This window comes from Lissotriton vulgaris, chromosome 3_1 (assembly GCF_964263255.1).
Source record: "Lissotriton vulgaris chromosome 3_1, aLisVul1.2, whole genome shotgun sequence".
Lineage (NCBI taxonomy): Eukaryota > Metazoa > Chordata > Amphibia > Caudata > Salamandridae > Lissotriton > Lissotriton vulgaris.
Genome location: NC_141689.1, coordinates 2,061,843,522 through 2,061,915,610, shown reverse-complemented (window position 1 = coordinate 2,061,915,610; position 72,089 = coordinate 2,061,843,522).

Sequence of the window (72,089 nt, the reverse complement as noted above, 5' to 3'; positions counted from 1 at the left end):
GGCCTATGTCCTGATCAGGTGTGTTGTGGCTTTCGTTGACCTGACCTTCTTCTTCTATCTCTGACTCACCTGGACTATCCCACTCACTGTCTAAGTAGGAATATTTCCTGGTTCGTATTGGATCATGAACTGGTTCGTCGGCGGGATACCATTCAACGTCTCGACTTGTGCTCGGCAGTTCGATGTCAGCTAGCTCCGGACTCTCTTCCTCGGAAGCCTCTTCAGCTGCGCTGCCTTCAGCTCCAGTCGCGTTTTCTCCAGATACCCGCTTTGTGTGGCTGGCGTGGATCCACTTCGGTACACCAGCACACTTCACAGCAGTGGTAGTGACGAGGATCACTTGTCGCGGCTTTCCCCACCTTGGCTTCAGGCAACTGCTCCGGGTGTGTTTCTTTAACACCACCCAGTCTCCTGGTTGCAGATTGTGTGCTGGAGTCTTTGGCCACTCGTCTTCTGTCTCTCCAATCTGCTGAGAGAGAGAACGCACTTGGTCACCCAGCTGCTTGCAGTATTCTAGCACCATATCATCAGAAATGCTTAGCAGTTTGTTTCTGGGTACCCATGCCTGGCGCATCACTCTTCCCATCAACACTTCATGGGGACTTAGGCCAGTCTTTCGGTTCGGGATACTTCTCAGACTCATCAGCACCAGGGGTAAAGCCTCTATCCAGTTCATTTTTGTGGAATCACACATTTTTCCCAATCTGGACTTCAGTGTGCCATTTATTTGTTCCACTACCCCAGAAGCCTCTGGATGGTAGGCGCAGTGCAATCTTTGTTTCATATTGAATGCTTTACAGAGTTCCTCTAGGACATCGTTGGCAAAATGCCCACCTTGGTCCGTTTCGATTGTCTCTGGGATCCCATACCTAGGTATCAACTCCCTGAGCAATAACTTGGCTGTGGTGATAGCGTCATTTTTCTTAGCTGGATATGCTTCCACCCACCTGGAGAATAGACAAACTATGACTAAGATATATCTATATCCTTTGCATCTGGGCATGGTTATGAAGTCTGCCTGCATTCTAACGAAGGGACCTACTGCCTTTCCAATAGTGCTCTGTTCCACTACAGTCTTCTTTCCTGCATTGAATTGCTGACACACTAGGCACCTCTGGCAAAGCCTTTCCGCCTGGTTCCTGAACTTTGAATTACAGAACACCTGTTCAAACACCCGACACATCGCGTCTCTTCCCATATGTGTTGGCTCATGTATCATTCTGATCATGGGGTCGATCAAACTATCAGGCAGTACAGGCACCCCAGTTGGATTTACCACCACACCATCTTCTCTCAACTCGCATCCATTTGCGGCCCACCTGCCTTTTTCTTGCCTGTCTGTGGCTTGTTGCAACTCCTTTAATTCTTCCCACGTTGACACATTCTCAAACAACATAAGTTGGCAGCTGGTTCCATCCCACAGGGCAATTTGTAGGGACATATGGTGTCGGGCACAAAACTGTGCAATTTGGTCAGCGTACCTATTACCGGCAGTCACATCATCATTTCCAGATCTGTGAGCCGCACACTTGACCACAGCCAATTCTTTGGGTAATTGGATAGCTTCCAGTAAGTCATGCACCACCTTCCCATTTCTGATAGGTGTGCCTGAGGAAGTCATGAATTCTCTTTGTAGCCACAACTGGCCGAAGTCATGAACGACCCCAAAACAATACTGGCTGTCTGTGTAAACAGTTATTCTCTTGTTCTTACCCCTCTTACAGGCTCTGGTTAACGCGATGAGCTCTGCCACTTGTGCAGATTTCACCTCGCGCATGTAAGATGCTTCGATGGTTCCTGTCAGTGTAACCACAGCATAGGCAGCACTCAGACTTCCACTCTCATGTCTCAAACACGAGCCATCCACGAACATTGTTTTATCCCCGTCAAGTAGCGCTATTTCACGGATGTCTGGACGGGGCTTTGTGCTATATTCAGTTAGATCGATACAATTATGTTCCCCGTCCTCATCAGATTCTACATCCAGAGGGATAGGCAACAGTGTCGCAGGGTTTAGGACATTGCACCTGGAAATAGTTACGTTTTCAGCACCAATCAAAATTCTCTCATACTTAGTCAGCCGACTAGGTGTGAGGTACTGGGTCTTAGTTCTAGTCAGTAGGATGACAACAGAATGAGGAACATAGACAGTGACGGGATGTCCCATGACAATGTTCTCACTCTGTTCCAGACTGACGCAAGTAGCAGCAACGGCTTTTAAGCATCCAGGCAATCCAGCAGCCACCGGATCTAGGGTGGCCGAAAAGTAGGCTACTGGTCTTCTGACTAATCCGTGCTCCTGGGTCAGGACTGAAAGAGCACAATTCTCTCTCGTGTCACAGAACAGCTCAAAGGGCTTAGTGTACTCCGGCATACCCAATGCAGGTGCGGTACATAGACAGTTTCTTAGAGTCACCCAAGCATTCATGCTTACACTATCCCAATGGACGGGGTCTTCTACTCCTTTCTTTGTCATATTTATCAGGGGTCGGGCTAGAGCCGCAAATCCTACAATCCATTGTCTGCAGTAACCCACGACTCCCAAGAACATTCTCACCTCTTTCTGGGTTCTGGGCAGTTCCATTGCTTTGATTATTTTGATCCTTTCAGTAGTGACCTTCCTGATTCCTTTTTCTATCTGGTGCCCCAGATACTTTACTGAGTTTTTACAGAATTGTAACTTGTCAGGCGACACTTTATGTCCTCCTTTTCCTAGGTGATTCAGCAAGGCAATTGTGTCAGTGACACAGTCAGTCTGGGTTTTAGATGCCACTAACAGGTCATCTATGTACTGTACCAAAACAGACTCTCTTGGCAGCACTAGGGATTCAAGGCACTTTTTCAGTATCTGGTTGAAAATCGATGGACTTTCGGTGTACCCCTGAGGGACACGATTCCAGACATAGATATGGCTGTCAAATTCAAAACTGAAAAGGAATTTGCTTTCTGGGTGCAATGGGATGGAAAAGAAGGCGTGGCATAGGTCAATGACAGTGAACCATTCTGCGTTCCAGGGAATCTGATATAGAATTACTGCAGGGTTGGGCACAATAGGACAGCAAGGCACAACAATTTGGTTTACCTTGCGCAAATCTTGCACCACCCGGTACTTTCCACTAGGCTTTTTGATCCCAATGATAGGCGAATTACAGGGGCTGCTCAACACTTCTTCTATTATTTCTGCTTCGAGCAGCCTCGTAATTTCAGTCGCTACTCCTGCCTTTACTTCTGCACTCATTTTGTACTGTCTGGTTTTGGGGTATACAGCATTTGTTTTTATGGCTATTTTCACTGGGTCCACATTTGCCATCAGGCCTACATCTTTTCCTGTGAAATCCCACACTTCTGGTACTACTCTTAACTGGAGTTCTTCAGGTAAATCCTCAATTGTCAAAGGCTTGATATCAGCATCTTGTCTGACTAACATCAGTTTGTACAGGCCATCTTCATCGGGGGTCTGAATTTCGACGCCATTTGGTGTGCAGAAAATGGTACAACGCATCTTGCACAATAAATCACGTCCTAGCAGGTTTACAGGACTGGAATCACAGACCACAAATCTGTGCATTTCCTTGAAATTTCCTATAGAAATTTCCATTGGTTCAGTTACAGGGGTACTTATTATCTGATTTGAGACGCCCACTACTTGGATTGCTTCTCCCGAGAGGGGTAGGTTAGGAACATCCACTGTTCTTACAGTAGATCTGGTAGCACCAGTGTCCAACAGAAAGGTGACGTCTTTTCCCTCAACCTTTCCTTCAATGTATGGTCCAGTCTGGTCTACCGGTAAGGAGGCGCCAAGTACGCACTCCTCATCCTCCCCTCTCAGGCCCCGTCAATCTTGATCCTCACAAAGGAAGGTATCATTTAGCAAATACTGTGGAATGACTGCGTTTCTTTCACTCTCAACCTCCCATACTTCCGCCCTCTCATTCTGCTGACCCTGACTCTTAAAATTCTATCTGGGAGCGCGGGGTACTGGAGGTAATTTTACCTGTTGCTGGGTTTTTCTCGTCCCCTCTTTCGGCACCTGTGGATTTAAACCATTTACAGGGGCATTACCGGCCTGTAGGTGTGGACACTCGTCTCTCCAATGCCCCATCTGGCCGCACCCATGGCACGGAAACTTTTTCATGGCCTCTTCACGACTCATTTTGGGTCTGGGCTTTCCTCCCCCCCCCAGTAGTGGTATTCTGAACATTATTATCAGAAGTCATTTTACTTAACTGTTTTTCTTGCTGTTCAGCTAATTTCACCTGTGCCCACATGACCTTTTCCTTGAGGGCCTTCTTCTTATTTTCGATTTCATCTTCGCAGTATTTTGCATATTTCATGACATCATCTATGGGCTTTCCCTGCCAACTGATTTTGTTATCTCGAATCCATTGTGAGATTTCAGGCCTTAATCCTAGCACAAACCTATAACTGAAATGGGTCATGTCTTTCATGTCTACATTATCGATACCACTGTAAGTTTTGAATACCTGCAGTAACCTTTCATAAAATGAATGCACCGTTTCATCACGTTCCTGGGTGGTTCTATCTATTCGGGTCCAATCTGTTTCCTTTGCTGGTACCTTTTTCTTGAGGTATTGTATGACTTGCTCATATTTCCTCATTACTTCAGGTGCGGGAGCTCCTGTTTTCTCATCTCTGGGGAATTCCTCACTGGGCCAATCAATTTCAATTTTACAGTCGGTCCACAAATCTACAGGGACCACAATGTCGAAAAACCCATCCAGGTCTTTCAGCAGACATTTCTGAACTTTTATGAAACGTTCTACCTGTCTGTACCAGTCAACTGGTTTCTCACGTAATTTCGGGAAGTCGTTTGTAAATGACACAATGTCTTGTCTGGACCAAGGGACATGGACATATTTTCCTCCCGGGACCTCTCTCATGGGACACAATTTTTCAGTTGGGGTTACTTCCTTTAATACGAATTCTGAAGTTACTGACCCAGCCCTGCTGCCTTCCTTTTTCTTTGCCCACCTGGTTCTCCATTTTCCCACTTCGCCCCATTTCTGCAGGATTTTCAACAATTCTCTTACTTGGATCTGTTTTCCCATCACATTCAGGCTTTCTAAATCCTTGTCTGAAAAGTCCACTCTGTAGGGTTTCTGAAGAATTTTGGAGCGACTAACATCAACTCCCATTTCTGTGGCGATATCCATTATCTTTTCATGGAGCACCCTAGCACTCCGGGTAAGACTTTTACTGATGAACAGTAACTCTTCTTCATTATACGAGCTTAGGCGCTCAACTCCTACGTTCCCAGCCATCATTTCTTCTATTTCTATTCTTAATTTATATATTTCCAATGCTTTAGGTTGGGGAGTGGTCTCCTTCTCTAGCTCCTTTGTCCATCTATCCAATTCTTCAGGGGAAACTAAAGTGGCACTCCTAACCCCAGTTGCACTTTCAATCACCACCTCTTTTTGTCTGGGCTGACTTCTTGTCCCTGCTATACTGGCCCTCGACTCCCTTGTGGGCAGATCCATCAGAACCACAGATTCACACTCACTTTCCTGATCCTCATCTATGAAGACTTCCTTCCTCGGGGTCTGGATGCTAGGAGTAGGCAGTATTGGGGTGATAACAGGAGGATGGGGGCTAGTCAGGTCATTTCTATACATTGGAATGGCAGGACCAATAGTTACCGGAATAGTCAAGGAATCAGGATGGGGATGCATCTGGGCAATGGTTCTAACTAATTCCTCTCGCTGTTTAGTCAGAGCTTCTTTCTCTTTTTCCTGCAACCCCCTTTCTGCAGAACTGCCATGCAATACCTGAGGTACTAAGGACGGATAAATACTCGGGGCAGTCGGAGCAACCAATCGAGGGGGACTTTCTCCAAATGGCTGATAATTTGGGACTGTGGATTTAGGTCTGCAAAACCCATCCCTTTCACTGGTTTTACCGCCTGTAGCTGTTCCGTCTGTATCACTTTCCCTCCTACTTCGGGGATAATTTGTAACGGGATTTTGAGAATGCACCGGTTCTAATTCGGCAACATAGGGAGGTGGATTCTTCATTAACAAATCTTCCAGGTGTTCATCTTCGATGTCCCCCATAGGTGCTAGGTGATGGGTCTTTTCTTTACATTTTCCTCTCTTCTCTTCTAATACCCCCATCATAGGGAACAGCCCTTCAGTCAACATAGATTGCCTCCACTGTTTCATTTTCTGCTCTTTGGTTGGCGTTGGAAGCCTGGGATACCATTTACTCACTCCCTTATCCATCCGGGGTTTATCTCGCTCTGCAGCCTCAATCTCCCATTCCTCCAAAGCTTCGTACTGGGTCAACCTGGGTCTAGGGTGCAATTCATTCACGCGGGTCCTTAAGTTAAACAGGATCCGACCATTAAATGTACCTTCAACAGGGAATGCTAGGACTCCGTCATCTACAGTATACTTTGCCCAATTTTCTAGCCAGACACAAGTGTGATACCCTTTATCGAACAACATGAATGAAGCAGGGGTATTTGGCGGGGGAATGAGTACGCCTTCCCTCGTTCTAATGGGCTTGTCAGTTTTGAAAAAATTCTTTACTTTATCAGAGAATGACAATTTTCTCTTTATTCCATACATCATGTGCGGTCTACCTCGTACAATCTGCTCCTTATGAAATCCTAGGTATTTGGGATTTGGTATGAAGTCTGGATACCACATACAACTCTCCAGACTCGCTTCTATCTCGGCTGGATTAATTTTGTTTACCTTTGTGCTTCCAATGCTAGCGCGACTTTTATTTCGCACCACCCAATCAGGTCAGAGAATACAAATACTGTTAACCAATGGGTGCGCGGCCTTTTCGCAAGACAGAGTCTCACGCTTCGGCACTCACCCCTCCTTTACAAATTCAGCTCCACTACCCACCCGCTGTTTTGACCAATACCAGCGCGGCACGGAGTGACGTCAGAGCAGCTCTCCGACTGACTCCCTCCTTCACAAGGTAACGGAAACTTTTTATTCTCTCTAAAGTGCGAGTGCACGTTTTAGTTAACAACACACAACGTTTGCCACTATGTCTGAGTGTTCTAAAGAGAGAAAAGACTTTTCTTTCGCTACTAGTAAACCACTTCTGTCTACTTTTCATTCACTCTGGATAGACTTCGTTGCCTGTCCCTTCACACCAGTAACATAGAACCCGTTATTCTTCTGACTCATCCACCTTAGTCGGGGATATGTACTGAGCCAGGATTTCACCAGCGAACTATTTTACTTACCAGACAAGCCTCGGAGACCCTACTACTCCTTCCGTATGCGACCCTTACTAGGTGATATCGCAATGAAAGTTTTATAAAGGACTCGTAGCTATCATTCACTCTAAAACAAAAGGACCTAATTAGTGCTTCCAGTTACTCCTTTAACCCTGCACTAATGATTCAAACCCTAGTGACTTCAACAGCTAACCGGATTCTACTCACCGTTAGCTAAAATACTTCCCCGGGGATTCAGACTACACTGAACACTTACAAACAATTCTGGGTTAATTCAACATGCAACATTTATAGCAGCAATGCAAAAATCATATATTTACATATAAATCCTTAAAACATTTCAAAATTTTGAATCAATACAGTAGAAAATCAGTAGCACACTTAATCTTCACGGTTTGTTTATGACCTATCCTGTCTACCTAATCTAACTAGTCCAAACCATCCTCTAGCTGCCAGAAAATTACTGCTAGAGCGCGCAGTTGCCCCGGGTCACCCGAGTTACCAATTCTTTACACGCACTGGGCCCTTGGCGTGAAAAAAAACCTTTATTTCTCACACTAATTTTATTTGGGTGAACCGGGTGAGGATTTCTCCTCCTGCACGCTGCTAAGAGTAATCAAAGTTTGGATTTACCTCTGCTTACCATGTACTTGATTTACACCAAGGACCTTGACCGTCGTTTGCCGTCCATTCCCTATGACCAGCTACCACTGGCTTGTACGTGCACTTACATATGTTTGCATGTTTTCTGTCCTACTTTAAGTTGATGGGGCATTTATAAGGTTGAGTTGTTGTAGTAATACTTTATGTCTGCTGACCAATTACGTTTGGTTGAAAGTTAACAAAGCTTTACATTTCCCAGTCATATGTTCTTGTGGAGCAACCATTGCCAGGGTAACATTTTCCTAGCCTCGGTGGGGGGTACGTTTACTCACTTCACCATATACTTTCGAGATGGATTCTGCACAAAACAGATCACTTAGAGGTACTTGCCAGTTCTTTCCTTCACTCTAGACACCGCTTGCAGATGCCACATTCCGGTAAGAACATTGGCTACGTGCTCATCTTTAGGACCGCAAAAAAAGTAGAAATAATGCATGATTCACAAATGGTTCAAACAGTCTGTTTGAGAGATCAAAGTGCGTCCACTTAGTGAGGCAAAAATGACAGCATATTATTTAAGCCCAGGTAGTGCTTAGCAGATGACTTGCACCAAACCTGCCTGCCAGCATTTGGAATGGAGAACATTACAACCTGATGAGGTCACTCTGAATACAGGGGGCTGGCTACTCTTTCAAGTTTTGCAGAGACAGCTGAGTATCTTGCATAGATTTAGAAATGTGGAGTACACATTGTGAAGGGACCAGTTGCACGGTGGTCTCAGAAACAACGATCTGTTTGTCCTCTTTCTTCAGAAGAAGCACTTGAACTGGTAATTTTGACACCTGTGAAGCTTTCGAGATTAGAAGGATTGACGTGAGATTTTGCATTTGACCGTCGGGCAGCTTACAACAGAATATCCCTAATAATACAGCAAACACAATAGTAGCCCGAGGCAACGTAAACTAGTGAGCCCACTTTCCACACTTCATTCATTGGTATATGTGAAACCGGCACTTCTTTGTTTGTAGCTATGTGGAAGTGTTTCCTACTACAACACTTTGAAAAAAAAGAAAAATGTTATATGTATTATCATACAAACTGGGGCACTTTACAAGGCCCTGCGCCACTGGAGCGTCACTTTCTTTGACGTTTCAATGGCGCTCAAAGCTGAGCCATATTTTCAAGGCCACTCAAACCCACCCTGTCTCGCTTTTCATGGCCTTGTAAATATGGCCCCCTGTCATGCATTACACTGCGTGAAAGGGGCGTTCCATCAGTATTGCTGTGGGTGCTCCCACACAGCACCCACTGATTCTGACTCATTCCTAGATTTAAAATGTTTTGTAAACTTGGGAATGCGTCAGATTCGAACACCTCCCCAGGGGATGCGTTAAAGTGGCGCAACAAGGAGAAATGCATGTATTCCTCCTCGTTTTTGCTCTTTATATGTGTAAAATGCCATCATTGATTGTTTTTGTGCCAGAAGGTGACCCTTCCTGCACAAAAACAATCATCCCTGCAATGCAGGCACCCTTGCACCATGGTGTAGTGTAAGGGTGCCTGCATTGGGGCTAATCAGCCAATTGTGCGCCAGCACAGAGAAAAGCATAGGAATGATGCATCGTATTGCTGTAAATATAACACATCCCTGCACTTTCATTATGATGCAGCTCGGCGCAGCAAGATGGCTTGCAGCGCCACGCTGCGTTATTTTCTAGTAAATATGCTCCTCTGTTCAGAACATTCATCTAGGTTATATTAACTTAGAAAAGGCAGAATTGACTATGAAATTCAAGTAAATGGAAAGAATTAAGCCCAGATTTACTAAGGACTTGCACTGTCTTTTGGGTGACACAGGTCTTCACAAGGCAAGGCAAATTCTTCTTTGCTAAACCACGCAAAGGTCCTTTGCATGATTTAGTGAATACAAAGTAACTAAAGGCAGCGCTTAGCACTGCTTTACATTACTTTGCGTCATGGAGGCATTCCATGGGTTGAGCATTGGTGTTCCCATGAATCCACCCTTGGTTTTGACACTGTCCTAGATTTACTAAAGTCAGTAAACCTGGGAATGCACCAGAATACTCGGCATTCCAGTGTCAGGCGTAACAAGGAGAAACGTTCCTCATCCCACATGTGGAGGAGTGTGGCTCAATCGTTCGAGCGGCAGAACCTGATGCAGAGTTCTGGCCCAGAACCAGGGTTCAATTCCCGCCTCGGCAGGTCTTGGGCTCAATTTCCTCGGACCCGATAATTTGCGCCTCAGTGCCTATGCTAGAGCGCGCAGTTGCCCCGGGTCACCCGAGTTACCAATTCTTTACACGCACTGGGCCCTTGGCGTGAAAAAAAACCTTTATTTCTCACACTAATTTTATTTGGGTGAACCGGGTGAGGATTTCTCCTCCTGCACGCTGCTAAGAGTAATCAAAGTTTGGATTTACCTCTGCTTACCATGTACCCGACTTACCACAGGCACAATTCTTACGACGGACCTAGAGCTATCAGGGAAAATAGTAGACAGGCCTAACATCAAGTACTCTTTATAATCAGAAAAATACTTTCCACAATTCTGTAAAATGACCACAGACACCTGATGAAGTTTAAAACTTTATATAAGATTTCAAAGAGAAGATGCCAAGATAATAAGCGATACACAGAATAATATATCAAACATTAAAATCAACACCAATAGGTAACTTTGCATCAAAAATATGACCATTAGGATATATGGGAAGACTAAAGGTAGAAGTTTTTTAGAAAAAAACTAGTCACTGCAATTTTATACTAGAACATAGGAATGGGGATGGGACCTAGAACATGTACTTAACCTAAGTGTTTAAACTATTCTTGCTAAGTTCACTGTAATCCACTAAAGGAAAGGGAAGAACGGGAGCATGCTATTATTTTATAAAATCAATGAACTTCTAAAGGAGAGGGGGAGAGAAGGAACCAACTAAAATCAGACACATATATTGATATTTCAATGGCAATAGAGCAATATCACAGGTAAGAATGCTTTAATAGATCAGACAAGAAAGAGGGAGAAAGAGAGAGATAGAGATACGCAAACCCACAATCAATAATTACCTAGTTCAGATTGAAGACCAACCCTGGCCACGGGTCAGTTGGGAAGACGGGGACAGGGACCCTCAGAAAAGGAATGCCAGAATGCGAGCAGGTACAGCTCACGGACAGTAAGGACAGGATACCCCTCAGGTTCGGGTCAAAGGACTGGGCCTCCCAGGGTACGACCAACACCCACAGCTTCGGACAGCAACGCCTGCGTTACCCCCTCCTGCAAGTAATCCGCCAGAAACCCCGATTGGTTTTTCGAATTCCCCAGCAAAGTGCTTCGCCAGCACTTAGGATTTTCCACCCCTTAGGAGATTGTGGAAAGTATGGACAAAGTGCTCCGCAGCACTTTCAGAATGAGCACCTATTGAGATCGTAGGGTCAGTGACAGGTCTGCTACTCGGACAAGTCGGACAACTTTCCTAAGCTAAACTAGGGCAATTATACTGTTTTGGGGACCCTTAGACCACCCACCAATGTTGCAAGTGACAGTTTCCCACATTGTGATTGGTCAGGAGAGGTGGTGCGGTCATTACCACCTCCTAGAATTCAACGTTCCCATCATAATTATTCAATTTTGCACACCCGCCCCCCTGGTTCACGTTCCCAGGCATAGGAATACAGAAGACAATGCAAGAGTCCAGCATATAGCAACAGTGTATGACAATTCAAGGTGTAATCTTGCATCTTCGGGATGGGTTCCCAGGCGCATCGGGCTCCAGGAGCCAGCTGGCTAGTTTTAGCTTCTGCGCAGTTAGGATTCTCCCTGGTCAGCTGACAGGGTTCAGAGGAGCCTCAGCATGGCGTCGCTCATGTATGCCCCAGCCCACAAAGACGCGGTACATGAAAAGTAAGCGAAAACAAATTAAAATCATACATAAAAATGATCGCACTGTATACCATGATAAAATCTAACCAACCCTTATTTTATAATGACTATAGCATTATGGATTAGTGCGAAAAGACAGATAGGCAAAAGCAGCAGTAGCAAGCAGAGAGCGTGGTGAGAGACAAGCGGCCATATTTTGCATCAGTGCGCATGAGCACAGAATCCCTCCAGAATGCGAGTGCGTCACATCACATGGGTATGACCGACGCATGCGCAGACTGAATCTCAGCGAAGCAGCCATTTTAAGTGCAAGCTTCGTTTTAGTACGGAAAAACAAACAAGCAAGCATCCTGGGGACACCCGCGTGTTGGGAAAACACTTTATAAATGACGAATAATGAGGTTAATATTATTATGCAGTTTAGACAAGGGTTTTGCATATGAGCAAGGCGCTTTACGTGCGAATCCTTGCTCCATCAATCCCCTCTTTGATGATATTTACTATCATCACTACATGAAGGAAACAGATGCCAACTTTTCTCATTCATCCACATCGTCCATTTCAATTTCAATAAACTTATTGTTTAGTTTTCTTTCAGCTTCCCTATGAGAGTGGTGATTTTTCGCCTTTTTGTAAATTGCACTCTTTAACTCTTCTAGTTCTAGTTCATCAATGTTTCTTTTCACCCCCCTCTGATTTACTGTATATTTCTTTTTGCACTTTTGGCATTTGCAGCAGATAAAAATGATCAACACAATCACACCTATTATAACTATTGGCATCAGTATTTTCCATAAAAGATTTTTACCTAAGTTAGTAAACCAACTACCTATAGAGGAGAGACCTCCAGTCAGTCTCGTCCAGGCACTGTCAACCTCCAATGGTTTGAGTTCCTTTTCCAAATTAGTTATGTTCTTTACATATTGTTTTAATTCGATACTTTTATCAGGAATGTAAGTGCAACAATGTTGCGCTTTCAGCATTCTACAGACTCCGCCCTCTTTTGCTAATAGAGTGTCAAGGGCAAGACGGTTTTGTAAAACCATTGATCTGATCGCAACCATTTCAGTATTGACCAGCAGGAAACCAGCAGCAGTGTCCGTTGATAGCCGGTCCACTACTGTAGACAGTTTGCAGATTCTATGGGTGTTCAGAACTACCCCCATTCCAGGTATCAGTGCACTAAAAATATCACCTATAATTTCACCTACACTTTCACGTCTACTACGCACTAAGCCATTAGTTTCTTCATCGCTTCCAGCTGCATTATTCACATGGTATATTTTCGGGAAAACAATGCCAAAGTAGCAGCTTCCATACCAGTGATCTGGCAATTTGAAATAAGCCTTGTTCCCACATATATAATATATTCCGGGAAACACAGGCTCTGACCCATTTTTGAAACCCCAACCTCCAATTACCTTGTAATTATGTTCACACTCGCTGGAACCGATGAATACATTGTTATAGTACTCTGTCTTTTCCCTATGGATACAAAGTTTCCCCTTTCTTTCAAAATCCAGCAACAAGGCAGGACTAGCTTCGCCTTCCGAGGTGTTATCCATGTGCTCAGCCCACCTAGGGATTCTATCCTTCTCGTCATTTGCCTTCTTCTGAAACTTTTCTCTCCTTCTGTCTGCCATCTTTATAAACATCTTTTCCTGCTCTTGCAGTGAACAGGTCAGATTATCTTCTCTTGCTTGATCTAAATCTATGTTACCTATAGTCAGGAAATATTCTCCCATATAGCGGGTCACGTCACTTGTAGTATGTACACGGTTCAAGTGTCCTCTAACAGGAAGTTCAGAAAATACTACGTCATCATTTGAATAATAGTACTGCAAGGTGCTTCTATAGAACAAGCTAGCTAATATACTACAGGAGATTCCATAAGTCAAAGGTAGATGGTGGTATGTCACGCCTTCAGCCACTGAGGTTGGTAGCTTCATGCAGACATAACAGTCCTCTATTTCCATAGCTTCTACATAATGCACTAATAAGTTAGCAAAAACATTTAGATGCGTCCTGTTTCTCATTTTGTGAAAATGTAGTCCATCCTCATCTGGTGCTTCTAAATTAGGTCGTGTGTGTGTCAGTCCTACTCTTTTGTCGTGTCTTACTAGGCTTCGTGGTGTTTCTGCAGTCTGTACAACCCCTACATCTACTGCTTCAGGTTCAGTAGGGGACAAGTTTGGATCTTTACTTATCATAAAAGGTAGAAACACTGTTAGTCCTATCCACATTACTATTAGCATGGCTATACTACACACGCATATCTTACAACAGGTTTTGAGACACCCACACCGGGATCTCCCAGAGACATTCGGATCAGACATATTTAGCTTACAGGTGGCTTTTGCTACCCCTCTTCGTTTCTTTGCACCAAAGGCTCACTTCGGGGCTCTCTCAAGGAGGGTCTTCGTCCGAACTCCGATCAGCAATGGACTCGTTGTCACTGTTGCCACTGTGGTGTGGCTCGTCAATTTCCTCCAACACAAAGTACGTCCACTCAGGGCTCCGATACAGTCGGTTCTGTTTCTTTATTCTGTCGCTCTTTCTCAATGATTTGCCTTGGGCTGCATTTCTTTCACTTTGAGCCCTTTTCCGGTCTTTATCGTTTTCTTCGACTGTCTTTAGTCTGAGCCTTAGTCTCTTGACGTATCGGGGTGCACTTCTTCCTCCGTGCCTCCCAGTGGTTGAGGAGACTTCGCCTTCTTCGTGCACTCTTTTCACCTTTTGTGGTGGCACCTCTGTTTTCCTGCCTGTCTGACTAGTTCCAGGTCTTTCGTCTATTTCTTCTGCCTGGTCCCTAATCTGTCCCTGCTCAGATTCAAATCGCACTTTCTTTTTATTTCTGGTTACTGTTGTTTCCGTTGTCTGAGCACTTTGATCTAGTTCTATCTGTTCCTGTTCATGCTCTTCGATCTCTTCGCTTTCTTCTGCATGAACGTCAGCTCTAATTTCTAACTGTCCCTTTCTCGGCTCCGGAGTTTCAGGAGGAGTCTCGAGGTCTTGATCTGACCCTACTTGGCCTATGTCCTGATCAGGTGTGTTGTGGCTTTCGTTGACCTGACCTTCTTCTTCTATCTCTGACTCACCTGGACTATCCCACTCACTGTCTAAGTAGGAATATTTCCTGGTTCGTATTGGATCATGAACTGGTTCGTCGGCGGGATACCATTCAACGTCTCGACTTGTGCTCGGCAGTTCGATGTCAGCTAGCTCCGGACTCTCTTCCTCGGAAGCCTCTTCAGCTGCGCTGCCTTCAGCTCCAGTCGCGTTTTCTCCAGATACCCGCTTTGTGTGGCTGGCGTGGATCCACTTCGGTACACCAGCACACTTCACAGCAGTGGTAGTGACGAGGATCACTTGTCGCGGCTTTCCCCACCTTGGCTTCAGGCAACTGCTCCGGGTGTGTTTCTTTAACACCACCCAGTCTCCTGGTTGCAGATTGTGTGCTGGAGTCTTTGGCCACTCGTCTTCTGTCTCTCCAATCTGCTGAGAGAGAGAACGCACTTGGTCACCCAGCTGCTTGCAGTATTCTAGCACCATATCATCAGAAATGCTTAGCAGTTTGTTTCTGGGTACCCATGCCTGGCGCATCACTCTTCCCATCAACACTTCATGGGGACTTAGGCCAGTCTTTCGGTTCGGGATACTTCTCAGACTCATCAGCACCAGGGGTAAAGCCTCTATCCAGTTCATTTTTGTGGAATCACACATTTTTCCCAATCTGGACTTCAGTGTGCCATTTATTTGTTCCACTACCCCAGAAGCCTCTGGATGGTAGGCGCAGTGCAATCTTTGTTTCATATTGAATGCTTTACAGAGTTCCTCTAGGACATCGTTGGCAAAATGCCCACCTTGGTCCGTTTCGATTGTCTCTGGGATCCCATACCTAGGTATCAACTCCCTGAGCAATAACTTGGCTGTGGTGATAGCGTCATTTTTCTTAGCTGGATATGCTTCCACCCACCTGGAGAATAGACAAACTATGACTAAGATATATCTATATCCTTTGCATCTGGGCATGGTTATGAAGTCTGCCTGCATTCTAACGAAGGGACCTACTGCCTTTCCAATAGTGCTCTGTTCCACTACAGTCTTCTTTCCTGCATTGAATTGCTGACACACTAGGCACCTCTGGCAAAGCCTTTCCGCCTGGTTCCTGAACTTTGAATTACAGAACACCTGTTCAAACACCCGACACATCGCGTCTCTTCCCATATGTGTTGGCTCATGTATCATTCTGATCATGGGGTCGATCAAACTATCAGGCAGTACAGGCACCCCAGTTGGATTTACCACCACACCATCTTCTCTCAACTCGCATCCATTTGCGGCCCACCTGCCTTTTTCTTGCCTGTCTGTGGCTTGTTGCAACTCCTTTAATTCTTCCCACGTTGACACATTCTCAAACAACATAAGTTGGCAGCTGGTTCCATCCCACAGGGCAATTTGTAGGGACATATGGTGTCGGGCACAAAACTGTGCAATTTGGTCAGCGTACCTATTACCGGCAGTCACATCATCATTTCCAGATCTGTGAGCCGCACACTTGACCACAGCCAATTCTTTGGGTAATTGGATAGCTTCCAGTAAGTCATGCACCACCTTCCCATTTCTGATAGGTGTGCCTGAGGAAGTCATGAATTCTCTTTGTAGCCACAACTGGCCGAAGTCATGAACGACCCCAAAACAATACTGGCTGTCTGTGTAAACAGTTATTCTCTTGTTCTTACCCCTCTTACAGGCTCTGGTTAACGCGATGAGCTCTGCCACTTGTGCAGATTTCACCTCGCGCATGTAAGATGCTTCGATGGTTCCTGTCAGTGTAACCACAGCATAGGCAGCACTCAGACTTCCACTCTCATGTCTCAAACACGAGCCATCCACGAACATTGTTTTATCCCCGTCAAGTAGCGCTATTTCACGGATGTCTGGACGGGGCTTTGTGCTATATTCAGTTAGATCGATACAATTATGTTCCCCGTCCTCATCAGATTCTACATCCAGAGGGATAGGCAACAGTGTCGCAGGGTTTAGGACATTGCACCTGGAAATAGTTACGTTTTCAGCACCAATCAAAATTCTCTCATACTTAGTCAGCCGACTAGGTGTGAGGTACTGGGTCTTAGTTCTAGTCAGTAGGATGACAACAGAATGAGGAACATAGACAGTGACGGGATGTCCCATGACAATGTTCTCACTCTGTTCCAGACTGACGCAAGTAGCAGCAACGGCTTTTAAGCATCCAGGCAATCCAGCAGCCACCGGATCTAGGGTGGCCGAAAAGTAGGCTACTGGTCTTCTGACTAATCCGTGCTCCTGGGTCAGGACTGAAAGAGCACAATTCTCTCTCGTGTCACAGAACAGCTCAAAGGGCTTAGTGTACTCCGGCATACCCAATGCAGGTGCGGTACATAGACAGTTTCTTAGAGTCACCCAAGCATTCATGCTTACACTATCCCAATGGACGGGGTCTTCTACTCCTTTCTTTGTCATATTTATCAGGGGTCGGGCTAGAGCCGCAAATCCTACAATCCATTGTCTGCAGTAACCCACGACTCCCAAGAACATTCTCACCTCTTTCTGGGTTCTGGGCAGTTCCATTGCTTTGATTATTTTGATCCTTTCGGTAGTGACCTTCCTGATTCCTTTTTCTATCTGGTGCCCCAGATACTTTACTGAGTTTTTACAGAATTGTAACTTGTCAGGCGACACTTTATGTCCTCCTTTTCCTAGGTGATTCAGCAAGGCAATTGTGTCAGTGACACAGTCAGTCTGGGTTTTAGATGCCACTAACAGGTCATCTATGTACTGTACCAAAACAGACTCTCTTGGCAGCACTAGGGATTCAAGGCACTTTTTCAGTATCTGGTTGAAAATCGATGGACTTTCGGTGTACCCCTGAGGGACACGATTCCAGACATAGATATGGCTGTCAAATTCAAAACTGAAAAGGAATTTGCTTTCTGGGTGCAATGGGATGGAAAAGAAGGCGTGGCATAGGTCAATGACAGTGAACCATTCTGCGTTCCAGGGAATCTGATATAGAATTACTGCAGGGTTGGGCACAATAGGACAGCAAGGCACAACAATTTGGTTTACCTTGCGCAAATCTTGCACCACCCGGTACTTTCCACTAGGCTTTTTGATCCCAATGATAGGCGAATTACAGGGGCTGCTCAACACTTCTTCTATTATTTCTGCTTCGAGCAGCCTCGTAATTTCAGTCGCTACTCCTGCCTTTACTTCTGCACTCATTTTGTACTGTCTGGTTTTGGGGTATACAGCATTTGTTTTTATGGCTATTTTCACTGGGTCCACATTTGCCATCAGGCCTACATCTTTTCCTGTGAAATCCCACACTTCTGGTACTACTCTTAACTGGAGTTCTTCAGGTAAATCCTCAATTGTCAAAGGCTTGATATCAGCATCTTGTCTGACTAACATCAGTTTGTACAGGCCATCTTCATCGGGGGTCTGAATTTCGACGCCATTTGGTGTGCAGAAAATGGTACAACGCATCTTGCACAATAAATCACGTCCTAGCAGGTTTACAGGACTGGAATCACAGACCACAAATCTGTGCATTTCCTTGAAATTTCCTATAGAAATTTCCATTGGTTCAGTTACAGGGGTACTTATTATCTGATTTGAGACGCCCACTACTTGGATTGCTTCTCCCGAGAGGGGTAGGTTAGGAACATCCACTGTTCTTACAGTAGATCTGGTAGCACCAGTGTCCAACAGAAAGGTGACGTCTTTTCCCTCAACCTTTCCTTCAATGTATGGTCCAGTCTGGTCTACCGGTAAGGAGGCGCCAAGTACGCACTCCTCATCCTCCCCTCTCAGGCCCCGTCAATCTTGATCCTCACAAAGGAAGGTATCATTTAGCAAATACTGTGGAATGACTGCGTTTCTTTCACTCTCAACCTCCCATACTTCCGCCCTCTCATTCTGCTGACCCTGACTCTTAAAATTCTGTCTGGGAGCGCGGGGTACTGGAGGTAATTTTACCTGTTGCTGGGTTTTTCTCGTCCCCTCTTTCGGCACCTGTGGATTTAAACCATTTACAGGGGCATTACCGGCCTGTAGGTGTGGACACTCGTCTCTCCAATGCCCCATCTGGCCGCACCCATGGCACGGAAACTTTTTCATGGCCTCTTCACGACTCATTTTGGGTCTGGGCTTTCCTCCCCCCCCAGTAGTGGTATTCTGAACATTATTATCAGAAGTCATTTTACTTAACTGTTTTTCTTGCTGTTCAGCTAATTTCACCTGTGCCCACATGACCTTTTCCTTGAGGGCCTTCTTCTTATTTTCGATTTCATCTTCGCAGTATTTTGCATATTTCAGGACATCATCTATGGGCTTTCCCTGCCAACTGATTTTGTTATCTCGAATCCATTGTGAGATTTCAGGCCTTAATCCTAGCACAAACCTATAACTGAAATGGGTCATGTCTTTCATGTCTACATTATCGATACCACTGTAAGTTTTGAATACCTGCAGTAACCTTTCATAAAATGAATGCACCGTTTCATCACGTTCCTGGGTGGTTCTATCTATTCGGGTCCAATCTGTTTCCTTTGCTGGTACCTTTTTCTTGAGGTATTGTATGACTTGCTCATATTTCCTCATTACTTCAGGTGCGGGAGCTCCTGTTTTCTCATCTCTGGGGAATTCCTCACTGGGCCAATCAATTTCAATTTTACAGTCGGTCCACAAATCTACAGGGACCACAATGTCGAAAAACCCATCCAGGTCTTTCAGCAGACATTTCTGAACTTTTATGAAACGTTCTACCTGTCTGTACCAGTCAACTGGTTTCTCACGTAATTTCGGGAAGTCGTTTGTAAATGACACAATGTCTTGTCTGGACCAAGGGACATGGACATATTTTCCTCCCGGGACCTCTCTCATGGGACACAATTTTTCAGTTGGGGTTACTTCCTTTAATACGAATTCTGAAGTTACTGACCCAGCCCTGCTGCCTTCCTTTTTCTTTGCCCACCTGGTTCTCCATTTTCCCACTTCGCCCCATTTCTGCAGGATTTTCAACAATTCTCTTACTTGGATCTGTTTTCCCATCACATTCAGGCTTTCTAAATCCTTGTCTGAAAAGTCCACTCTGTAGGGTTTCTGAAGAATTTTGGAGCGACTAACATCAACTCCCATTTCTGTGGCGATATCCATTATCTTTTCATGGAGCACCCTAGCACTCCGGGTAAGACTTTTACTGATGAACAGTAACTCTTCTTCATTATACGAGCTTAGGCGCTCAACTCCTACGTTCCCAGCCATCATTTCTTCTATTTCTATTCTTAATTTATATATTTCCAATGCTTTAGGTTGGGGAGTGGTCTCCTTCTCTAGCTCCTTTGTCCATCTATCCAATTCTTCAGGGGAAACTAAAGTGGCACTCCTAACCCCAGTTGCACTTTCAATCACCACCTCTTTTTGTCTGGGCTGACTTCTTGTCCCTGCTATACTGGCCCTCGACTCCCTTGTGGGCAGATCCATCAGAACCACAGATTCACACTCACTTTCCTGATCCTCATCTATGAAGACTTCCTTCCTCGGGGTCTGGATGCTAGGAGTAGGCAGTATTGGGGTGATAACAGGAGGATGGGGGCTAGTCAGGTCATTTCTATACATTGGAATGGCAGGACCAATAGTTACCGGAATAGTCAAGGAATCAGGATGGGGATGCATCTGGGCAATGGTTCTAACTAATTCCTCTCGCTGTTTAGTCAGAGCTTCTTTCTCTTTTTCCTGCAACCCCCTTTCTGCAGAACTGCCATGCAATACCTGAGGTACTAAGGACGGATAAATACTCGGGGCAGTCGGAGCAACCAATCGAGGGGGACTTTCTCCAAATGGCTGATAATTTGGGACTGTGGATTTAGGTCTGCAAAACCCATCCCTTTCACTGGTTTTACCGCCTGTAGCTGTTCCGTCTGTATCACTTTCCCTCCTACTTCGGGGATAATTTGTAACGGGATTTTGAGAATGCACCGGTTCTAATTCGGCAACATAGGGAGGTGGATTCTTCATTAACAAATCTTCCAGGTGTTCATCTTCGATGTCCCCCATAGGTGCTAGGTGATGGGTCTTTTCTTTACATTTTCCTCTCTTCTCTTCTAATACCCCCATCATAGGGAACAGCCCTTCAGTCAACATAGATTGCCTCCACTGTTTCATTTTCTGCTCTTTGGTTGGCGTTGGAAGCCTGGGATACCATTTACTCACTCCCTTATCCATCCGGGGTTTATCTCGCTCTGCAGCCTCAATCTCCCATTCCTCCAAAGCTTCGTACTGGGTCAACCTGGGTCTAGGGTGCAATTCATTCACGCGGGTCCTTAAGTTAAACAGGATCCGACCATTAAATGTACCTTCAACAGGAAATGCTAGGACTCCGTCATCTACAGTATACTTTGCCCAATTTTCTAGCCAGACACAAGTGTGATACCCTTTATCGAACAACATGAATGAAGCAGGGGTATTTGGCGGGGGAATGAGTACGCCTTCCCTCGTTCTAATGGGCTTGTCAGTTTTGAAAAAATTCTTTACTTTATCAGAGAATGACAATTTTCTCTTTATTCCATACATCATGTGCGGTCTACCTCGTACAATCTGCTCCTTATGAAATCCTAGGTATTTGGGATTTGGTATGAAGTCTGGATACCACATACAACTCTCCAGACTCGCTTCTATCTCGGCTGGATTAATTTTGTTTACCTTTGTGCTTCCAATGCTAGCGCGACTTTTATTTCGCACCACCCAATCAGGTCAGAGAATACAAATACTGTTAACCAATGGGTGCGCGGCCTTTTCGCAAGACAGAGTCTCACGCTTCGGCACTCACCCCTCCTTTACAAATTCAGCTCCACTACCCACCCGCTGTTTTGACCAATACCAGCGCGGCACGGAGTGACGTCAGAGCAGCTCTCCGACTGACTCCCTCCTTCACAAGGTAACGGAAACTTTTTATTCTCTCTAAAGTGCGAGTGCACGTTTTAGTTAACAACACACAACGTTTGCCACTATGTCTGAGTGTTCTAAAGAGAGAAAAGACTTTTCTTTCGCTACTAGTAAACCACTTCTGTCTACTTTTCATTCACTCTGGATAGACTTCGTTGCCTGTCCCTTCACACCAGTAACATAGAACCCGTTATTCTTCTGACTCATCCACCTTAGTCGGGGATATGTACTGAGCCAGGATTTCACCAGCGAACTATTTTACTTACCAGACAAGCCTCGGAGACCCTACTACTCCTTCCGTATGCGACCCTTACTAGGTGATATCGCAATGAAAGTTTTATAAAGGACTCGTAGCTATCATTCACTCTAAAACAAAAGGACCTAATTAGTGCTTCCAGTTACTCCTTTAACCCTGCACTAATGATTCAAACCCTAGTGACTTCAACAGCTAACCGGATTCTACTCACCGTTAGCTAAAATACTTCCCCGGGGATTCAGACTACACTGAACACTTACAAACAATTCTGGGTTAATTCAACATGCAACATTTATAGCAGCAATGCAAAAATCATATATTTACATATAAATCCTTAAAACATTTCAAAATTTTGAATCAATACAGTAGAAAATCAGTAGCACACTTAATCTTCACGGTTTGTTTATGACCTATCCTGTCTACCTAATCTAACTAGTCCAAACCATCCTCTAGCTGCCAGAAAATTACTGCTAGAGCGTGCAGTTGCCCCGGGTCACCCGAGTTACCAATTCTTTACACGCACTGGGCCCTTGGCGTGAAAAAAAACCTTTATTTCTCACACTAATTTTATTTGGGTGAACCGGGTGAGGATTTCTCCTCCTGCACGCTGCTAAGAGTAATCAAAGTTTGGATTTACCTCTGCTTACCATGTACCCGACTTACCACAGGCACAATTCTTACGACGGACCTAGAGCTATCAGGGAAAATAGTAGACAGGCCTAACATCAAGTACTCTTTATAATCAGAAAAATACTTTCCACAATTCTGTAAAATGACCACAGACACCTGATGAAGTTTAAAACTTTATATAAGATTTCAAAGAGAAGATGCCAAGATAATAAGCGATACACAGAATAATATATCAAACATTAAAATCAACACCAATAGGTAACTTTGCATCAAAAATATGACCATTAGGATATATGGGAAGACTAAAGGTAGAAGTTTTTTAGAAAAAAACTAGTCACTGCAATTTTATACTAGAACATAGGAATGGGGATGGGACCTAGAACATGTACTTAACCTAAGTGTTTAAACTATTCTTGCTAAGTTCACTGTAATCCACTAAAGGAAAGGGAAGAACGGGAGCATGCTATTATTTTATAAAATCAATGAACTTCTAAAGGAGAGGGGGAGAGAAGGAACCAACTAAAATCAGACACATATATTGATATTTCAATGGCAATAGAGCAATATCACAGGTAAGAATGCTTTAATAGATCAGACAAGAAAGAGGGAGAAAGAGAGAGATAGAGATACGCAAACCCACAATCAATAATTACCTAGTTCAGATTGAAGACCAACCCTGGCCACGGGTCAGTTGGGAAGACGGGGACAGGGACCCTCAGAAAAGGAATGCCAGAATGCGAGCAGGTACAGCTCACGGACAGTAAGGACAGGATACCCCTCAGGTTCTGGTCAAAGGACTGGGCCTCCCAGGGTACGACCAACACCCACAGCTTCGGACAGCAACGCCTGCGTTACCCCCTCCTGCAAGTAATCCGCCAGAAACCCCGATTGGTTTTTCGAATTCCCCAGCAAAGTGCTTCGCCAGCACTTAGGATTTTCCACCCCTTAGGAGATTGTGGAAAGTATGGACAAAGTGCTCCGCAGCACTTTCAGAATGAGCACCTATTGAGATCGTAGGGTCAGTGACAGGTCTGCTACTCGGACAAGTCGGACAACTTTCCTAAGCTAAACTAGGGCAATTATACTGTTTTGGGGACCCTTAGACCACCCACCAATGTTGCAAGTGACAGTTTCCCACATTGTGATTGGTCAGGAGAGGTGGTGCGGTCATTACCACCTCCTAGAATTCAACGTTCCCATCATAATTATTCAATTTTGCACACCCGCCCCCCTGGTTCACGTTCCCAGGCATAGGAATACAGAAGACAATGCAAGAGTCCAGCATATAGCAACAGTGATGACAATTCAAGGTGTAATCTTGCATCTTCGGGATGGGTTCCCAGGCGCATCGGGCTCCAGGAGCCAGCTGGCTAGTTTTAGCTTCTGCGCAGTTAGGATTCTCCCTGGTCAGCTGACAGGGTTCAGAGGAGCCTCAGCATGGCGTCGCTCATGTATGCCCCAGCCCACAAAGACGCGGTACATGAAAAGTAAGCGAAAACAAATTAAAATCATACATAAAAATGATCGCACTGTATACCATGATAAAATCTAACCAACCCTTATTTTATAATGACTATAGCATTATGGATTAGTGCGAAAAGACAGATAGGCAAAAGCAGCAGTAGCAAGCAGAGAGCGTGGTGAGAGACAAGCGGCCATATTTTGCATCAGTGCGCATGAGCACAGAATCCCTCCAGAATGCGAGTGCGTCACATCACATGGGTATGACCGACGCATGCGCAGACTGAATCTCAGCGAAGCAGCCATTTTAAGTGCAAGCTTCGTTTTAGTACGGAAAAACAAACAAGCAAGCATCCTGGGGACACCCGCGTGTTGGGAAAACACTTTATAAATGACGAATAATGAGGTTAATATTATTATGCAGTTTAGACAAGGGTTTTGCATACGAGCAAGGCGCTTTACGTGCGAATCCTTGCTCCATCACCTATTCTAATCATGGGCCCCACGCTGCAACTCTGGGCAATAGCTTGCTTAACCTCCACACCGGCCCCAACAGCGCTAGGATGCCTTTCTTCACCCTGGGGGTGCCCAGGAGTGGACACTTCACAGGGAAAGCCAGGAAGGGTTCCACAGCGGTATGAGTAATAGCGCCAGGAAACCGCTTGGTGGCAGTGCGCTCTACAAATACCTTGGCATTTACAATCACATAGAACAAGGAAAATCCCTTTAATGATTGTTTTTGTGCCGAAAGGTACGGCTTCCTGCACAAAAACAGTCCTACTTGTAATACAGACACCATTACAGAAAGGTGTCAGGCTGCCTGAGTTGTCGATAGGCAGCCTCAAGTGCACCAGCACAAGGAGGAAGCAGAAGGCATTATATTTTCATACATATGGCACATGTCTGCTTGCTCCACTTCATGCAATGCAGTGCAAAAACTTTGCTTGCTACCCTGCAGTGCATGAAATGTTAGTAAAAATGCCTCTTAGTTTCTATGGCTGAGATATTCAGTTAAGTGATGTTTGCTAAGGCCATTGAACAGCAGGAAATAAGGGGCATGACCCATCAGTATTACAAACCTAATCTAACGTTAATTGATTACACACAAAGGGGGCGATTCCGATCTTGGTTGGAAGGGCTCCGAATCGGGTTCGGGATTAGCGGGTCGGATTCAGAGGCTGAATTTCCGTCCGGTTCATACACGGGTCCGGACGACGAAGTATGATGCGAACAAGCGCGAAATCTCCGGCCGAATCGTTTCCGGGTCCGAACCGCTCCGTACGTCTCGACCGCAAGCTAACCGTGGCGTGCAATGGACGCAAATTCCGACCGAGCCAGTATGATGCGCGATTCGGACAGCCGGATCGAGTCGGAGGTTCTGGCTCGCAAAAGCTCCCAGAGCTGGTCTTTGGGGGTCCGCATCGGACCCCCTGGTACCCGCAGCCCTACGGTTCGGGCACAGGGGAGACCCATGGGTCTCCCCAACAAAGGCATGTACGGTGCGGATGGCCCTGACGCATACACACTGTAGGGGGGGCACTTGTCTGGAACATACCCATTCAGTCAATGGGAGCCCATGTACGCGTTGTACGACTGGCTCCCATTGACTTCAATGGGAGTCCGACTGAAACTAGTCCGACAGCATACGGCCGCATCGTACTCGCTAGGTCGGACTCCAGGAGTCCGGATCAGTCGGAAAACACCCCGGATCCGGCTTGGTCGGAGTGATTTCTGAACCAGATCGGAATCGGCCCCTAAGAGCCAAATTCACCAGCATCTCACGTGCGCAGTGCAACAGCAGCAAATGCTGTGCTTTGCTGTGCTGCATGAGAAGGAGAGAGCAGGAGAGTGCCTTATTTACAGAAATATGCCTTTCTCTAGTTGTAGTGTAGTTCCTATTTTCCCTATAGGCCCTGCGCATTGGAATAACATAAACAGCAGTGTAGACGTAGAAGTGCGGTCTTCCAGGTCTCTACTGACTATGCTAAACTCAATTGGGTTTGTACCAACTAGCTCAGAGGTCACTGGAAACTTTCTTGACTGAATAGGAAGTGATCAGCTCCCCTGGCTCAGACAAGAAGGGATTCAGTTTTCCAACAACCGCATAAACATGACAACTTTGCTCCTTAGAATATGAGTCAATCTCTAGAGTCGTGTGAAACAATAGACAGCTATTTCACTCAGTCAGTTGTGCAAGAATTACTTTCACCAGGATGCAGAGAATAGAGAGACGGGCGTTTTCAATAAAAGTTATTATTTATTGAACAGTCTTTCTTCTCATGCAAGAGAAATGAATTGCCACAATTGCAAGACTTGTTATTATAAAAAGTGCGTACAGTAAAAGGAGGATTGCGAAATAATACTGTAAAAGCATTGATATGGTTTCTTAGCCATACAATGGTTAAAATGAGTAAAATATATACATTCATATATACATTTAGCTAACGTACTCAACTGGTGCTTCTAACTATGCCTACCCCAGTGTACCTGACCTAAGCCTAATACGTGGAAGGGAGTAAGTAAGTAGCAGTTTTAGTTAAGTTGGTTTTGCCAAGTGTTTGCTGCAAGAATTCTCTCTAAGGGTTTAGTCAACACCGTACCTCTGAAATAAAATGTTGGAGGTCTTGTATCTCCTCTCAGGACTCGATATCCCAGTCACCCGCAAGGGTAGGCTGGAAACGCCGAGGCTGGATTTTCTCGGCAGGAGAAAAGACAGTGTCTTTCTCAGCGCGTCAAGAAGGAGGAGGGGCAGCGTCCGTGGGCTTCTCGCATCTGCTGGGCTCTGCAAGGGACAGCTGATCTGCTCCTGTATTCTCTATCACCACCGCTGTGTTTGCTTAAGGCAACGTTGGTAATATTTATACCTGGAAGGTGCCTTGTTTGACGTAAGTTTTTGGACATAAGACATCAATAAAGAGGTCACTAAGAACCGGTCGTTCTTACAGTGCTCATTAGAGTTCTATTACTAATCAAAACATAGCAAGCGGGGCTTTCCCAGGTTGCTGGGGGTTTTATCTGTTGAAAGAACTCGGTGTGTAATCTAGGAATCTTAGATAGTGGCTTCTGCTGTGTCATATACTGTAATGAGCTGCAGAGGCGAGTTTCTGAAATATGGCTCTGATCGTTTATGCCATTATAGGGGTATGGATGGATTATAGCCGTATAGGGGCATAAGGTCACAATATTGATCGGGGTCCTAGATAGAACACGACATAGTGTTGGCGCTGAAATCAGCTGCAGTGCGCCACGGAGACACCTTTGTGCCATAGTGCAAGGGTGTTCCTGTGAGTCAAGCATAGGGTTTGTATTAGAAGGATACCCTTCCAGTGCAAAATACTAAGGGCCCTAAGTCCGCCCGCCACCCTAGCGGTGTTGGGACCATCTGCCAGTGGCGCAGCGGTCTCGCCCTGAAAATTTGGATGCAACCGCCACGGTGGCGGTCGCAGTCCATATCGTCGACATTGTGGCGGGCGCTGCCGGAAAGCCAAAGAGGCAACGTGGCAGGCACCGCGCGGTGTCTGCCACCTTGGGCATGGTAATGTAGGGGGTACCATAGGTACCCCCCATGTGCAGCCCCCCACCCACCCCGGGGGCCCACAACGGGCCTGATGCAAATCTCCGATTGCCTTTCCATAGCGGCATCGCCGCCATGGAAAGGCTGGTTTTGAAATGCATCCTAATCTGGTGGACGGTGCCTGCTAGGCACGCTACCATTGTGGGCCCCCTGCACCATCTGCCAGGCAATCGGTATGATTGCTGGTGGCAGACGGTCTTTGCCTCCGCTGCGGATGCAGTCATGTTCACACCGTCATTATAATCTGGTGGTGGGAAAATTATGCTTGACAGCAGAAGGACCGCCACCAAAGGGCCGGCGGTTGCCACCGCCGGCCCTGTGGTGGTGGTCCTTCTGCAATCCTAATCATAGCCTATGTGTGGACTAATTTTAAACATTCTCCCACTTTGAATGGGTGCTGTACAGTGCAGCACACATGCGAAGTCAGAAAATAAATGAGAGAAAAAAGCATTTCTCCTTCATAGGGACTGGCTCAAGGGTACACGATTTTCTGATGCTAAACCCTGTCTACTTTTTTTAGTAGATTGGGTTTAGCATCGGAAAGTTTAGAGAGTTAGCACCCCCTTGGTGCTAAGTAATGCAAAGCAGCGCTATGTGCTGCTTTGCATTACTTACACGTTATTTCCTTGCTAAATAAGATTTTGGAAACGAAGATTGTCCATCTATTTGTGTCACTTTTGTGATGCAAACTCAGCGTAAAATCCTAGTAAATCTGCCCCAAAGATACTACTGACCTATTTGTTTTGTCTTTCTGATTTGGTCGACAAGTGCACAGCCTTGATTATGAATAGATTGTAGGAAAAAGTATTCAAATTAAATGGGTGCTTCTGAGGTGTCGTCTTCCACCCGGAGACGAGTAAAGTGAAATGTACAAGAGTGCTGTCAATTAGAAACTGATGGCATCCCTCAGGGCACACTCGTATTCGATGAAATCCTTCTAAAGAACTTTACACATGTTCCTTTTCACATGAAGAAATCAAGTTTTATTTTCAGATCTTCATTAATTACTGTTATTTTGCATTTCCATGGTTGTCAATAAAGTTGTCTTTGTTGAATATTAAATTATTCAGCTCCAAAGCATTTCGGGCATTCGCCCTTCATCGGGGAGCGTTCTACAAAAAACTACATATTTTTACAAAACTATACTGTGCTGCTAAATGTCTAAATACAACTGTGGCTAAAAAATGATTTACTGGATTGGGATTACGCTTAGCAGATAGTAAATGTGGGTATTGAGCTAAAAAGTGCCATTATCGGGTGTAACGGTGAATAAGGATCACGGTAATACCAAATGTCGAGTAAACACCATTAGAGAGCCAAAAGCGTATGGATGACGGTAATTAGTTTTATACAGTGACTTCAAATGAGTTAAAGAAGGTTTGGCTAATAGCGAGCTGGGGTAAAATTAATTGGGCAAGTGAATCGAGTAACGGCGCTTTGCATGCTGCGATGGGTGATAAATGCGCTTAAGCTTACTTACAGATAATGTCAACATGATGTACTACTTGTTTTGTCATCACATGTGATGACCCCTAAGGTACATCTTGTTTGAGCAGTGGTGTAGCGTTCAACCTGTATTCCAATTCACAAATCCATCTGCTGTCTGATTTGACGTAAATATTTATTATCATTTGTTGCTATCACACTCGTCTTTACTTTTTGTTTCTTTTATTTAAACATTTAGGGCGTTATTTTGAGTCTAACACATAGCTATCTGCCCATAACTGGCAAATGTATGGTCCACCCTATTGAGAGTCCAATTGACCCTATTTCTGGCAGATGTTCTGTATCCACCAAACTCTAAATAAGTCCCTTACAGCCCAATTTATATTTTGGCACACAGAGGTAAATCCATCAGGGCAACATCGCCCTGACGGAGTCTGCCCCTGCCAAATTTAAAAATTACCGCCAAGTCAGCGGTCATTTCAGAAACATTGGAAGGCACCTCCATCACAGAGGTTCCTGTCTGTGCTTTTTTAAGTTGCATGGCTCTGTCAATAAACCAAAGCTGTCTATCCTATTTTTTTTATTTCCAAAAAGAAAATCCTGAAGCGGGAAATTGTTTTTGTAACTTTGAAAAACAATGCCACCCTCACCATGGGAGTTATCTCCCATGTGCGGGGGCAGTAAACAGTTTTGACTGCCCCTCACTGCCAGGGTTTTCCTGGTGGTGATGGGCAGTGAAAACTGATTTCTATATCCGCCCATCTAATTTTGACAGACAGACAAAGAGGTCCGCTTCCGACAACCCTTACTCCGTCGGGACATCTGAGGGGTGTAACCGTGGCAGAGATCTAGTAGTCTCTGTCATGGTTTACCCAAGGTCTGCATGCATATAAATTGGGTGGAAGGACCATTATACTGAGGCTAAGGATACTCAGTCACTGTTGTGACAGAGTATCCTTACCATCAAAATATAAATCAGCCTCTTAGTTCTTACATAGTAGGCACCCACCATGTTTACAAATTCTACTTCCATATGTGTCTCCACTATTGATTCGACTTCTATCACATGCTTCTATTTTCAGTATACCCCCACTATATCAATTGTTACATCACATCATCCTCGATATAGTGTTGTTACAACCCCACATTTTAGTCAGTGTAAGCCAGAAGTTTGTATGCAGTACCTTTCACAGGAGGAAGACAGATTTACAATGCTGTCTTTATAATGGGATGTCTTTGCCACAAATCCTTTACCACACTGTGCCTTTAACATGCAATGCCTTTACCACAACTGCCTTTACCAATAGTATGCATTTACCACACATGCCTGTACAATGAAAGATAGGTATATTTAAGGATAAGTGTTTTTAAATATATATGGGGGATAAGAGTGTTTTTAGTGCTTAGGGGTGGGAAAGGATATTGGGTGATAAGGGTGTTTTTAGGGTTTAGGGTGATTAAGGGCACTGGGCTGTAAGGGTGTTTTCAGGGTATAGGAATAAGTAGGGGTGGGGGTATTGGTGTTTTAGGGTGTAGGGATGGATAAGGGTATTGAGAGTGTTTTTAGGATGTAAGTGATTTTGTGTTGTGTAAGGGAATATGGGAGTAAGTTACAACAGGGGGACTTGTTGAGCCTTCCCACAATTTTGATAATATGTAAATGTACAATATGTTTGGAAAAATAAGGGCGCTGGGCTGTAAGGGTGTTTTCAGGGTATAGGAATAAGTAGGGGTGGGGGTATTGGTGTTTTAGGGTGTAGGGATGGATAAGGGTATTGAGAGTGTTTTTAGGATGTAAGTGATTTTGTGTTGTGTAAGGGAATATGGGAGTAAGTTACAACAGGGGGACTTGTTGAGCCTTCCCACAATTTTGATAATATGTAAATGTACAATATGTTTGGAAAAATAAGGGGATTGGGCAGTCTGCCCCCCAAAAAATAAATAAATACAATTATGTTTAATTGGGTAGTTATAGGTAGGATCAATTTTCCTTAGAAAATGTCTTTTTTGTGTTGCTAGTAACGTTGGCACCTTTTGACGAATCTCCATGAAACCTGCATAAAAAGTCCTGCTCTTTACCTGATTGCGCACAAAATGTTTTGAGGTGATCCATCAAATAGGCTCTGAAAAAATAGGGGCTCCTTTTCATGGGAACTTTAGACACAGCTACAGCTCAAACTACTGTGTATATTTACACCAAATTTGGCAGAAAGATAGATTGTGAACCAGAAAAAGTGCTTATTGCATTTTGGTGTAAATCCGTTATGTGGTTTTGGAGAAATTAAGGTTAAAAAAGTTTGAATATATCACACCGCTGTTGATCCGTGGAGCCAATAGTTCTCATCCTGATATGTGATTGGCAGCCACCACCTCAACCCGGAAGAAGAAGCAGCCATCTTAGGGTGTGGAACTCAGTTTCGAGTCCTAAAAAATGCAAACAATAAGGCATAGGGGGCAGGGTACAGACCCTCTGACCCCTTAGGCCCTGTGGTGGGATTAGGGCTTGGGAGGCACGCAGGCTATTTATTTGAAAGAGGGCACTTGCCCCATCCATGGGGGCTGAGGCAAATAATTAAGGAAAGGGTGTCTCTTTAAAAGCCTAATTGGTCCCTGGGGGGCCCATCCCCTGGGGCAGACATATACAAAAAAGGGGAAGGAGTTGCACTGCCCCCCTCCCCAGCCTAAAAAGGCCCCAGGGACCCCATCCCTCTGGGTCGAATATTTAAATATAAGGTGGTGATGAGTGTACAGCCTCCCTCCTATAGTAAACTTATGCCGTGGAGACTACATCCCTAGGGGTTGGCATGTATATAAAAGGGAAAGGGGCTGCATGCTGCCCCTCCCTGAGCCTTGAAAAGGCCCTGAGGACCACATCCCCAAGGGTTACATCACTTGCTTTAAAAGGAATTTTGACCCCATTCCTCTTATCCAACAAGTTTAAGTGGAGGGTGATGCCCGGTCCCCTCCCTGTGCTTTTAATGGCCCCAGTGATCCCATCCCCCATGGCTGGCTAACTTGCTGTGGCTCGGGGAGCTGACCCCTTGGACATTGTAGTTTCCCTGCCCACACCAGCAAGGAAATATGTGTTTGCTCCCATCTGGCAGGAGCTTTTTCAAATCTCCTGCTAAATCAAATGAAACACTAGGCCTACTCCCAGCCGGCAAGGAGCTTTAAAAATGCTTCAACTGTCTGGGAAAATACTTGAGATCTTTTTCCCTACCTGAAATGATGCAAGCAGGGAAACAGCATAATATATTTCTCTCATCTGGAGGGAGAAGCATAAATAGCTGCTCCCTCCAGGCAAGAGCAATGCAGGCTTCTGTACCATGGAGGGACTCGGCTAGGACCACGGGGGCCTAGGGCTCCACCCACAGCCCCTGACATATGCTTGGTGGGTGGGCTGGGTAGACATTGAGGCACCCACGTATTTAAAATTGAAGCGCCTGGGGATGGATCCCCAGGGACAAAATTGGCTCAGGGAGAGTTAATTACTCAGCCTCATGGAATGGGACTTTATAAAAGCTTAGTAAAGTCAGCCCCCTCTCCTTTTTTAGTATGTTTGGCCCTCGGGGATAGGTCATCATAGGGCTCAGGGGAGGGGAAGCATGTGCCCATCCTCTTTTTTTGTTGAATTTTGCCCTGGAGAATGGGGTTTCCCGGACCTATTAAGGCTTGGGGAGGGAGGCAGAACAACCCCTTTCCTTAATATATTCGTTTAGGCCCTGGGAGAGGAGGTCCCCGGGGCCCACAGGCCATCTTCAAACCGCATCGCCTAATGCTATTTTCAGCATGGGGTTGGCTGCCTGCAGGGTGGTTACTGCAAGGGGCAGGCCACAAGCCCTGCATAGGATAGGGTTGGCTGCTTGCAGGGGGGTTAGCTGCAGGCACTCGGTTGGCCATAGGCCAGGCTCTGCAGCCAGCCCCCCACTATGCATTGCTGAAGGCCCTGCAGAGAGTGGGTTTGGCTGCTTGCAGGGGGTTGTTTACAAGGCCTGCAGCCAACTCATGGGTGACACTGGGTTGGATTTGCATATGATAATAACATATTACTTTATGTAAAAAAAAATACTAGAAACTCACTCAAAAAACAAAGGTTAAAATAATGTTATAGTTAAGTGAAATGTACAGTACCAACGTAACATTTTAAACTCTAAAAACCACAGAACTTCACCAGTTATAGTTATAGTTATCTCAAGTAACTATAATTCATCTCTTTAGGTAACTATACCTCTCACCCTTACCAGGCACTGCTAATTACCTCACTTTACATCACTCATGACATCTTCTATGACATCATTGATAATACCACGCAACATTGGCAATGAAATTATTATTGAGAAATCTGTGCTTGGCGGGGGCTTATAGTTATAAAGTTATAGTTGTCTCAACTATTTTGCGCGTCCGGTATCAAGGATCGTGTTGCAGCCAGTGACCCAGGAGCAGAAAGCCGGACCGAGATGAAGGATGTGAATACAGTTCTCCGTGTGCCTCTGACGTCAGCCCGCCTAACGGAAGTCGTGCAGGACGGGACTTGGGTGTGCAAGCTTGTTATTCAAAAGCTTGCTATGAGACCATATAATAGTGGGAGCATAAGAACTATACAGCTGATTATAAATGGTCTTACATTTATTTCTGTAGATATACACAGAGCATTCCAGACGTAAGGTGGATGCTGCAAAGAAATCCTTCCTAGGCAATTATTTGGTTTCTCCAGTTTCCCTTTCCCCTTGGTGTTGTTATATCTAGGAGGTTGTACTCTCCTCCAGTGGTGACAGGGATTGAGGAGGCATAGCTAGCTGACTTCTTGATATACATTTTACTCCTACAAGATTAGAAACACCATCTGCTTATGTACAATTGTGCTCCGGCATGAGAATAGTTACCCTAGGACATGAGTTATAGTAACTTAAGATAACTATAACTGATTTCTGTGGTTATTAGAGTTTAAAAGGGTACATCGTTTCTGAACATGTCACCTAACTATAACGTTACTGTAAGCTTTCCTTTTTTTTAGTAAATATAAATATATATATATATATATAGTGAGCAAGGACTTCACGTCTGAAACGCGTCTGAGGGCTTGTACCACGAATGCAATAAACTACTTTATGGAAATTGGAAAAAGACTGACTTCGGCTACATTTTTTGCAGTTTGCGTACCTGTCAGTGCTACGAGGCACTTCTAAGGCAAGTTTGGAATTTCATATATATATATATATATATATGTATCCAAGGATTCTCCCATATGAAGAAATGTACAATGACACGCCAGGAGTTGCTGTGCTTCAAGAATTTAATCGGCAGCAAAAAACAAACAACACGTTTCACCTCGCGGCTTGCTCACGTTTGTTGTGAACTCAAAACAATAGTCCTTTTACATTCTCAATGAATAGTCATAAACAAAGGACTTCCTGTGCACACCCCTAAGTGAAATAAGTGCAGCGGACATGTTGGAAAAGAAATTTAAACATTACCTTTTAGTCCATTGCTAGATGTTAATGATTAAAATCATACTCCTGGTGTGTCGTTGTACGTTTCTTCATATGGGAGAATCCTTGGATACAGATATTGGGCCTCCGGGACCCTAACAACGACCCACTCGTGAGCGGGTACTGGCTTACTACCGGAACTTTGTGTTTGATATACATATATATACAACTATACTGTTGTTAAGGTTGTTATATTTTTTCTGTGCTGACTATAATAATTCTATGCATAGGTTTGATGGCAGCATTGCATTCAAGTTAACATTTCGCAAATTGTGCTGCTTGTGAGCTTGGAGCTACACCATCATTAATGAAACATCGTTTTCGCCTATGATTAAAAGGTGGCACTACACGGACAGTACAACCAACATGCATTACATATATTTTATGGCCTCAAGATTACATCAGTGTCAAAAATAAGCAGCTTGGTTGTTCACATGGTTTAAATGCAGATTGATTGCACATGTGGTTCAATAGAGTGAGGCCATTATGGTCGAGATATATGTGATTTTGATTCCATCACATGTGAAATGTTCAAATATGTATTTGAAGTTTTATTTCTTTTTACTTTTATCAATACTGAATTTATAGCATCATAATTCATGTGAACATTGCTAGATTATGTTGAAAGTACATATTTCCTTGTTTGTGTGACCATAGATGCAAAGCATGGCTACTGAGCATTTTGAAGACTGTTGTCTGTGTTCGTGACATTTGGGAGTATAAAGATGTGATGAAAATGGTGTTTCATAATGAAAAAGCCAGTCGAACTGCCGAAATGTGTCTCTCTGAGTAACAGGGTCCAGAGAGGCCCAACACTGTAAAGTCTCTTGAATTCCTTCTGTCTTCGTCTGTGTGCTTTCATCTTTGAAAAGTGGGAGGCAGTATATATATATATATATATATATATATATATATATATATATATATATATATATATATATATATATATATATATATTTTAAGTATGGGCGAATTTCACGAATCAGCGGATTGCGAATTCACGCGAAACCGCAAACAAATCCTCAAATTCGCGAATTTCCCCGTGAAATCGCGGATTTGTTTGCGATTTTGCACCACACTTAACTGGAGTACTTTCTACTGGCTAATCAGTAAGTGCTACCTCGTTGGGTAAATGTATAGTGCTTTTCCTGCACTACAGCTGCGTAGGGCCAGAAGAGTTGCCTCCAGTGACCATTTGTGTGTAGGGCTCCGGGGTCCCTTGATTGAGCTGTCCATCATAGTGTGTAAAGGGCGGGAAGACGGTGCACACCGCTAGTGTGTTGGGGGGGCAAACGGGAGGGCTTCTTTGCAAGTTCACATGCCTCTTGTGTGTATAAAAGGTCAGGCACCGATCAGAGCAGCAGATGGGGAGAAAGAAGCTACTGGTTACTGTAACTGCACGGGGATTGCACTCGTGAAAGTCAAGGATGCAAGGCCTCCATCAAGCATCATAGCTAATTTTTGACTGTACATATGGGGAGAAATCACACCTGCCCAGCCTCGACAAAGCGCACATTTTTTGGGGGCTGATAAACTTTGCCATTGCGCCGAAGGGCGCCGGGGTCCCTCGAGTGAGCTGTCCATCATAATGGGTAAAGGGCGGGAAGACGGTGCACACCGCTAGTGTGTGTGTGTGGAGGGTAACGGGGGGCTTCTTTGTGAGTTCACATGCCTCTTGTGTGTATAAAAGGTCAGGCACCGATCAGACCAGCAGATGGGGAGAAAGAAGCTACTGGTTACAGGAATTGCACTCGTTAAAGTCAAGGATGCAAAGGCCTCCATCAAGCATCATAGCTAATTTTCGACTGTAGATATGGGGAGAAAGCACACCTGCTCAGCCTCGACAAAGCGCATGATTTTTTGGGACTGATTAACTTTGCCATCGCGCCGAAGGGCGCCGGGGTCCCTCGAGTGAGCTGTCCATCATAGTGGGTAAAGGGCGGGAAAACGGTGCACACTGCTAGTGTGTGGGGGGGGCAAACGGGGGGGGCTTCTTTGCGAGTTTACATGCCTCTTGTGTGTATAAAAGGTCAGGCACCGATCAGAGCAGCAGATGGGGAGAAAGAAGCTCCTGGTCACAGGAACAGCACGGGGATTGCACTCGTAAAAGTCAAGGATGCAAAAGCCTCCAACAAGCATCATAGCTAATTTTCGACTGTAGACAACGGGAGAAAGCACACCTGCCCAGCCTTGCCAAAGCGCACAATTTTTGGGGGCTGATTAAGGAGTTTCTGAAATTGACCTTGGCACCAGCTTTATCTATATCTGTAAGTGTTTCCTGTTCATGGAGCCTCGTTGTCTACTTGTAACTATTCTCTGACCCTGCTTCCAGGGTCAGAGCAGTGTCAGAGAATAGTTGCAAGTAGGCAACGAGGCGCCGCTCAGGAAGCACTTATACGGTTACAGCAGGTGCCCAAGTTGAAGTTAATTTCTTTTTAACCATTTTGTAAATGGAAACAAAGAAGTTAGCTTCAACTTGGGCACCTGCTGTAACCCTGTAAGTGCTTCCTGAGCAAAATTCGTCCCGCTCACGAATTCGCGGATTTTGACGCGATTTCGAGCGATTCGCGGATCGCAAAATCGTGGAAAATCCACAAATTCCGCGAGCGGAACAAATTTCCCGCCCATACTTAATATATATATTTATATTTATAATACCTACTGGCGGCCGCCAGTAGGTAGTTATAGTTAGAACTAGTTTCTGTAGGAAATCTGCAACATTCTATTGGGACTAACTTTGGCGCCGGTTGTTGAATCTTTGCGAATTTCTCAAATCTGAAAATCTTGGGATGATTCGTCAAGTGTGGCCCAAGAAAAAAGGGGGGTCCCAAAACGAGTTTTCCCCTTGTTAATTTACATACAATGATTAGACACGGCTACAGCTCGAACCGCTGAACGGAATTACACAAAATATGGGAAAATGGTAGGGTCTGGTACGCAGATCACGCTTTTGGTTAAATGGTGTAAATCCCTCCTGTAGTTACTGAAAAAAACAAAAGAAAAAAAATTATATATCAGGGCGGAGCCTAACCACACATCTCATCTTGAGATCTGATTGGCTGTCAGCACTTCATCCAAGAAGTGTTGGCAGCCATCTTGGGACCAATATACATGATAGCTCCTCATTAAAAAGCATTGCAGTTAATAGAAGGTTTTAGGACTTTAGTTACATTATAAATCAATGGTTGATGGTACTATACTCATTTTAGGAATTGTGGTGTGTTCTAAGGTGATTTTACCATGTGAAAAAGCCTTCTGCTGAGATATCATGAATCATGTTTGAAAGAAAACTATTATCTCATGCTTTTCCCACAGTGGTTTGGAAGGGGATCTTTAAGCTAAACTGAAAGCATATTTTCAGTAATTTCACATTATCTTTCTCAGTCATGTGAGAATGAAATCTGACATTCTCAGTATAACATGTACATCCAACAAGGACAGAGACTGTCAGTTGATTCCTTTGTTTTCTACTGGAGCTTCCCAGAGTGTTCTAACGAACAACTAGAGTGCTACCAGTCCTACCTATTACAAAGGTATGGCACACCTGAAGCCATCTTGCCATCTTGATTGGAATAAAGTGGTAACTCTTAAAACATTTAATTTAAAAAGGAACAAATTGAGGGGGTATATTTTGCCATAGAAAGTATGATTAGTGCTGCAGAAAGAAAAATTAGGGCACATATTGAGTGACTTCTCAAATCCTCTTCTATTTCATTAAAAAATACTGACATGCAGTCTCCCAAAATGGCCACCAGAGACAAATGAGCCCAAATGTAGCCCAAATATCACCCAGATGTAGGCCAAGTATAGCCCAATGACAGAATGTCCCAGAGTGTTCTAAAGAACAACTTGAGCGCTAACAGTCTTACCTATGACAAAAGTAAGGCACACCAGAAGCCATCTTGATTGGAATGAAGTGGTAAGTCTGAAAACATTTAATTTGTAAAGGAACAAAATGAGGGGGTTCATTTTGCCATAGAAATTATGATTAGTGCTGAAGAAAAAAAAATTAGGGCACATTTTGACTTCTCAAATCCTCTTCTATTTCTTTAAAAAAATTCTGACATGCAGACTGAAACATGCACTTTGAATACCAGCAGCAGCCTTCCCTGGTGAGCAGTAGCTTTACTACAGTGATCTAATGAGCAACTAGAGTGCTAACATTCAGAATTCATGGCAAATGTTTGACACATCTGAATGCCTTCTTGATGGGACCAAGCATTAAAAATGCAATAGATCTCGCCCTCGTTTAAGTTAAAGCCATTCTGTTTGTAATGAGGTGGCTTTTTAGCTTTGCTTTTATTAGTGTTTTTCAAACTTTCATGTAAATAACATGCATATGTATGCATATATGTATATGTATGCATGCATTTATATTTGTATTTATATAGATATGCAGATTATATATGTTCATATATGTATGTGTATATATATATATATATATATATACACATACATATATTAATGCATGTGCATATATATGCATATATATATGTGTATATGTGTGCGTGTAGAGAGAGTTAGAGAGGTAGAGGTGTAGAGGTAGAGGTGTAGAGGTAGAGGTGTAGAGGTAGCGAGGTAGAGGTAGAGAGGTAGAGGTAGAGAAGTAGAGGCTAGTAGAGAGAAGTAGAGAGAGGTAGAGAGTAGAGAGTGAGTAATAGAGAGTAGAGAGTGAGTAGTAGAGAGTAGTAGAGAGCAGTAGAGAGAGTAGCAGAGAGAGAGAATAGTAGAGAGTAGTAGAGAGTGAGTAGTAGAGTGAGTAGTGGAGAGTAGTAGAGAGAGAGTAGTAGAGAGTGAGTAGTAGAGATTAAGTAGTAGAGTGAGTAGTAGAGAGTGAGTAGTAGAGAGTAGTAGAGAGTGAGTAGTAGAGAGTAGTAGAGAGTGAGAAGTAGAGAGTGAGTAGTAGAGAGTAGTAGAGAGCGAGTAGTAAAGAGTGAGTAGTAGAGAAAGAGTAGTAGAGAGTGAGTAGTAGATGGTGGAGAGTAGTAGAGAGTGAGTAGTAGAGAGTAGTAGATAGTGAGTAGTAGGGGGTGAGTAGTAGAGAGAGATTAGTAGAAAGTAGTAGAGTAGTAGAGAATGAGTAGTAGATAGTGAGTATTAGAGAGTAGTGGAGTAGTAGAGAGTGAGTAGTAGAGAGTAGTAGAGAGTGAGTAGCAGAGAGAGAGAATAGTAGAGATTGAGTAGTAGAGTGAGTAGTAGAGAGTAGTAGAGAGAGAGTAGTAGAGAGTGAGTAGTAGAGAGTGAGTAGTAGAGATTGAGTAGTAGAGTGAGTAGTAGAGAGTGAGTAGTAGAGAGTGTTGGAGAGAGAGTAGTAGAGAGTGAGTAGTAGAGAGTAGTAAAGAGTGAGTAGTAGAGAAAGAGTAGTAGAGAGTGAGTAGTAGAGAGTAGAGAGTAGTAGAGAGTGAGTAGTAGAGAGTAGTAGATAGTGAGTAGTAGGGAGTGAGTAGTGGAGAGAGATTAGTAGAGAGTAGTAGAGTAGTAGAGAATGAGTAGTAGAGAGTGAGTATTAGAGAGAAGTGGAGTAGTAGAGGGTGAGTAGTAGAGAGTAGTGGAGAATATTCCAAAGTTTGGCACAGCACCACTTGCACAACAAGTCCAATCAAATCATATCACTTATAGTCCTTATTAAAGCGCTGAATCTTGGTGTATATTCAAATGCTTTTATTTTCCTTAAATTTATGTACCACAGCCAGCCGACGCGTTTCGTTCTGTACAACAGAACTTCTTCAGGGCGTTCTTATTTCCTTCAAGTTATGTCAGTATCCTGTCTTATAACTAGATATTTCTTCCAAATGTTAGACGAGTCGTAAGTACATTCTTATTCAAAGTGACTAGGTATCAATTTTACCCACACAATTCGGGCAGACTTGAGTAATTTATAGCATCCTCAAATTCAGTCTTTCAAAAATTCCAAAGTATAGGACATGATAATTCAAATCCAAATGTTTCTGAAGAAAAGTCATTTTCAATCTTTCGGAGTATCGGCGTTTGGGCAGATATGACCCACAGACACAGTTTATGACTTTTGGATTTGATTTTCATGTCCTATACTTTGGAATTTTTGAAAGACTGACTTTAAGGATGCTACAAATTACTCAAGTCCATGGATGCTGCTGGGAACGCCCCCAGCAACATCTATTGCACAAAAAGTGACATTCCGGAGGCGCAAGGGGCTCGTAAATAAGGCCCCATAGGTTTCACACTCGTTATAGTTAGGAATTAGCATTTAAAAACCCCTTTGAAATTCACTGAAAAAACCATAGGTTTCACACCAGTTATAGTTAGCTGGACATTTTACTCATACAAAACCATTGAAAATCCCCGTTATAGTTAGTTGTACTCACTGTAACTCGTGCGCCCGCAATCCACTGCTGATGATGTCACATATTACATCATTCATGACATGGTCAGTGACATCACTAATGACATCACTGATGACATCTCAAATGACATCACTGATGACATCACCCAGTGAATGTGGTTTGCTTTGATATTTAAATATGTATTATAAATACACTACCTTGCATTGAAGATTGAGTGGATATATAAATATAAATGTGTGGATGGTGGATTTAGTAACAGTGTCATTGATTGTTTCCTTGACTAATTTGTAGAGTCTCACTATATATATAATGTGTAGTTACTAAAATGTGTGAAAGTCTTTATTACTTTGTCTTAATTGCTATGTTAAAGACTATATTTGTTATTGGTTTATTAACTGAGTATTTGTATGGGTAAATGAATGTCTATGCTGTTTGGTAGGGGGTGTGTGTTTGCCAAAAAATGTGTGAATAGTTCATTCAGTAGACATATGAGGTTAAGACTACATGTTATAACAGTTGTTTCAGTGAGTGTATATGTTTATGGGTGTGGTGGTGATGAAATATTTCTCTCAATGGTACATCTCCATTAAACTTGAAAAAAAGGCAGTGTATGTGACAGTTACATCCAGTTAAGTGTGCCTAAGACTTAGTGATTGTATGAGTCACTATATGGATAACTGTATACTTGTAATAGTGATTTTATAACACACTAAGTGTGAGTTACTATCTATATAAATAGATGAAGTGGTGTTTGTATAAGTGTGTAGATAAGTAAATGTAAGTATTATTAATTGTTTGCATAAGTCAGAAGGATGTCTTTATGAGTGAATACAATGTGTGCTGGTGTGTAATGTTGAAATAGGCGTATAAGTATATTTGATAGTGTTCTGTTGATTATTCACTGCATATAACACTGAATCTATAGGTAAGTGATTATATGTGTGCATAGTTCTATAAATAACTGAGTGGTTGTTTAGATATTTCTATTGGTGTGTCAATGGTTTCAAATATGGCACTTTCTATTTTACAGTGAGTGATGAAAGATTATACTAGTGTGTGATGAGGTGTATTTGAATGTCACATGGATGATGTCATCAGTGATGTGATCAGGGATGGCATTTGAGATGTCATCAGTGATGTCATCAGTGATGTCACTGACCATGTCATGAATGATGTAATATGTGACATCATCAGCAGTGGATTGCGGGCGCGCGAGTTATAGTGAGTACAACTAACTATAACGGGGGAATTTGAATGGTGTGAAACCTATGTTTTTTCAGTGAATATATATATATATATAAATATAACTATATATATATATATATATATAGTTTTAGACACGTTACAGTTAGAAATTAGTATTTACAAAACCTAAGAATTTCACTGAAAAAACAGCAGGTTTCAGGGACATTATAGTTAATTGGACATTTCACTCGTACAAAACCAGAGAAATTGGGCTGTTATAATTAGTTGAGCTAACTATAACTCGCGCCCCCACAATGCACTGAGGGGCATCCCTAAAACCCATGTTTTTTTCATTGAATTTCTAAGGTTTTTTAAATGTAAATTTCCAACTACGCCTACAGAGTTAGGACATGTGCAGAATGAGGAACAAAGGGGAAGAAAGTAGCAAGAGAAATTCAGAAAGAGGCAACAGAAGTCCAGAAAGAGGAAGAGATTTACAAAAAGAAGCAAGAGATATGCAGAAAGAACCAACAGAGGTTCAGAAAGAGGCCTTGTTGCAAAGTCATCCTGTGCCCTTGGCTCCCCCCAACGTTTTGCTGACTGGTACTGGTGGTAACTAACTCTGACTGACCCTGGGCTATGCCTAACCCAGCCCGGAGCCAGTCCTATGCTGAAAGACAAGTAGAATACAGTAATGTAATGTGATGTAAAATTTTATTTATATTGCGCAGCAATTGCTCCAATGGAGCATCTAGGCGCTACCTCCGGCAAATTACCAGATGACAAAGTGACTAAGAGTTGAACCAAAAACAAAGGCATGCATCAAACTAGAGTTCTGGCCATGCTATCTTGCAGTTTGAATATCCAAGTTTTTAATTCTTTGCGGAACTCTGTTTCTTTATCCAGAGTTCTCAGGGCAGGAGGCAGAGTATTTCAAGCCTTTGCACCCAGTACTGCCAGGGACTTTCCTCCACGGGTTTTTAAACGAAACCTAGGAACCACCAAAGTATTGGAATTTGATGATCGTAGGCTTCTGGTTGGGCAGTATCTCTTGAATTTTTTCTGTAGATATAGTGGTCCTATTTTGTGCATTGCTCGAAATGTTATAATCAGAACTTTGAACAGGATCCTTTTTACAATGGGAAGCCAATGAAGAACTTTTAATGCCCCTGAGGCTGACGATCTTTTTGGCCATTTTAGCACCAATCTGGCAGCGGCGCTTTGCACTAGCTGAAGCCTGTAAGTTACTTCTTTATTTGTGCCAGCATATAAACTGTTGCAATAATCTAAGTGCGACGTTACCAGCGCTACTGCAACAGTTCTCCTCGCCTCTAATGGGAGTATATCAAAGAATTTCCTCAGGCTTTTAATTAAGCCAAAGCACATTCCTGCCACTTTTATTGCCTGCTGCTTGAAGGCAAGATTGGAATCAAACGTGACCCCCAGGTTCCGAGCAACTATGGTGGTATGAGGCGGTATTTCTGCCCTTTCTGGCCACCATTGCCTGGGAATAAAGTCATTATTAGGGCCTAGCGGAATGATCTCTGTTTTTCCTGTATTACATTTTAGGTGATTCTTCCGCATCCAATCGAAGGTGGCAGTTAAACATTCCTTGAATGTTTCTTCCCATGACTGGTTGTCCCTATCCGTAACCAGTATTAACTGAGTATCATCGGCATATGCTACTCCAACTATGCCAAAGGATGATATTAGTTTAATCAGGGGCGCAGTGTAGACATTGAATAATGTCGGACTAAGGCTGGGCCCCTGGGGTACACTCATCGTCTGATGTTTTTCCGTGGAGGTAAATTCCCCCAGGGTTACCACCTGTCTCCTGTCCCTTAGGTAGTTTTCCAACCACTCTAGTACCGTCCCCTTCACGCCAGATGTTTTTAGCCGATCTAATAGGATGGTATTGGGAGACCGTGTCGAAGGCCGCCGACAGATCTAATAAAATCAGGACGGCCTTCTTTCCTTGGTCTAGGGCAGTACGAATGGTATCTGTTGTGTACAGTAGAGCCGATTCTGTTTAATGCTGGGCTCTAAACCCCGCCTGATTGGGATGCCATATCTCGTTGACTTCTAAGAACCTGGTCAGCTGTTTGTTAACCAGTGATTCAGCGATCTTACATAATGCTGGGAGAAGTGAGATAGGTCACAGATTGGAAAGAGTCGCAGGGTCAGGAAGGGTTTTTTTCTGTAAGGGTTTCACTGCCGCAAGTTTCCATTCCAGTGGCACATTGGCCGTGGAAAGTGAATGATTTACGATTTCGTTAATCATAGGGTTTACTTCATCTACCATGAGATGCAGGAGTCTTATGGGACAGGGGTCAAATGGGGACCCAGATTTTGTGGTTAAGATTGTCTGCCTTGATTCTTCCAGACTAATTGGGTGGAAGGTTGCTAACTGGTTCATAATTTCATCAGCACTTCCACCTTCTCTACTGGGTTCCAGAGAGGAAATTTCAAAATCTTTGGTTAGACCCTGTACTTTGTCCTCAAAATAATCAGCTATATTTTCGCAGAGGTCTTTTGAGGGTGGAATTTCCTGTGTTAAAAATGTGGGTTTATTAAAATCATTTACAACAGGAAAAAAACCTACATACACTAGGGTACACTATGGGTTGGGGTACCCCTGTGATTGGTATGACCTCCCCTGTAAGGCCCTAGTACATAATAGGGCAGGGGAATTAAAACCACCGCTAAGTTCCTGGCATATATTCGAGCAGGGCAGTTTAGAGGCCAACAGCCCTTTTCTGCACTTGCATGTGTGCACTGCTGAACCTGAGGTCAGCTTAAAAGTAGCCCTGAGTGTGTAGAAATAGCAAGAGAGGAGCAAAAAGAGACCAAAGGGGTGTAGAAAGAAGCAAGAGATACAGAGATAAACAAAAGAAGTGCAGAAAGAAGGAACAGAGGTGTAGAAAGAGGTAACAGGTGTGAAGAAAGAGGAAAGAGGGGTAAAACAAGAAGCACAAGTTGTGCAAAAAGAAGCAAAAGAGTTGCAGAAAGAATCAAGAGTAGTGCAGAAAGAAGCAACAGAGGTGCAGAAAGAGCCAAGAGAGGTGCTAAAAGATGGAAGAGGAGTACAGAAAGAGGCATGATGGGTGTAGAAAAAAGTAAGAGATGTGCAGCAACAAACAAAACAAGTGCAGAAAAAAGAACAGAGGTACAGAAAGAGGCAACAGGGTTAAAGAAAGAGGGAAGGGGTGCAGAAAGAAGCACAAGTGATGTAGAAAGTAGCAAGAGAGGTGGTACAGAAAGAAGCAAGAGTAGTGCAGAAATAAACAACAGAGGTGCAGAAAGAGGGAAAGGAGGTGCAGAAAGAGGCATGGGGGTACAGAAAGAGGCATGGGGGTATAGAAAGAGGCAAGAGATGTGCAGAAAGAGGAAAGAAGTGTGCAGAAAGAAGGAACCGGAGTACAGAAAGAGGCAAGAGAAGTACAGAAAGAAGCAAGAGAAATGCAGAAAGAATGAACAGAGGCGCAGAAAGAGGCAAAAGAGGTACAGAAAGAGGAAAGAAGGGTGCAACAAAAAAGAAGGAACAGGGGTGCAGAAAGAGGCAAGAGAAGTGCAAAAAGAAGCAAGAGAAATGCATAAAGAAGCAACAGACATGCAGAACAGGGGAGGTAGGGTGGCGAAAGAGGCAAGAGGGGAACAGAAAGAAACAAGAGACGTGCATAATAAAACAAAAGTGTATAAAGGGGCAAGGGGGGTACAGAAAGAGGTAAGAGAGGTGTGAAAGAGGCATGAGGGGTGCAGAAAGAAGAAACAGAGTTGCAGAACGAAGGAAAAGAGGTGCATAAAGATGCAACAGGTGTAAAGAAAGAGGGAAGAGGGGTTTAGAAAGAAGGCCAAGTGGTGTAAAAGAAGCAAGAGATATTCAGAAAGAAGCAACAGTGGTACAGAAAGAGGGAAGAGGGGTGTAGAAAGAATCACAAAGGGTGCAGAGAGAAGCAAGAGATGTGCAGCAAGAAACAAAATAAGTAACCGAGGTGCAGAAAGACAGCAGGGGGGAATAAAGAGGAAAGAGGGGTACAGAAAGAAGCACGAGTGGTGCAGAAAGAAGCAAGAGAGGTGCAGAAAAAAGTAAGAGTAGTGTCAGAAAGAAGCAACAGAGGTGCAGAAAGAGGCAAGAGGGGTACAAAAAGAGGGAAAAGTGGTGCAGAAAGAAGCAAAAGAAGTGCAGAAAGAAGGAACAGAGGAGCAGAAAGAGACATGAGGGGTTCAGAAAGAGGCAGTTGGGATGCAGAAATAAGCACGAGTGGTGCAGAAAAAATCAAGAGAGGTGCAGAAAAAAGCAAAAGTAGTGCAGAGAGAAGCAACAGAGGTGCAGAAAGAGGCAATGGGGGTGAAAAATGAGGGATGAAGGGTACAGAAAGAAGCAAGAGATTTGCAGTAAGAAACAAAAGAAGCCCAGAAAGAAGGAGCAGAGGTGCAGAAAGAGGCAAAAGGGTGAAGAAAGATTGAAGAGGGGTGCAGAAGGAAGCACAAGTGGTGCAGAGAGAATCACCATTGGTACAGAAAGAAGCAAGAGTAGGGCAGAAGGACTTAACAGAGGTGCAGAAATAGGCAAGAAGGGTGCCAACAGAGGGAAGAGGGTGCAGAAATAGGCAAGAAGGGTGCAAACAGAGGGAAGAGGGGTACAGAAAGAGGCAAGAGGGATGCAGAAAGAAGCAAGAGATGTGCAGAAAGAAACAAAAGAAATGCAGAAAGAAGGAGCAGAGGTGCAGAAACATGTAAAAGATGTGCAGATAGAGGGGATAAGGGTATAGAAATAAGGAACAGGGGTGCAGAAAGAAGCAAGAGATGTACAGCAAGAATTAAAGGACGTGCAAAAAGAAGGAACAGAGGTGCAGAAAGAGGCAAAAGAGGTGCAGATAGAGGGAAGAAGGGTGCAGAAAGAAGGAACAGGGGTACAGAAAGATGCAATAGAGGTACAGACAGAGGGAAAAAGTGTGCATAAATAAGGAACAGGAATGCAGAAAGAGGCAAGAGTGGTGCAGAAAGAGGGAAGATTGGTGAAGAAAGAAGGAAGAGTAGTGCAGAAAGAAGCAACAGAGGTGTGGAAAGAGGCAAGAGGGATGCAAAAAAGAGGGAAGAAGGGTGTAGAAAGAAACAAAGCAAGTGCAGAAAGAAGGAACAGAGGAGTAAAAAGAAGCAAGAGAAGTGCAAAAAGAGGAAATAGGGGTGCAGAAAAAAACAAAAGAAGTGCAGAAAGAAGGACCAGAGGAGCAAAAGAGGCAAGAGGGGTTCGGAAAGAGGCAATTGGGGTGTAGAAAGAAGCACAAGGGGTGCATAAAGAGGCAAGAGGGGTGCAGAAAGAGGGAAAAGGGGTGCAGAAAGAGGCACAAGTGGTACATAAAGAAGCAAGAATTTTGCAGCAAGACTCAAAAGAAGGAATAAAGGTGCAGAATGATGCAGCAGGGGGGAAGAAAGAGGGGAAGAAAGAGGGAGGAGTGGTGCATAAAGAATCAAGAGAGTTGCAGTAAGAAGCAAGAATAATGCAGAAAGAAGAAAAAGAGTTGCAGAAAGAGGTAAGAAGGGTGCAAAAAGAAGGAAGAGTAGTGCAGAAAGAGCCACGAGTGATGCAAAAAGAGGGGGAAAGTGTGAAGAAAGAAGGAACAGGGGTGCAGAAATAGGCAAGAGAGGTGCAGAAAAAAGCCAGAGAAATGCATAAAGAAGCAACAGACATGCAGAAAGGAGGAATTGGGGTGAGGAAGACGCAAGAGGGATATGGCAAGAAACAAGAGAGGTGCAGAAAGAAACAAAAGAAGTGCAGAAAGAAGGAACAGAGGTGCAGAAACATGCAAGAGAGGTGCACTTGTACTTAATCTTGCCTTCTGTAAGAGTGTTTGCAGACCACAACTGAGAGCCCTGGAGTTTCTTGTTTAAACATAGAGCGAGTTTCTCTAAGTGGCCAGCATGGGCTCATGTAGGTGTTCAGAATACATGACCATTCAGTCCTTGGCCTCTTTGAAGAACAAAAGATATAGTATTCCAGTTTTAAATGCAATTCTGTACAAATGAGTATGTGAAGGAGGTAAACAGTTGCCTAAATATTGACACAGGGTAGTCAAAGAAAATGCAGTGCTTACAGGCGAGTGAATTCATAGTGTTTTTGTGATGAATTACGATGTAAAGGAGATAAGAAAAAGTGCATTCCTGAGTGACTGAAAAGACAGTGCTGAAGAAGAAAGAGAATAGGTGTAAGATATTCAGATGAAAGATGCAGCGCGAAAGAGCGTAGGTGCCTATTATAGAGTGAAAATTACAGGTGTGATTGAGACACTGAACACCACTAACGACTACTTACTCAGGATTTTATGGTTATTGATGATGAGTAATTTTTTGTCAGGGGGGTCCTTACACCTAAAAACTTTTGACAAGGGGTCTCGGCATCCAAAAGTTTGAAGACCTCTGGTCTAGGTGGATGGTACCAGGTTAGTTGTTGTTTCAAGAAAGAACGCTGGTCCATTTCTGTGTACAGCTTTGTATGCTAGGCAAGAAACAAAGGAAGTCCAGAAAGAAGGAACAGAGGTGCAGAAAGAGGTAAGAAGGGTGCAAAAAGAAGGAAGAGTAGTGCAGAAAGAGCCACGAGTGATGCAAAAAGAGGGGGAAAGTGTGAAGAAAGAAGGAACAGGGGTGCAGAAATAGGCAAGAGAGGTGCATAAAAAAGCCAGAGAAATGCATAAAGAAGCAACAGACATGCAGAAAGGAGGAATTGGGGTGGAGGAAGAGGCAAGAGGGATATGGCAAGAAACAAGAGAGGTGCAGAAAGAAACAAAAGAAGTGCAGAAAGAAGGAACAGAGGTGCAGAAACATGCAAGAGAGGTGCACTTGTACTTAATCTTGCCTTCTGTAAGAGTGTTTGCAGACCACAACTGAGAGCCCTGGAGTTTCTTGTTTAAACGCACAGCGAGTTTCTCTAAGTGGCCAGCATGGGGTCATGTAGGTGTTCAGAATACATGACCATTCAGTCCTTGGCCTCTCTGAAGAACAAAGGTTATATTATTCCAGTTTTAAATGCAATTCTGTACAAAGGAGTATGTGAAGGAGATAAACAGTTGCCTAAATATTGACACAGGGTAGTCAAAGAAAATGCAGTGCTTACAGGCAGGTGAATTCATAGTGTTTTTGTGATGAATTACGATGTAAAGGAGATATGAAAAAGTGCATTCCTGAGTGACTGAAAATACAGTGCTGAAGAAGAAAGAGAATAGGTGTAAGATATTCAGATGAAAGATGCAGCGCGAAAGAGCGTCGGTGCCTATTATAGAGTGAAAATTACAGGCGTGATTGAGACACTGAACACCACTACCGACTACTTACTCAGGATTTTATGGTTATTGATGATGAGTAATATTTTGTCAGGGGGGGTCCTTACACCTAAAAACTTTTGACAAGGGGTCTCGGCATCCAAAAGTTTGAAGACCTCTCGTCTAGGTGGATGGTACCAGGTTTGTTGTTGTTTCAAGAACGCTGGTCCATTTCCGTGTACAGCTTTGTATGCTAGGCAAGAAACAAAGGAAGTCCAGAAAGAAGGAACAGAGGTGCAGAAAGAGACAGCAGGGGTAAAGAAAAAGGGAAGAGGGCTGCAGAAAGAAGCACATGTGATGCAGAAAGTAGCAAGAGAGGTGCGGAAAGAAGCAAGAATATTGCATAAATAAACAACAGAGATGCAGAAAGAGGGAACAGAGGTGCAGAGAGAGGCAAGAGGGGTGCATAAAGAAGCAAGAGATGAGCAGAAAGAGGGAAGAAGGGTGCAGAAAGAAGCAAGAGAAATGCATAAAGAAGCAACAGACATGCAGAAAAGGGGACTTGGGGTGGAAAAAGAGGCAAGAGGGATATAGAAAGAAACAAGAGAGCTGCAGATAAAATCAAAAGAAGTACATAAAGAAGGAACAGAGGTGCAGAAAGAGGCAAGTGGGGTATAGAAAGAGGGAATAGAAGTGTGAAAGAGGCACGAGAGGTACAGAATGAAGCAAGAGGCGTTGAAAAAGAAGGAACAGAGTTGCAGAAAGAAGTAACAGAGGTGCAGAAACATGCAACTGGTGAGAAGAAAGAGGGAAGAGGGGTTCAGCAAGTAGCAAGAGAGGTGCAGAAAGAAAAAAGAGAAGTGAAGAAATAAGCAACAGAGGTGCAGAAAGAGGGGACAGAGGTGCAGAAAGAGACAAGAGGGGTGCAGAAAGAAGCAAGAGATGTGCAGAAAGAGGGATGAAGGGTGCAGAAAGAAGGAACAGGAGTACAGAAAGAAACAAGACAAGTGCAGAAAGAAGCAAAAGAAATGCATAAAGAAGCAACAGACATGCAGAAAAGAGGAAGTGGGGTGGAGAAAGACACAAGAGCGATACAGAAAGAAACAAGAGCGGTGCAGAAAGAAACAAAAGAAGTGCAGAAAAAAGATACAGGGGTGCAGAAAGAGGCAAGGGGGTACAGCAAGAGGGAATAGAGGTGTGAAAGAGGCAGAGGGGTGCACAAGGAAGCAAGAGACATGCAGAAACAAGGAACAGAGTTTCAGAAAGAATGAACAGAGGTGCAGAATGATTCAATAGGTGTGAAGAAAGAGGGCAGAGAGGTTCAGAAAGAGTGGTGTAAAAAGTAGCAACAGAGGAGCAGAAAGAAGCAAGGGGGTACACAAAGAGGGAAGAGGGTTGCAGAAAGAGGCCCAAGGGGTGCAGAAAAAAGCAAGAGATTTGCAGCAAGAAACTAAAGATGTCCAGAAAGAAGGAACGGAGGTGCAGAAGAGGCAACAGGGTGAAGAAAGATGGAAGAGGGGTACAGGAAGAAGCACGAGTGGTGCAGAAAGAAGGAACAGATGTACGGAAAGAAGTAAGAGCAGTGCAGAAGGAAGCCACAGAGGTGCTGAAATAAGCAAATGGGGTGCAAAAAGAGGCACAAGGGATGCAGAAAGAAGTAAGTGATGTACAGAAAGAAACAAATAAAATACAGACAAAAGGAACAGAGGTGCAGAAACATGCAAATGAGGTGCAGAAAGAGGGAAGAAGGGTGTAGAAAAAAGGATCAGGGGTGCAGAAAGAAGAAAGAGATAGGCAGTAAGAAACAAAAGAAGTGCAGAAAGAAGGAACAGAGGTGCAGAAGGAGGCAAAAGAGGTGCAGGAAGAGGGAAGAAGGGTGCAGAAAGAAGGAACAGGGGTGCAGAAAGATGGAAGAGGGGTGCAGAAAGAAGTACAAGTGATGCCGAAAGAAGCAAGAGTAGGGTAGAAAGAAGCAACAGATCTGCAGAAAGAGACATAAGGGGTGCAAAATGAGGGAAGAGGGATAAAGAAAGAACCAAAAGAAGTGCATAAAGAAGGAACAGTGGAGCAGACCGAGGGAATTGGGGTGCACAAAGAGGCAAGAGAGGTACAGAAAGAGGCAAGATGGGTGCACAAAGAAGCAATTGAGGTGCTGAAAGAAGCAACAGAGGGGCAAAAACAGGCAAAAGAGGTTCAGAAAGTAGATATGATTTGCAGAAAGAGGCAAGAGAAGTGCAGAAAAATAAAGAAAGGTGCAGAAAGAAGCAATAGAAATGCAGAAAGAGGCAAGAGAGGTGCAGAATGGGGGGGCGTGGCTTGGGCGCCGATGGCGATGGTCGCCTGAGAGCTCGGCTCCGGGACTGAGCCCGGATTTATCCTGTAATTCGGAGGCTGCGGGGCACCCCAGACCCTGCATTCGGCTGAGCGGACCGACGGAGACCTGCCGGGGCCCTTGGTGGGGCTCGGACGAGGGTTGCTCCGGAGTGCAACCGAAGTTTGCGGAGTCGCGGAGTGCGACCCAACATGGCGCCCGGACTTCTTTGTCCCCCTGGCCGGACCCACTGACTTGGAGGAGCGTCGCGAGCGGCGACTTGCGCCCGACTTCGCCATCCCCGACTGCTTTGTGCACTGGTTGTCTATTGGATCGGATTTCCCACGACGAGTTTACACTCGGTTGGGTGGCCGGGCGGATGCCCACGTTATAGGAGACCCCGGGAGACCCCGGGAGCGGACGCCCTGTGATCCGGGCGGTGGCCCGTCTCGCGACTCCGCACTTAGCTACGTCTTCCCGGCCAGCCCACTTCCATGGGAGGCGCGACACCTTGGCGCTACACATCGTCCAGTGGAGTTGGAGACCCTCACCCTGGATCTCTAGCGGGTGAGCGGGCCTGCCTGGCACGGCGACGGTTGTCTCCACCCCCTCATCGGTGCCCTCGGACGCCGTGGCGGTGGCGTGAGTTGAAGCGGAGAAGTCTTCACATGCCCTGGAGACGGAGGTCTCCTGTACTCGATCTGAGGACCAGTAGCCGGGAGGGTCGTGGTCGATACCTGCGCCCGGAGACGCCTACTCCGGGACCTTCACGGAGTGCCCCCGGCGACATGGGGAAACCTAGAGGAGCCAAGGGGCCCACCCCGACCGCCTCGGACTCGGAAGCCCAGGACAAAGAGGAGCTTGGGGACCCAAAGAGTTCTGATGGCGCGTCGATGCAACAGCAGTTTGACCGCGTCCTAGAGGCGATAACGACCACGAGATCGGCCCTCCAACAAGACATTGCCCAGGTGGCGACGAGCCTAGGTCTCCTCAGAGCGGACCATGGCAAACTTTCGGACCGGGTCAAAGAAGTGGAGAGCTCGGTGAAAACCTTGGAGCCGGCGCAGCGAACCTTGGCTGCGACGATGAAGGATGCCTTGTCCCGAATTGCGTCCCTGGATCAGAGGGCGGAGGATGCGGAAGGCCGCAACAGGCGGAACAACATTCGTGTCGTGGGCCTCCCGGAAAAAATCGAAGATGGCGACATGGTGACATACTTGGAGGCCTGGCTCCGTGACACGGTGGCCCCGGAGGGGCTATCCTCCTTCTACACTCTGGAGCGTGCCCACAGAGTCCCGGCGCGGCCGCCGCAACAGGGACGCCCCCCGAGGCCAGTGGTGGCGCGATTATTGCACTTTAGGGACAGGGATCTAATCCTCAACGCCGCCAGGCGTAATGGTCCATTCAAAGTAGCGAACAGTCAGGTGAACATCTTTCCGGATTACACCTATGAGACTCAACGCAAGCGTTTCTCCTTCCTGGCGGTCAAGCGCGAGCTCAGGAGCGAGGGCATCCAGTACTCGCTTCTCTACCCTGCAAGGCTCCGCATCATAGTCGACGACAAAACTCAGTTCTTCGACACCCCGGAGGATGTCTGTGCCTGGCTCGAGCTCTATAGGGCAGGGAAGGATGGTTTCGGCTCCTCGTCCCAACAGGCAGATGAGCCGGAACAGAGGCGGCGATCCAGGAGGATCAGGAATCGCCGCCGCCGCACGGGAGGGCCCTCCACTGCAGAGACGTCGTCGGAGCGGAGGGGAGTGCTGGAAGTGTTGTCGGAGTTGTCGGGTGCACGGGACGACGCCATCGAGGAGGAGGAAAACCTGGGTGAAAAGGTGGCACCATCGGACTCGGAGGACTCAGTGACTGATAGTGCCCATACACCGGTGATCACACCGAAATCGGTGGAGGACCTTTTGGACGGACAAGGGTAACGGGGTGTGCTGCCTTATGTTGGGTGGGGGCCCGGCAGGGGGGAGGCGGTTGCCGTCCATAAGCTGCTGACAACGAGGGGGGAGGGGGTGCCCCTGGTTCTGCCCCGGGAGAGGTTGTCGACACTGTTTAGGGCTTGCAATGGTCCGCCCGCACCTGGCCCTTAAGGCCTTCCCACGGTGGCGACCGTGGGATTAGTTGGGGTTACTGGGTTGATGGAAGGCGAGGTTTGGATGGGATCTAGATGGTATAGTTTGGGTCCTGTTCTGGGGTGGGTGGGTGAGGGTTTGGTTCGTTCTTGGGTGGTTTGGTTTTGGTTGGGGGAAATGGCCGCCATCAGTGCTGGGTGGAATGATGTCCTTTTTTTGTGGGGACCCGAATGGGGAGATTGTGCGAGAACGTTATGGGACAATGGCTGATGTTGCTAATTTGAAATGTGTCACTTGGAACGTAAGGGGGCTTCATACTATGTCCAGGCGCCACAAGGTCCACGCTTATTTAGTGCGTAGGGGAGTGCAAATGGCGCTGCTGCAGGAAACTCATCTGAACAAGGCGGAAGGGGCGGCGCTACAGCGTAGATGGCGGGGGCAGGTCTTTTCCACCTCGTACTCCGCTTATGCCAGAGGGGCGCTAATATGGATCAGGGCGGGGGTCCCCTTCCAGGTCACGAGAACAGTGGTAGATCCGGAGGGGCGATACGTGGCTATCTCGGGAACACTGGGAGGGAGGGACTTGAACGTTTGCTGTGTGTATGCTCCTAACATGGACCAGACTGCCTTCCTTTCCAGGTTATCGGGCTCGTTGGCCCACTTCTTCTCCGGGCCCCTTCTGCTTGGCGGAGACTTCAATTCCGTAGTGGACGTGGACATTGATCGCTCGCATCCACCGCTTCCCGATTCTCCGGTTCGTCGCACAGCTAAGGGTCGTCAGGATTGGCAGACTCGCTGGGGTTTGACGGACATCTGGAGAGCGCATCACCCCGCAGCTCGGGATTATTCATATTTCTCGAGCCTTCATGATTTACATGTCAGACTAGATGGCTTTCTAGGGTCGCCCGAATTGGTCTCGGCGGCGATCCGATCCGAGTACTTATCCAGGACCATATCGGACCATAACCCCCTCCTGCTGGACCTTCGCTGGTTCCCCGGGAGGCCGGCGGTGCCCACCTGGAAGCTGCAACCCGAGACCCTTGAGGACAGTGTTTTCAGGGCGGACCTGGGGGACAAGGTGGTGGAATTTTTTGCGTCCAACGGCGGCACCGCGAGTACCAGAGCGTTAGAGTGGGATGCTTTTAAGGTAGTGGTGAGGGGTTACTGTATCTCTAAGAAGGTGGGCATGAGGCGTGTTATCCTAGCTGACTTAGATGCAGCGGATCGGAAACTCCGTGAGCTCGAACTTCGGCGCCCCGGGCACCCGGAATTGCAAGTACCAACGGCGGAGGCGAGGGAAAAGGTGGCGGCAGAGGTCGAACGGCTCCGCTGTTTTGACTATAAGGCCTACACGGTCCGATCCATCGCAGAGGGGGACAGATCGAGCGCGTTGTTAGCGTGGCTGGCGAACCCTACGCGCCAATCCCAATCGACGACAAGTATGCGACAGGCAGACGGCACCGAGGTGCACACCCAACCGGAGATTCTTAGCTGCTTCCGGCATTATTATGAATGTTTATACCGTAGTCGTTCCGCACGAGACCCTGACCGACTTGAGGATTATTTACGTCCACTGGAGCTCCGCACGGTGGAGCAGGAAGTGGCGAAAGCCCTGGGATCCGACATTGAGCTGGGGGAGATCCGTGGGGCCATCAAACGGATGGCGAGAAACAAGACCCCGGGCCTAGATGGCCTGCCGGTGGAGTTTTATGCAGCTTACGCTGACCTCCTGGCCCCTCGACTATTGGTGGTCTACAGGGAGGCGAAGAGGCTGGGGCGACTCCCGAGCTCGATGTGTGAGGCGTTGGTGGTTCCTCTCCTTAAGCCAGGCCGCGACTCGTCCGACCCGGGGTCTTACCGTCCCCTATCGATGCTGACGGTGGACTATAAAATACTGAGCAGCATCTTGGCCTCGAGGCTGCTGGGACACATGAGTTCCCTGGTGCATGCGGACCAAGCTGGTTTCATCCCACGACGGAACACGACTATGAATATCCGCAGGTTGTTCCGTTTGCTAGGGGAACCATTCGTGGATGCCCCGTCCCCGGTCGTCCTGTCGGTGGACTTGGAGAAGGCTTTTGATAGCCTGGAGTGGGACTACCTCTGCACGGTACTGCGGAGATTCGGCCTAGGGGAGGGCTTTGTCAGATGGACCACGGTTCTATATGCCTCCGCGTCGGCCAGGGTCCGGGCGGGACCGCTGATCTCCTCGCGATATCCGGTAGAACGAGGCACGCGGCAGGGGTGTTCACTGTCCCCACTCCTCTTTGCGCTGGCGGTGGAGCCACTCGCGCTGCACCTTAGATCGGGAGCCCATTATACGGGCTTGTGGACGCCTGCGGGCCCGCATTATGTTTCACTGTATGCGGACGACCTGTTGCTCTTCCTGGAGGACCCGATTGACGCTTTACGTGGAGCGGCGGGGGCGCTTACAGAGTTCGGGGAGGTCTCGGGTCTCTGTGTGAATTGGCCCAAGACCTGTCTTTTTCCGGTACGCAGGGGCACTCTTGCCCCTGCCCTAAGTAGGGAGATTAGGTGGGAACCCGACTGCTTTAAGTACCTCGGGGTATTTGTTTATCACGACCAACCTGACCTCCTAGATGGGAACATTGCCCGCAGCATTCGGGCACTCCGAGGCTGCATGGCCTTTTGGGCCACGCTGCCGCTTTCGGTGGCGGGACGGATCGCCCTGCTTAAAATGGTGGCGCTTCCCCGGCTATTGTACTATTTCCGGACTCTACCGATCTGGGTCCCACCGGCCACGTTTCGACTGTTACGCTCCATGGTGGTCGGATTCCTCTGGGGATCGGGCCGCCGGCGGGTGGCCCTCAAGACCCTGATGAGACCGAAAGACGAGGGGGGGCTCGCGGTGCCGGATTTTGAAAAGTATTATCTGGCGGCGCAGCTCCAGACCTTCACCCAGGAGGTCGCCAGGGAATTCCGGGGCCCGGAAGACGGGAGGGGAACGGGCATGGCCAGGCATGTTCTATCCTTTATAGCGCTGCGACAGCGATTGGCCCTTCGGGACTTGTCGATGGAGGAGCGGACTATCCGCCTGTGTTGGAACCGGGCCCACGCCCGGGGCCAACTGAGGATCCCGTACGCGCCTGAAATACCGTTGGGGATGTTGACGGCCCTCCCCCACGGAGGGGATTGGTCACGCTTGGCGGCCTGGGAGGATGCCGGTTTACAGCTGGTTGGGGATCTGTACGAGGACGGAGCGCTCTTGTCCTTTCAAGATCTTATTGACCGCTTCGAGATCCCCCGTGGTGACTTTCTGCTACACTCGGCCATTATGAGAGCGATCCAGGCACACTGGAAAAACGGGCAGGAGGAACCCCCCTTATCTCAGGTGTGCCAGTACGTGATGATGTCGGCGGGCACGGTGAAGGCGGTCACTTGCCTTTACGGCAGGTTGATTAACGAAGGGTTAGCTCCTCTCACCACTCTCAGAAACCGTTGGGAGGAGGACATTGGTAGGGAGATCCCGGAGACGACTTGGTCCCAGCTGGTGAGACGAGCCTGGAAGGGGACACGCAACGCCCGTTTTCAGTTGGTACACTATTACGTTCTCCATAGAGCGTACCTGACCCCGGTGAAGATCAGGCGATATTTTGCCACGAATTCGGCGGCATGCCCTAGATGTCCGGCTCCGGAAGCGGACCTCCTACATATGTTATGGGCCTGTCCAGGTCTGTCATCTTACTGGAGGGACGTAGAGACGACCCTGGAGGAGGTGACGGGGAGAGCCTTATCATTCGATGCGGCGGTGGGGCTCCTGCACTGGTTCCCCCATACCCCCAGAAATAGAATTTCTAGTAAATTTATCGACCTGGGGCTCCTCCTGGCTAAGCGAGAGGTGACCAGGAACTGGAAGGCACGGGTTGGTCCAACGGGCAGCAGATGGCACAGTGAGCTTTTGAAGTGGGCGGCGGGGGAGAGCGCGCTGAGATATCAACTAGCTTGGAGGCAGCGTAATGAGAAGGCGCAGGAGGCCGCGTTGGAATGGGAAATGTTGGTTCAGGCCCTCAGGGATTATTGTGCCCCCAGCGACTCTGAAAGTGAAGAAGCGACTCGCCCCGAGTCCCGGTAAACGTTTGTACTGATGGTCCTATTGCTTTCCCCGTGGGTCCCAAGGCAGATCCTGTATAGGTGACTCCCTGGCGCTGGTGGTGGGGTGGGGTGGGGTTTCTTTGTTTAGTAGTTCTTTGTGGGTGGGGGTTTTCTTTTCTTTTCTTTTGGGTTTATAGGCTTGTTTAGAAAAGCAGATGACGGACAGTGTATCATCCGGACCAGCTCAAGCATCCTACTGATCCCCCTCTGTATTTCGCCGCCCGACCCCAGGGTTGTGGGCCGGATGGCTGTGTTCGGGATTGAAGGTGGGGGGCCAGTGGGTCTTATACTGTTGATACTGTTTATGATACATAGCTGGTCGATACTGTAATGATTTACTAATTCCTGCAATAAAAATATATTTAAAAAAAAAAAAGAGAGGTGCAGAATGAAGCAAGAGTGGCTTGCACACCATTAGTACCAACTTAACACGCACATTTAGCAATACGCAACAGGTGACCCTTCTCGGTTTGCAAAGGACCTTCCACCACACTGTAACACTTGTCGCTGCATTTTTGGGAACGTTTGAGCTGTTTGAGCTAGAAACAAGGCTGTTTTGTTCCAATCTCTAGATTAGGCAGCTGATCATGGATTATGTGGCCAATGAAGAAAATGTATAATTGTGCGAAAGTCGGTGCAGCCAAACAGTTGCATAATTCCAGTACCCCTGCTCATACCTCTGACTCGGTCCAGAAGTGCTCCTCAGTGATTCCTTGGTTTTTTTGTCTTATTGAGTTCATAATTTAGCTTCTCTCGAAACGAGGAAGACTAAACCTGAGGTTACCACTCCACAACACAGACTACCATACCACATAATTACTCTCACATAACACATAATCCCACTCTCCATAATTCCTGTACACTAAGGGTCTCTTTATGATGGTGAGCGAACATCAGTCTGCCCGCCACCATGATGGTGATGGGACCGCCCACCAGATGTGTGTCGGTCCCACCTGCCCAATTAGGATGCGCCCGCCAGTAGGGTAAAAGGGCATGGCTGGTATTTCCCTACACCACGTGGCATGCAATACATGGTGCCTGCCACTTGGTGCAGGGAACTGCACTGGGGTTCCATGGGTACCCCTCAAGTGTACCCAGCCACCCCCCCATAGCAAATCCCTGCCAGCCTTTCCCGCCATGGAAAGTCCAGTTACTGCACCCAGCTAATATGAATGGCGGTGCCTGGTAGGCATTGCCAGCATATTAGTGGCCATAACGATTGCCGACCAGCGGAAAAGCGGCAGACAGAGTTTCCGTAGGCTGCGGTACCCCCTGCCATGATATTATGGCAGGGGTAAATCAAGTTGGGATGGCAAGTGGATCGCCACCACCGGCCCAGCGGTGGTGTTTTGTCCGCCATTATAATCACTCCTATATACCACATACGTTCTATTGACATAATTTCACTGCACAGCATACCACATAATTCCACTACAAAGTACATCCACTCTCTCCAAAAAAGCATTAGTAAAAAGCTTTTAGATTTACGATGCCAATAGCTCTAACTCTTGCAAATGCAAGGTCTATTACATTACAAATGCATCTTTAAGTGGTAGTCATGTTTGCACAGTGGTGGAGAAAGAGGGCTCGGCCTCCAACCAGCGCTTAGGAATTCAGCTGCGTAGGACTTACAGGTGGTACCAGGATGGCTTCTTGGCCCCCAAAGTCCCTCAGGAATAAAGTGGACTTCATCCCACAACCACTACTGTGTCAGCAGGTGTGTTTGTAGAGAGGTGGAGCAAGGGGGGGCAAAGCCTCCAAAGTTCTCTTAGCAATCCCACTGTGTGGGACTTAGTGGAGGTAACAGGAGGGGTAGTTGCCCCCAAGGACAACCTTGGGGGCCAACTACCCCTCCTATTACCTCCAGTAAGTCCCACACAGTGGCATTGCTAAGTTCTCAGAGCAGGCCACGCCACCTTTCCTCTCCACTCAGCAAACGCTGTTCCTGGCATGCTCTTGCATGGGAATTTAAAGTCCACTTTGCTGCTGGAGGTCCTTAGGGGCCAATTAGTCTACCTGATACCTCTAGTATGCCTCAGATAGTGGCATTGCTGATAGGTGGACACAGGTCATGCTGTCTTTGACCACCACTCTGAAAACGCACTACCTGGCACGCTCTTGGTTTGGGGATTAAGTCCCCTTGCCTCCTGATGGTCCCTGGAGGCCAACTAGACCACCAGGTACCTCCAGTAAGCCCCACACAGCTTGTTTTCTGAGAGTGGTCCGAGGCCATGCCCCCTTTCTACACCACTCTGTAAACGCGCCTCCTGTTGCACTGCTGCTCAGGGTAGGAAGTCTACTTGTGTCCTGAGCTCCTCAGGACGCAAGAGAACCTTATCACCCTACCAGCAATGTGCCAATAGGCATGTTTGCTGAGTGGTGTAAAAAGGGGTGTTGGCCCGGACCACCTATCAGCAATCCCACTGTGTGGGGCTTACTGGAGGTATCTGGTGGGTTAGTTGGCCTCTAAGGACTCCTAGGAATGAAGGGGACTTAAGACCCCAAATTAAAACGCACCAGGAGTCCTGTTTGCTGACTAGAGTAGGGAGGGAGTGGGGTCTCCAGCCATATATCCGGCTTCTCTTTGTTGTTTTTTTTTTTTAGAATGGGCTGTGTGGCTCCCCTTTTCTAAATATGTTTAGGGCCCTGGGGACCCCATCCCCTAGGATCTGGCCAGCCTTATCTTTTTTTTTAAGAGGGCCTTGATCGGCCCAGGGGACCCCACCCCCGGGGCATTGCCTCCTTTTTCAACAAAATAATTAAATATTTGGGAGGGGGTGCATGGTCCCCCCTTCCCTGAGCCAATTCTGGCCCCAGGACCCCATCTCCCTGGGGCCTGGCCAGCCTTTACTTTAAAAAACAAAATTGGGAGGGATGGCTGCTTGGCCCCCCTCCTAAGGCCAATTATGTCCCGAGGACTCCATCCCCCAGGGTCTGGGCAGCCTTGTCTTTTTCTTGGCGTGGGGTTGCGTGGCACCCTCCTGAGGCCAATTATGGCCCGGGGACTTCATCCCCCAGGGGCAGCCTTCTGTATTTTTTTCATATAATTAAATTAAAGGGGAGGGGGCTGAATGGCCCCCACCCGGGCAACTTCTGGCCCCAGGGACCCCATCCCTGTGGTTCCTTCCAGCTCCCAGCCTCCTACGAGAGCCAACTTTGCTTTTGGGCAAGGGGAGCTGCTAACATGCTGCTCCCCTTGCTCAAAAGCAATTCTGCTTTGCTTCGCTGAGCGAGAGCAGGTTTTCGTCTCGTTGCTCGCACCACAGTACCAATAATGCACCATAACACCTAACCTAGTCCATCATGGATTCTTGCCACACTTGTTCTTTTCTAACAATTCAAGTTGCCTTAAACAAAGGGGGTATAACCTCTGAAGACCTATTAGCAAACTGACTGCGTGGAACTTACTTGAGGTAACAAGAGGGATACTTCGCCCCCAAATACCCTCAATAGCCACAGGGACTTCATCCCCAAACTAGTACTATGCCAGTCGGTGCGTTTGGAGAGTGTGGAGAAAGTTTTTGCCCGGAGCTCTGAAAGCGAGCTCCGGGCAAAAACCGAACAACAACATGGAATGAAAAATCCTTGATGCCCCCAACCACCCCCCTTGGACCTTAGATCGCACGCACTCACCGGACTGGACAAGCCTGACTCGAGTCGGGAAGACGAGGAGCTCCGACGCAGCACACTCTAGCCTCAAGGGTGACCGGCACCTCCCTGTCCTCTCTCGACCCCACGATACCACCTCTCTGAGCCGCCTGAGCACCATTCTAATCCGCCGGCATCAGCAATCACGGGCCACACATCACCAACACAAGAAAGCGACAGGCCCCCAGTGCGTGATGAAAACCAGAGCACGAACGGTCTCAGCTCTATTCCTCGCCGTGCCTGTCTCCATAATGGGGGAGCAGTTAGGACAATCTGCCTCGAAGTCCCTAGCCACAAACAACCGGAGGGCCCCACAACCGAGGCACAGGTGAGTCGCACTGGTCGCTTGTTCCGATGACTTGTTTTCTGCCAACAAGCGCCCACCTAGCTGCCCCCGCACCAAACAGAGCCCACAACGCCTCCTCCATCCTTGGCTGTCCGAAAACTGGCGGCTGAACAAGGACGGCCTCGCAGTAACTCCCGGTCGGCTACCTCTCCGAGGCATCGGGATCCAAGTGAAGGCGAACCACACCTGCCTCCGAGCCGCGGAGATTGCCCCAACATCTGCACGCTCGCCTAGTTACTCCTCACACTCTCCAAGCTATGCAATTCCAGACTCGGAGCACCGCCTGATCTCAAAATGGCGGCCCTCTTTGGACAACTTGTCCGGTAATTTCCAACCGAATTCCTTGCAGGGGATGCCTGGACACAGACGCTGGTGAAGCACTCCCCCCCCACAAGCCAGAGAGACAGCCCCCTGCCTCCGTTAACTCTCCCAGCACCTTCATCACTGAACCGGAGCCAATGACCCGATCCCTCCGCCCTGCCTGACCTAAAATGGCGTCCCAGCAAGGACGGCCCTTACAAACTCCTTCGACTACTGCCTCCCCAGGGGCATATTGAAGCTACCGAAGGTGACCAGCGTCGGACCACAGCACACAGAGACGGTCTCCTGTCGCTGCCTCCCGCCTAAGCAATCCCATACAGACTCAGTGCTCTTATTTGTCTTCTGCATTCCGCCTGCCCTCAAAATTGCGGCCCCACCAGGACTGCCTACTTAGGATCTCCTGACACTGTCCTCTCTCCTGACCGTAATTCCACCTTAAAGACTCCCTAGGGCCTCGCAGGTGAGCTGCGCTGCATCTCAAACCGTGGTCACTGCCACCCGCCCCTCCCTAGTTTATAGTGCTTGTGAAACCTAAATTACAGTCATTTGAATTTAACTTGGCAACAAACTTCATGGCTTCATCTCTCTTGCCCCTCCAAATACAGAAGACATCATCTATATACCTTGCCCAGAGGACCAAATTCTGGGTAAAGGCCAAGATGCTACTAGCCATCCGCTCCTCCCATCAGCCCAGAAATAATCCTGCGTAGCTGGGGGCAAAGCAGGTTCCCATTGCTGTTCCCCTGGCCTTGCAAAAGATGACATGGTCAAATATATATATATATCTATTCCAAACAAAGTGCCCGATAGCTTTGGAAAGGCACACACAGCACGTCTTCCATCTGGATTGTATCAAGCACTTGCCCCCAACCTGCCGGTTTGCATTTCTCATGCGCGTTTCAAGTCACACGGATTCTTCTTCCTGGGCTTGTTTGCAAAATGAAGTACAGACTCATGTTTGTCTGATTGAACTCTTTTATTCAATTCATGGCCCCCTGATAGGCGAGGCTTACGCATTTCTGTCCGCTCTGCATGTTGGGATCTGTAGTCCAAAACCGAGTTGCAATTAACCCTAAGTGGGTGTACTTTCCATTTTGCCTTCAATAAATGTTATATAACTCCTTATAGTAAGGTTCGGTCTCTTGGTGCAAGTTCATTTTGCATTTGACTCACCGTGCTGAAAGCGATCAGAGAACAGTTCCTGATTACAGCTTCTCGCTTCACATGAGATAGTGCTCCGTCCCACGACTCAGGCGGCCGTGTAGTAATGTTCCAAACAAAGTGCCCGGTAGCTTTGGAAAGGCACACACAGCACGTCTTCAATCCGCATTGTATCAAACACTTGCCCCCAACCTGCCGGTTTGCATTTCTCGTGCCTACGCGTTTCAAGTCACACGGACTCTTCTTCCTGGGCTTGTTTGCAAAATGAAGTACTGACTCATGTTTGTCTGATTGAACTCTTTTATTCAATTCATGGCCCCCTGATAGGCGAGGCTTACGCATTTCTGTCCGCTCTGCATGTTGGGATCTGTAGTCCAAAACCGAGTTGCAATTAACCCTAAGTGGGTGTACTTTCCATTTTGCCTTCAATAAATGTTATATAACTCCTTATAGTAAGGTTCGGTCTCTTGGTGCAAGTTCATTTTGCATTTGACTCACCGTGCTGAAAGCGATCAGAGAACAGTTCCTGATCACAGCTTCTCGCTTCACATGAGATGGTGCCCCTTCCCACGACTCAGGCGGCCGTGTAGTAATGTTCCAAACAAAGTGCCCGATAGCTTTGGAAAGGCACACACAGCACGTCTTTCATCCGGATTGTATCAAGCACTTGCCCCCAACCTGCCGTTTTGCATTTCTTGTGCCTACGCATTTCAAGTCACACAGACTCTTCTTCCTGGACTTGTTTGCAAAATGAAGTACTGACTCATGTTTGTCTGATTGAACTCTTTTATTCAATTCATGACCCCCTGATTGGCCATGCTTACGCATTTCTGTCCACTCTGCATGTTGGGAGCGGTAGTCAAAACTGAGTTGCAACTATCCCTAAGTGGGTGTACTGTCCATTTTGACTTCATTAAATGTTATATAACTCATATAGTAAGGTTCGGTCTCTTTGTGCAAGTTTATTTTGCATTTGACGCACCGTGCTGAAAGCGATCAGAGAACAGTTCCTGATCACAGCTTCTCGCTTCACATGAGATGGTGCTCCTTCCCACGACTCAGGCGGCCGTGTAGTAATGTTCCAAACAAAGTGCCCGATAGCTTTGGAAAGGCACACTTAGCACGTCTTCCATCGGGATTGTATCAAGCACTTGCCTCCAACCTGCCGGTTTGCATTTCTTGTGCCTACGCGTTTCAAGTCACACCGACTCTTCTTCCTGGGCTTGTTTTCAAAATGAAGTACTGACTCGTGTTTGTCTGATTGAACTCTTTTATTCAATTCATGGCCCCCTGATTGGCCAGGCTTACGCATTTCTGTCCGCTGTGCATGTTGGGAGCGGTAGCCCAAAACCGAGTTGTAATTAACCCTAAGTGGGTGTACTGTCCATTTTGACTTCATTAAATGTTATATAACTCCTTATAGTAAGGTTCGGTCTCTTGGTGCAAGTTCATTTTGCATTTGACGCACCGTGCTGAAAGCGATCAGAGAACAGTTCCTGATCACAGCTTCTCGCTTCACATGAGATGGTGCTCCTTCCCACGACTCAGGCGGCCGTGTAGTAATGTTCCAAACAAAGTGCCTGATAGCTTTCGAAAGGCACACACAGCATGTCTTCCATCCGGATTGTTTCAAGCACTTGCCCCCAACCTGCCGGTTTGCATTTCTCGTGCCTACGCATTTCAAATCACACGGACTCTTCTTCCTGGGCTTGTTTGCAAAATGAAGTACTGACTTGTGCTTGTCTGATTGAACTCTTTTATTCAATTCATGGCCCCCTGATTAGCCAGGCTTACGCATTTCTGTCCGCTCTGCATGTTGGGAGCGGTAGTCCAAAACCGAGTTGCAATTAACCCTAAGTGGGTATACTGTCCATTTTGACTACATTAAATGTTATATAACTCCTTATAGTAAGGTTCGTTCTCTTGATGCAAGTTAATTTTGCATTTGACACATCCGTGCTGAAAGCGATCAGAGAACAGTTCCTGATCACAGCTTCTCGCTTCACATGAGATGGAGCTCCTTCCCACGACTCAGGCGGCCGTGTAGTAATGTTCCAAACAAAGTGCCCGATAGCTTTGGAAAGGCACACACAGCACGTCTTCCATCCGGATTGTATCAAGCACTTGCCCCCAACCTGCCGGTTTGCATTTCTCGTGCCTACGCGTTTCAGGTCAGACAGACTCTTCTTCCTGGGCTTGTTTGCAAAATGAAGTACTGACTCATGTTTGTCTGATTGAACTCTTTTATTCAATTCATGGCCCCCTGATTTGCCAGGCTTACGCATTTCTGTCCTCTCTGCAGGTTGGGAGCTGTAGTCCAAAACCGAGTTGCAACTAACCCTAAGTGGGTGTATTGTCCATTTTGACTTCATTAAATGTTATATAACTCCTTATAGTAAGGTTCGGTCTCTTGGTGCAAGTTCATTTTGCATTTGACGCACCGTGCTGAAAGCGATCAGAGAACATTTCCTGATTACAGCTTCTCGCTTCACATGAGAAGGTGCTCCTTCCCACGACTCAGGCGGCCGTGTAGTAATGTTCCCAAAAAAGTGCCAGATAGCTTTGGAAAGGCACACACAGCATGTCTTCCATCCGGATTGCATCAAGCACTTGCCCCCAACCTGCTGGTTTGCATTTCTCGTGCCTACGCGATTCAAGTCACACGGACTCTTCTTCCTGTGCTTGTTTGCAAAATTAAATACTGACTCGTGTTTGTCTGATTGAACTCTATTATTCAATTCATGGCCCCCTGATTGGCCAGGCTTATGCATTTCTGTCAGCTCTGCATGTTGGGAGCGGTAGTCCAAAACCGAGTTGCAACTAACCCTAAGTGGGTGTACTGTCCATTTTGACTTCATTAAATGTTATATAACTCCTTATAGTAAGGTTTGGTCTCTTGGTGCAAGTTCATTTTGCATTTGACGCACCGTGCTGAAAGCGATCAGAGAACAGTTCCTGATCACAGCTTCTCGCTTCACATGAGATGGTGCTCCTTCCCACGACTCAGGCGGCCGTGTAGTAATATTCCAAACAAAGTGCCCGATAGCTTTGGAAAGGCACACACAGCACGTCTTCCATCCGGATTGTATCAAGCACTTGCCCCCAAACTGCCGGTTTGCATTTCTCGTGCCTACGTGTTTCAAGTCACACGGACTCTTCTTCCTGGGCTTGTTTGCAAAATAAAGTACTGACTCGTGTTTGTCTGATTGAACTCTTTTATTCAATTCATGATTTGGGTGTGGACTATGGCAAAGTAAACCAATTGTAAATTATTTCATCGTTTTTGTATAGTACAATGTTGATGATTCAATAGAATTGCACCACAAATAATGATCAGTATTGTGGCCCCACGTTATTTCAGTCCCCAATGTAAGGATACATTTAGACTAAGGTTGGGCGGAATTTGCGTAGTCGCGCTACGCAAAGCCCCCCAAAACAATAAAAATTCTCTGCGATCACGCAAAAGTTCAGCGAACACGCGGAATTGCTTTTTCCGCACGTTCACAATGCTTTTTTCCTGTTCAGCAATGCTGTTTGCATGCTTGAGGAGAAATATTTTGGGAACATGAATTTTGAAAGCGCGAACAAGCACAAAATTCTGCGAAGCCGTGGATCGCGGAATTTTTGGCCACTCCACGTTCTCCGTGGTAATGCAAAATTACCCAAATTCCATAAATTCCGTGAGCGGAACAAAATTTATTGCCTAGGCCTAATTTAGACTCTTGTTTTCTTAGTTCTCTTTCTCAGTCACCTTCCCAGGGATGAGCCTTTATGTGGTTTATGCCATAATACTTCAGTCCTACTAGTGAAACCTGATGGTGTTCCATAAAGTGAATGGCCATCAGATAACTCTTATCACCATTTCTAATTGCTTTTATAGGTTGTAAAATTCGTACTTTTATTTTCTTAATTGTGTTTCCCACATATGATTTACCACAATCCCATTCCAAAACATATATCACAAACTATTTGTTGCAAGTTATTGTGTTATATGTAGTGATTGTTCGTCCTTCAAAGGTCTTATTTTCATTTCAATTTTGTTCATATTTGTAAGCTTTGCATGTGATGTATTTTGCAAAGCCATTACCACTGTCAATTAGCCAGTTACTCTTCCTATTAGGGTCATAGAAGCTCTGTGTTAAAATCTCACCTAATATGTAATTTATTGATATGTAATTCTTGGGCGGGGGCAAATGATATCCTTTAGATTCTGATCATGGTCTGAAATGTGCCAGTTCTTTTTCAAGATCTTATTGATGTCAGATTGGGCTTGATTGTACTCCAAGAATAGTCTCCTTTTTGGCAGGTGTGATTTAATTTATGGTCATACCCGTATAACAAGAGTTCCCTTTTCTTCTTCTGAGCTCATTTCTAATTCATCATTAAGTACACGTTGCAGGTAGCCCCGGTGGGTGAATCTTGTTATCATTTTTGATGCTTCCAATTCAAAATCATCTTCTGTTGAGCATATCCTTTATGCTCCCAACATTTATTCATATGGGATGCTCCACCTTATTGTGTTTGGATGTCCACTATTGGCATGCAATATAGAAATTGCAGGTGTTGCGTTTTTGTATAAAGTTGTTTTCAAACTATTATTGCTGATGTTTAACTTGATTTACAAAAGTTCACTATGTTTCTTCCTCTACGCCTTAGTGAACTGAATAATCATTTTGTTCCAATTCAATTTCAATATAAATTCTTCCACTTTTGATTCCTCACCATCCCATAGGATAAAGATGCCATCAATAAATCAAGTCCAAAGTACGACATTCATTATAATGATTCATTTTCCTCTGACCGGCAACCTCTTTCTCCCAACACCCCATGAATAAATTTGCATAGGTGGGGGCGAAGGAAGTCCCCTTAGCTGTTTCTGGCTGTTGTAAATATATCTCATTATCAAAATGCAAGACATTATGGATGAGAGAGTATTTCAACATTACCAATATCATGTGAGTGTATTCAAAGAATTTGATCAGTCTATCTCTCAAAAAGTACCGGCAAGCAGCTATTCCATCCTCATGCTGTATTGATGTGTATAATGATACAACATCTAGTGTTATCATACTGTAGCTTGATTTCCATGGTATGCCATCTATTCTTTCTGAGGAAGTCAGTGGAATTGTTCTAATATGAGGGCAAACAAATGACATATGGTTAAAGAAACAAATCCAGAAATCTCAAATTATTTTCTGAAAGGGATACTATGGAACTTACTATTTGCCTCCCAGGTGGTGTCAGAGCATTTTTGTGAATTTTCGATCGATCATTAAGTCAGGATTTATAAAGCACAGCAAATAACCTGATAGGGCACCCAGGTGCTAGCTGGTCCCAGATGGCTCATTCGAAAAGCAAGGTCTTGAGGGTCTTTCAGAATTTTTAAATTGAGGTAATGGTCCAGTTGTGCATTAGGAGGCCATTCCAGGTCTTTGCCATGATGTAGGAGAAAGAGCATCCAGCACTTCTGCTTCAGTGGATGTGGGCAATGGGGGCCAGTGATAGGGAGGTGGAGCATAGTCTTCTCAATGGTTGGTGGACGTTCATTTGGGTCTGATGTAGGAGAGTCCTTGGTTTTGTTGAGCCTTGTATGCTTGGGTGAGCATCTTGAATTGGATTCTCTTCTATATGGGGAGCCAGTGGAGTTGCCTGAGATAGGGTGTGATATGGGTTTGTCGAGTGAGTTTGAGGATGAGTCTGGCTGCGGCATTTGAATGGTTTGGAGTCTCTGATGGAGACATTCAGGGATTCCTATGTGTTGATGCATTACTGTAGTCCCGTCGACTGGTGATGAGGTCCTGTGTCACGGTGTGTTTTTTGTGCAGGGAAAGCCACTTGAAGATCTTCCTTAGCCTGCATACAGTGAGGAAGCAGGCAGAGAAGATGGTGTTGATCGTGTTGAGCTTGTTATCAATAATGATTCTGAAGTTTCTGGTGTGGTCTGTGGAAAAGGGTGTGGGTCCTAGGTCTGTGGGCCACCGTAAATTGTCCCAAGGGTTGCTGTTTTTATAGAAGATTAGTAATTCCTACTTGGTTGTGCTTAGCTTCAGGTAGTTGTTCTTCATCCAGTCAGCAACACCCTACATGCATCTATGGAATTTGGTCCTGCTGGTGGTGGGATCATCAGTGAGGGAGAAGATGAGTTTGGTGTCGTCTGCATAGGATGTTATCTTAAGACCATGGGGTCGGACAATGTTGGTCAGTCGGGCCATGTATACATTGAAGAGAGTAGGGCTGAGGAACGAGTCATGAGGGATGCCACAGACGATGGAGGTGAAGGGTGGGAGGCAGACCCTCTGAGTTCTTCTGGTGAGGAAGGAAGTGATCCATTTGAGTAGTTACTCTTGGAGGCCAATGTGGTGGATGTGATCAGGGATGTGTTTGGTGCTGTAATTGCTGCAGAAGCAGGTTTGAGAGGAGTTGAGTAGCTGGTCCTGCTCCAGTTGTGCCAGGAGTTGCCTGGTGATAGTCTTTTCCAGTACCTTGGCAGAGAATGGGAGTAAGGAGATCGGCCTGTAGTTCTTGAGCTCACTGGGATTGGCAGAGAGAATTTAGAATAGTGGTCTAACTTTGGCAGGTTTCCAGGGGTTGGGAAAAGTTGAGGTGGTTATTTGGGTGTTGAGCAGGGTGGCAAGTTCCTGGTCAATTCTTTGGCTTCCAGGGTTGAAGATGTGGTGTCGGCATGGGTCTGTGGAAGCTCCTGAGTGGATTGTTTTCATGATGGTATTGGTATCCATGATTGAGGGATAGTTCCAGGTGGTCAGTATGTGTTTTGTGTCGGTCAATGAAATCTGTGGTGTGAGCTGGGGTTCAAGGTTTCTGTATATGGTTGCAATCTTGTCATGGATAAGTTGTTGCGGTGGACACATGGCTCCTGTGAGGGTGTGATGTTGTTTTTACAGACGGCCCAGTTGGAGAACTGCTTAACAATGTTGTATAGTTCCTTGCTGTTGTTGGCACTGGATTTGATGCATGTGAGCATGCATTTTTGGGAGAAAGCAGATGGTGGCCATTTTTGCATGGGAGGTATGGATATAATGATATCCTTACAATTCCAGAACATCCCATTTAACCATTTATCCACAACATGTGATATTCATTCTCCATTTGCTTCACAGAGTTTTTGGTCAAATGCCAATAATATGTGGTATCACTGAGTTGTTGGTGTGCTTCAACCAGATACAATGTTTTTACGGCTTTGATGTCACTCCAATCCTTAGATGTTAAATTCCTCCTATTCATCCATTTCCTTTTACTCATTAAATCATTTATATCCTCCACCACTACCTCATGAAAGAGGTCCAATATGGTAATATTGGTGTTAATCCCCCTCTTTCTCAGGGTTTGAATCTGTGAATCGCCTTCCTCTCGTATCCACAATACCTCCTCAACCAAAACATTAATCTCTAGTATTTTGGAATATCTCCAATTATAAAACCTGCTGTTGCATCCAAATTCTTTTGTTTTTCAAATCCCCTTTTTGGTTTCATCTCAAAATGTTTGCGCAATTACATTTTTGGGGAGAATTTATTTATTTCAATTCTTGCATTCACAAAATTGTGGATAGAGAGGGGGTGAAATGTCAATCTAAAGTTTCATTTCCTCTCATTGTTTGAAGTTTGCAGTGCCATGAAACCGTTTGGCGTGCGCTTTAGAAGTGCTTTTAACATAACATAACATACCATTGATGAGATGTTAATTACCACAGGTATTTCTTGTATGTTATTCTCAACTGTGGTTGGTATCTTCTGATTTTTCTCCTCAATCTTCCTCTTCTTTTTTTCTCCTCCTTATTCCGCAGTGTCTCTGTGATGATTTAATGTTTGTAAGTGTGCTCATCGACTTCATTGAACAAGACACTGTGTTGGAACCTCAGTTCATAATCAAATCTTTATCCATGTCTTCATAAGTGGATGCTAGCATTAAACCTAGGACCCTTGGAATTCTGGAACACTCTATATACTTTGATGTAATTCCCACCACTGCTTTTTACAATTCCATTATTATTTGAATGAATATCAGTAGTAGCATCCGCCTTGTCACATAATGTACGTTCATTATCCTATTTACACCTATTCTGCCTATTTTCAGTACTCACCATGTCAGGAATGATATTAAATAGCACAATAATGCTTGTTTTCCAGTTGTTGATTTCCGTTGTTTATTTATTCCAATTTTCTCTCATAAGTAAGCCACTCATGAATGTCAAGTCCTTTTCAATTAGTTTTAGACCTTAAGTTATTTGTTATGAAAAACGTTCCCAAATAGCATACCTTCATTATATTCAACTACATTCAATCAAATCTAGCATGAAATCTGAATTTTCATCTCTAAATTCCACACTTTTTAAATGTATCTATAATTTCTGTGATACTTGAGATGCTGACATTCCGCTTGCCAATCCCTAATTTCAGTGGTCCTGCCGGGTGGCAATTAACCACTACCCATGCTCCCTCTGGTGTTCCCAGAAGCTGCTCCCCAACCTTCCTATTAGACCAACACTGACCTGACTGACGTAGGCTTTGCTTCCATCGTGAGAGTGGGAAATTTTTTTTTAAGTTTAAGGGTGGGTAGGAGTATAGGATGGTAAAGGTGTTTTTTAGGGGTTAGGGTTGGATAAGGGTATATTTATGGTTTAGTGTTGGGTAAGGGAATAGTGCAGTAAGGGTGTTTTTAGGGTTTAGAGGTATGTAGGGGAATAGGGTGGTAGGGATATGTTTTTAAAACAGGGGGATTGGGATTGGGTGGTCTCCTCCCAATAAAAAATAAATACAA